Source organism: Mirounga leonina, unplaced genomic scaffold, assembly GCF_011800145.1.
Source record: "Mirounga leonina isolate KUSES-001 unplaced genomic scaffold, KU_Mleo_1.0 Mir_454, whole genome shotgun sequence".
Classification (NCBI taxonomy): domain Eukaryota; kingdom Metazoa; phylum Chordata; class Mammalia; order Carnivora; family Phocidae; genus Mirounga; species Mirounga leonina.
In genome coordinates, this window is record NW_023270763.1 from 5,011,803 (window position 1) to 5,083,298 (window position 71,496).

General features: G+C 43.4%; 3 protein-coding genes across 3 annotated transcripts in view; 1 reads left to right on the forward strand and 2 right to left on the reverse strand.

Annotated features, from left to right (window-relative positions):
- LOC117999349 (radial spoke head 10 homolog B-like) overlaps positions 1-26,083 on the forward strand; it is a 54,114-nt gene extending 28,031 nt beyond the window's left edge. The window contains exons 10-19 of the mRNA XM_034988362.1: positions 54-243; positions 1,922-2,036; positions 3,025-3,104; positions 3,203-3,351; positions 5,499-5,606; positions 7,645-7,785; positions 9,875-10,000; positions 11,380-11,473; positions 24,832-25,030; positions 25,882-26,083. Coding sequence (XP_034844253.1) covers positions 54-243; positions 1,922-2,036; positions 3,025-3,104; positions 3,203-3,351; positions 5,499-5,606; positions 7,645-7,785; positions 9,875-10,000; positions 11,380-11,473; positions 24,832-25,030; positions 25,882-26,056 — 1,377 coding nt within the window. The 3' untranslated portion in view covers positions 26,057-26,083. The remainder of the gene's footprint in view (positions 1-53; positions 244-1,921; positions 2,037-3,024; positions 3,105-3,202; positions 3,352-5,498; positions 5,607-7,644; positions 7,786-9,874; positions 10,001-11,379; positions 11,474-24,831; positions 25,031-25,881) is intronic.
- Positions 26,084-28,190: 2,107 nt separating this feature from the next.
- CCZ1 (CCZ1 homolog, vacuolar protein trafficking and biogenesis associated) lies at positions 28,191-58,777 on the reverse strand. The gene is made up of 15 exons (XM_034988363.1): positions 58,608-58,777; positions 57,553-57,650; positions 57,360-57,453; positions 56,997-57,074; positions 56,583-56,630; positions 55,620-55,703; positions 54,368-54,543; positions 46,669-46,750; positions 44,355-44,416; positions 43,943-44,054; positions 37,848-37,881; positions 37,088-37,205; positions 30,031-30,189; positions 29,631-29,758; positions 28,191-28,542 (listed from the first exon to the last, which is right to left on the reverse strand). The coding sequence occupies exons 1-15, from the start codon at positions 58,722-58,724 to the stop codon at positions 28,487-28,489; spliced, it is 1,446 nt and encodes a 481-aa protein (XP_034844254.1). The 5' UTR covers positions 58,725-58,777; the 3' UTR covers positions 28,191-28,486.
- Positions 58,778-69,948: 11,171 nt separating this feature from the next.
- The window catches only part of OCM2 (oncomodulin 2), a 3,240-nt gene continuing 1,692 nt past the window's right edge, over positions 69,949-71,496 (reverse strand). The window contains exons 3-4 of the mRNA XM_034988137.1: positions 71,373-71,482; positions 69,949-69,974 (exon numbers count right to left, since the gene is read on the reverse strand). Coding sequence (XP_034844028.1) covers positions 69,949-69,974; positions 71,373-71,482 — 136 coding nt within the window. The remainder of the gene's footprint in view (positions 69,975-71,372; positions 71,483-71,496) is intronic.

The following is a 71,496-nucleotide window of genomic DNA, read 5'->3' on the forward strand; positions in this document are numbered from 1 at the left end:
TACTTTTGTTCTTATTAGGCAAGATTAAGACATGCGTGGTTTTCTCTTTGTAGGTAGAATATGCTGTCTTAAGAAATATTACAGAATTGAGAAGAATCTATAGCTTTTACAGCAGCCTAGGATGTGATCACTCTCTGGATAACACCTTTCTGATGACAAAGCTTAACTTCTGGAGGTTTCTAAAAGACTGCAAATTTCATCACCATAAAATAACTCTTGCTGATATGGACAGGATATTAAGTAGTGAGTATTCCAGGTCCTTTGTGTCTTTTAGTTTATTTATTATTTTTTTAAGATTTATTTATTTGAGAGAGGGAGAGAGCATGTGCATGAGTGGGGGGGGAGGGGCAGAAGAAGGGGAGAGGCAGACTCCCCGCTGAGCAGGGAGCCTGATGTGGGTCTCGATCCCAGGACCCCAAGATCATGACCTGAGCCAAAGTCAGATGCTTAACTGACTGAGCCACCCAGGTGCCCCAACATCCTTTGGTTTAAAGAGTAGTATAACCTCATGTCACCATGAAACCAGTCAAGAAATGGGGAGGGAGTGAGGAAGGCAAATGCTGGGACAGACATTCCAGAAATCAACACAGGTTCATCTTCTCAAGGTGCTTAAAATGTACTTGAGACAATCCCGTAAAATAATGGTAGCAGTGAAAGCTACAGCAGGCCCTGTGGGCCGAATCCAGCCCTGTCTGTTCTTATAAAGTTTTATTGGAACACAGCCATGCCCATTTTCTCATGTGCTGTCTGTGGCTATTTTTGCCCTAGACACCAGAACTGAGGGGTTGTGACAGAGACCGTGTGGCCTACAAAGCATAAAATACGTGTTGCTGGCTCTCGACAGAGAAATTGGCCTGCCCCTGATCTATCAAACCCACTAAAACTGAGATCAGAAGCCAAGAGGGCTTGGCATAGCTGGGAAAACACTTGAGGTTGTCTTGGGCTTGGGCTTGATTTCAAGTGAGAAAGTTCATGCAGTTTTGAAGGTTTTAGTTCTTTCAGCTGAATTCTGGGAAGCAGGCCTTGAAAACCTTAGGTTATCTACTTGAAACACAAAATATTAGAACTAGTACCTATTTACCTGAAATTTAAGTGTTTGACACAGACTTAGAATCCATTTAGAATTAGAATCATCAATCAAACGAGGCTCAGACCACCTTGAAAGACATGGGCACAAGGTATCTTGTAAGTTTCTTGAAAGGTGACCAGATCGAGATCTTTCGAGCAGACTAAACCTAAACTAAAACTAAAACCTAAGTTTTCGGTGGATGTGTATACGATGTTCACAGTATTCCCTAGGAAAAAAAAGATACTCCCTCATACTCAGTTCTTTGACTTGTACACCAGGAGCAAATAAAATAGAAGGTTTTAGAAAATGCTAGGCATCAAGAATGAAATCTTGATCTGAAACTAATAATATATGTTAATTAATTGAATTTAAATTAAAAAATAAGAATGAAATTGTGGTATGTTAAAAATATGGTATTATATGTGAACACTGTAAGAGGGTAAATCTTAAGAAGTCCTCATCACAAGAATAAAAGAGAAATTTTTTAAAAAAAGATTTTATTTATTTATTTGACAGAGACACAGCGAGAGAGGGAACACAAGCAGGGGGAGTGGGAGAGGGAGAAGCAGGCTTCCTGGGGAGCAGGGAGCCTGATGCGGGGCTCGATCCCAGGAACCCGGGATCATGACCTGAGCCGAAGGCAGATGCTTAACGACTGAGCCACCCAGGTGCCACTAAAAGAAATTTTTGTAGCTGTGTAGGTGAACCATGTCAATGAGACTTATTGTGGTGGTCATTTTGCAACATATAGTGAATCCTGTTTGCACACTTGAAACTAATACAACCTTATATGCCAATTATACCTCAATTTAAAAGGTTACTAGGCATCCTTTCCAATTTTCTTTATTTTAGCCGATAGTGACACTCCAGTTGAAGAAATTCATTCTCCATTTACAACAATACTTTTGAGGACATTTCTCAATTACCTCCTGCAGTTGGCTTACCACATCCATCACAAAGAATACCAGTAAGTACTACTTCCGGGGCGCTGAGAGGTGGAGGCAGAGTTCACCAGTGTTGTAGTCAAAGTGGTGACTTTTCTGCTTTCCTTCAACGGCCGTTACCACTTTACATACTTCTGAAATGAAGGACCAGAAACAAAAACATTTCCCAAGTATTAACCACAAAACCACGAGATACTGGATTAAAATTCGGAAGACCCCTCAGATGTGAGTCATGCTTCCATCCTGAATAGTGTTCTCAGAGTTGTAATCGGAAATGGTCAACACCAACCCTTCCTTAGGGCAGAATCTCCTGTCCTTCTCAGAGAAAGAGAAAAAACCTTTTTTTAAAAAAGCTTTTAATTTTGTAATAAATTTAGTTTTACAGAAGTGTTGCCATGTTAGTACAGTGATTCCTATACACCCGTCACTCAGCTTCCCTTAACAATCTTACGCAACCGTGGTGCACTTGTCAAAGTGGAGAAATGAACGTTGGCATAATACTCTTAACGAAACCACAGACTTTATTAGGGTTTCCCAAGTTTTCCCACTGATGTCCCTTTTCTGTTCCATGTTCTTTGCGTTTTGTTGTCCCACCTCCTTAGTTCCTACAACCTGTAGTAGTTTCTCGGATTTCGTCTTTTATGACCTGGACGCTTTGGAAGACCATTGGTCACTTATTTTGTAAAATGTCCCTTGATTGTCGTCTGCTGATGTGTTTTCATCATTGCACTGAGGCTTGGGTTTTGGGGAAGAATACCATGGAGGCAAACTGCCCTTGGCATCCCATCCCATCAGGGGTATGTGACATTAGACTGTCTTATTACCAGTTATGCTAACCCCGATCGCTCATTTAAAGTGGTGGCAGCCAGGATTCTCTGCCGTAAACATACTGTTTCTCCCTTTCTGTGCTCTCATCGTTCGAAGAAAACTACTAAGTCCACTCCATACTCAGGGAGAGGAGAATGAGGTTCTCCATCCCGGACAGAGGGGTGACTAGATCTGTCTTGGCAGAAACAGAAGCCCATCGCTCTTTCTGTGTTTTACCAAACTGATGACTGAGAACATTCACCCAAATGCCTGCCATGTAAAAGGTAAATACAAAACCAACAGCATTATATTTATTATTTTTTCCCCAAAATGTAGCTTTGTAATCATTTTTTGATGGTTAATCTTTCTCTAATGTCTTCAGGCAGTTTATTCAGTGGACAGCAGCGGACACTCTATTCCATGAATTACATCGACAAATGCTGGGAGATTTATACAGTTTACTGCAGACCACACACAGCCCCTCCCCACGAGCCTTCCATGAAGATGCGACACTTCCTCTGGATGTTGAAAGTAACCACTCGTGACTGAGACTGGTTTTATATTAATAAGAATTTTGACTTTTTTTTGAGAGAGAGAGAGCACGTGCGCATGAGTCAGGGGAGGGGCGGAGGGAGAGGGAGAGAAGGAATCTCAAACAGGCTCCTCCCTTAGCATGGAGCCAGACTCAGGGCTCAATCTCATGACCCTGAGATCATGACCTGAGCTGAAATCAAGAGACAGACACTTAACTGACTGAGCCACTCAGATGTGCTGGCATTTTGGTTCTCATTAAAGAAAGGCAGCATTCCAGCTATGATACACAAATAATGAGGTGAAGATCCGGGATGGATTTTCATAGCGGTTGAATGTTTGCTGAGCATCTTTGGGCAGAAGCGAGTAATTCCAGGATCTGTGACAGACCTGAGGCAGAGGGAGCACCGGCTCCGTGTGTTTCCCAGTGAGGGGAGGGGCATGGGCGGCCACAGTGCCTTTGCTAAGCAGACCTTGCGGTATAAGAGAAGATGGGGTTGGGAGAAGGGGGGAAGTGAATGTCATTTAAAAAAAAAGTTCATCAAAAGTAGTTTAAAGAAGTTATTAGTTTATAAAGTAGTGAGGACATCTAATTCATACACTATTCTTGTGCTAACTATTGGCAGTTTTTGTTTTAATTTATACCTGTGGGAAGATAAATGAGAAAATGAGAAGAGCCAAATACTAATAGGGAATAGAGTGCTTTAAAAAAGTCTAACCGTGTTGTATGTGTATGGACTGTTTAGTCACCTAGTGTCTATTACAGGAAAACGCTTGTTAGAAGTGTGTGAGCTTTGTACAGCTGTTTATTTGTTCACTTTCCCCCTTTCTTCATGGCCTCTTATTGAAGAGACGAGGTCCCCCTAAATGGGTCAGACTTCCGGTTCAGGCTGATGGCATTCTCCCAGGTTCATTACCATGTTCTTCTTTTCTTTTTTATTTTTTTAAGATTTTATTTATTTATTTGACAGAGAGAGACACAGCGAGAGAGGGAACACAAGCAGGGGGAGTGGGAGAGGGAGAAGCAGGCTTCCCGTGGAGCAGGGAGCCCAATGCGGGGCTCTATCCCAGGACCCCGGGATCATGACCTGAGCCAAAGGCAGATGCTCAAGGACTGAGCCAGCCAGGCGCCCCAACGTGTTCTTCTTTTCCCCATATCTCTGCTAACACAGTACAGTCAGAGGCTTGTTTGGATTCCAGGTTTCTTCCCCTGACAAAGCTGCAGATGGTTCTGTGTATTTCTGTTGCATCGCCTCAGGAATGTTCCCGTTTAGAGATGTTGAGATGGACCAGCGGGTTCACGTGGAGTCAGCACGATCCTTCCATTAGAACATATGAGCCTGGTTTGCACAGCGCTCAGGAGAGAGCTGAGGGTGGGCCGGCGCGGAACCAGCCCCCATGAGGTGCACGTTCACCTAATCCTTGTTTTCAGCAGCGCTAACTTAGGGGAGACTGTGTGTCCTGGGCCGAATGCTCTCTGGTTCAGTATCTCTGAGAGCAAAACTTCTGTTTGCAGCTTTGATGCGGACCGGGTCTTCTCGGCGAGTCTTCCTGTGTTCAGCTCTCCCTGGAGGGTTACTTCCAGAGGGGCCTCCTGCCTGAGTGCCTACAGCACCCTGGCTCCCTGAGGCCCCCAGTCCAGCGTTTCCCCATCTGTGCAGTTGGGTTGATATCTCACATCTGGATCATCCACTCTCCCAACCCCTCTGTCCTGTGTTTATGTCTCTAAAGACACTTTTCTTTTTAGAGGGATGGGGGAAGGTCTAGAGAGGTAAATCTCAATGTTAATCTAGATTGCTTTTCAAATGGATCAGTTTCAAAGACATTCATTTCTAGAACATCTCCTTAAAGGGTTATACAGATATAAGTTAACATTAAAAATAGGTAGCTATTTAGGGGAGCCTGGGTGGCTCAGTCAGTTATGCATCTGCCTTTGGCTCGGGTCATGATCTCAGGGTCCTGGGATCGAGCCCTGAGTTGGGCTCCCTGCTCAGTGGGGAGCCTGTTTCTCCCTCTCCGGCTCCCCGTTTGTGCTCACGCTCTCTCAAATAAATAAAAATAAATAAATAAATAAATAAAACCTTTTTTAAAATGTAGCTATTTGTAATTATAGGCCATTATGGTTTAATTGGTTGTTTCTTTTGCAGGACTTTAAAATGATAAATAAAGAATTAACAGCAACCAAGTTTGTGGAGGTCATTGCAGAGGATAATCCTTTCATACATGACGGCGTTGACAGCAACTTCGAACCTGAGGTTTGTAAAGAGGTGTCACAAATAGTGCAGATACAAGGTAGGCTGTTTTGCCTTGGATACCGAGAGCCAAGATTTGATCGAAAAGCATTCTCACCCCAGGACGGAACTATGTGTGTGTCTGTGTGTGTGTATACACACGTGCGTGCACACCCGTGTGGGTCTCCTTGATCGTATTAGACAACTAGAGTTAATATAAAAAAGTATTCCAGGTGTCAGGAAATAACGAATGAAATCAAAAGAATATAAAACTATAGTTGACCCTTGAGCGACGCAAGGGTTAGGGACACCGACACCCCCACGCAGTCAGAAATGCAGGTATAACTTTGACCCCCCCCCCCGCCGTACTTCACTACTCACAGCGTCCTGTGGACTGAAAGCCTTACCGATAACATAGACAGGCAACTAACACACGTGTTGTCTTACAGACTGTGCTCTTACGATAAAGTAAGCTAGAGAAAAGAAAACATTAAGAACGTCGTAAGGAAAATACATTTACAGCACTGTCCTGTACGTATGGAAAAAAACCCTGCACATCAGTGGCCCCACGCAGTTCAAACCCGCCTTGTTCAAGGGCCAGCTGTCCGACGCTATTTCTTGGATAATTGAGCGATTTAATACACGCATCTGTTTCTCTGGCTGACTTGTCCTAAGCCTGTCAGAGACACTGACTGATCTCCTCCAGTGAACGAGGCTGCGTGTCTTCCCTTTTCAGTGCGCCTTGCCGAGGGGCTCTGGGCAAGTCGGCCACCCCAGGCTCAGTCTTTTCTTCTGTACACGGAAGTGGGTCAACTAGTTGATCCCTCGGTTTTTAGTATCCGCCATACCTCCCGATTTCCCCTCCCCAGGAGTCTGCTCCCTGTCCCCGTGCATTTGGCTCTTCTGGAGAGGTCCTAAAGATGGGATCTGTGTGGCTCCCCCCGCTCGGCTAAACCCGTTTGCGCTCAGGTCACCAGTGACCCTACGATGACCCGCCCAGGGGGCCCTGCCATGGGGCCTGAAATGCTGCCTCTGCCACCTCAAACACATTCTTCCCTCCGTGTCCCTGGTCTTCCACTTCCCTCACTGCTGGTGCCTTCCGACTTGGCTGATTCCTCCTCTCTGTCACACCCGCCCTGTCCAAGTGCTGTAGACTCAGGCCGGGGTCCCCTTCTCTAGCTGTGCTCACCCCTTGTCTCATAATCTTAAATGCCACCTTTCTCAGGACAAGGCCAGCGTTTGTATCTCTGACCCCAATCATGCTCTCCAGCTCCAGGCGGCCTAGCCAGGGTGGCCCCTCGGGTTTCGAACAGCCCAGAATGTCCCACACCCCAGACCGCAGTTGTGACCTCCATCCCCCGCCTGCGTACCTCAGCCTCCCGTGTGTGGAGTGTGGATGGCACCCCGCCCTTTGGTTGTCAGGCCCCCACCTTCAGATCTTCAGGACATCCTACTGGCTCCACCTTCAAAGTATTTTCTAGAACGTGGTGCCTCCCACCAGCTGCACTGCTTCTGTCCCGGCTGAGCCACCGTCACCTAGAAAGCTGCTCACTCATCCTCCTGATGCGTCCCTTATCCTTCTGCTTCCCAGGGCAACCGCCAGGTCACGTCACTCCCCTGCTCACACCCCCAGGCTTCCCATCCCACTCAGAGAAAAGGCCCTCATGACATGGATGGTGCCACCTGAGTCCTTGTCTGACCACTGAGTCACACCTGCCTCCACGCTGTCCCCGGAACACACCTGTCACACTCCTATCTCAGAACATTTGAACTTGCTGTGCCCCACTCTGCTATTTTTGGGGGGGCTTAAATAACAGAAATGTAAGAAGAGTAGGAATGGTGTGAGCAGAACAGCCAATAAGAAAACAAAACTCTTGTTCTAGTAACAGAACACACATAATCTTTTAAATGTAGTTTTTGTTTCAAATTGGTGTGTACCCATGATGCTTGAGCGTTGAATGAGGTGGCATTGTCTGGAGACAGAGACCAACACCCAGTTGAATCACTGGTCCACCTCAGGGTATGTCAAAATGAGTAAGAGCCTTTATACTTTATGTTTCAGCTGGTTTTCCTGGAATTCTTTGAAGCTCTCTTAAGCTTCGCACTCATCTCTGTCACTGAACAAATGATTAAAACCTATTTAAATTTGCCAAATGATGACCTGTCTGGAAGCAAACATGGAAGCTCTTACATGACAAATCAGGTAAAGGTATCTTAGAATTTACGGAGCAAGAAATGGTTTCATTCTGGAACGGTTAAACTGGATCAAAACTATCTTGGGCTTTTATAACCCTTCAGGAAATAATTTAAGACTTAAGAAAAAACTTAAGACTTCTTTTCACATTTTGGAAGGGTGTATTGTCTTTAAGTTAGGTCCTTGGTCATGACCCAGGGCGTAGACTCCTAGCCACAGTAGCGGAGATATCCTAATGAAGGTCAGAGTGCCTACTAACATGTTGGGTAGACCAGGAGGCTTAGAATATCTGAGATAATTTTCTTATGAAATGTTTCATTATGCGATCTAGTGTTTACAAGAGTAGAGAACCTGTTCCAGAGTGAAGATGCTAAGAAACAGCTCCTGAGTGTACATGAGATGCTAGTTGGTTCTCTTAGGATGGGGCCAGCTCATAGGACAGGCCTGCTGGACACGAGGCTCCATCGCAAGACCTCGGTGGAGCAGGGGCAGTGTCAGCCACCCTACTGAAGGATCCGGCTGCTGGGGCAAACTGACACAAACTAGTTTTAGGTGGGGGTTTCGGGTTAAGTAGGCTTGGAGGATTTCTGATTTTCGAGCCATTCATGTGGAGCCACAGGGAGAGTCTTGGGGGCCAATGGAACCTCACAGCTGGGAAACTCTTCAGACCTGCACATACAATGTCACTGTTTGTTGTGTAAAGATTGACTCTTCCCACAAATCCCCTGATGTGTCTCAGACTCCTTGTGTGCTGAGAGCTTCATGTTCAACTTCACCTCACAGTCCATCCCACCAACTAGATATGCCTTGTCCAGGTTGAGGATATGACTGATGGCCTCTCCAAGTCAGTCTGGGAGCCTTATCATGGGCCATGGTCTGGCGCTTTGCTCTGAGGGAAGTCGATGTCCACCTTGAATCTGTCCATGATTTCATGGATGGCATCACACGGGCTCTAATAACCGAGTGTGAACACTGGTCTAGGGGTCATCCTCAGAAACCATCTGACCACGTTCACCTCTGGTTTTTAATATATCATTCCACATGTCCAACAAGGTAAATCCTATTTGGTACATACAATGGAGTATGACTCAGCTGTGAAATAACTCATGATACAGGATACAACAAGGATGAATCAAAATAATTCTGCTGGGTGGAAGAAGTCAGACCAAAAAAAAGTGCAATTATATGAAATTCTAGAAAGCACAAAGTAATCTGTAGGGACAGAAAGCAGATCAGTGGTTGCCTGAGGATAAGGGTGGATTCCCGAGGGGCACAGGAAGCTTGGGGCTGATAGATATGTTTGCTGTCTTGACTGAGCTGATCATGTCACAGGTGTACACATGTCAAAAATCATCAAACAGTAAGTACACCTATGTGTAGCTTAACTGTAAATTATACTTCATTAAAATTGTGTGTGGGGGTGCCTGGATGGCTCGGTCAGGTAAGTGTCTGATTTTGGTGCAGGTCATCGTCTTGGGGTCCCGGGATCGAGCCCCGAGTATCAGGCTCCATGATCAGTGGGAAGTCTGCTTCTCCTTCTCTCTCTGCCCCTCCCCCTACTCATGCTCTTGCTCTCTCAAATATTTTTTAATTTTTGTTTTTATTTTTATTTATTTATTTATTTATTTTAAAGATTTTATTTATTTGACAGAGAGAGACAGCGAGAGAGGGAACACAAGCAGGGGGAGTAGGAGAGAGAGAAGCAGGCTTCCCGCGGAGCAGGGAGCCCGATGCGGGGCTCGATCCCAGGACCCTGGGATCATGACCTGAGCTGAAGGCAGACACTTAACGACTGAGCCACCCAGGCGCCCCAAATTTTTTGTTTTTTTTTTAAAGGTTTATTTATTTGAGAGAGAGAGAGCATGAGTGGGGGGAGGGATAGAGAGAGAGGGAGAGAAGCAGACTTCCTGCTGAGCACAGAGCCTGACGTGGGGCTCGATCTCACAACCCCGAGATCATGACCTGAACTGATACCAAGAGTTGGATGCTTAACCCACTGAGCCACCCAGGTGCCCCAGTAAATAAAAAATTTTTTAAAAAATCGTGTGTGTGTTTCCATGGAAACCCCAAATCCTCTTATGTGTTTGTCCTTGCTCAGAACATCCAGAACAGGAGTTCAAGTTTAGGAACAAGCCAGGAATCAGATCTGCAGGACGGCAGCACCAAGTCATCTTCAAGCAAGCTAGGGCTCATGCTTGATCTTAGCAAAATACGGAGATCAGAGGTTCGTATTTACAACTAACCACGTAACAGTAGTTACTGGTTGCAGTATCAACGGGCTTTGCGTCCCTACTGTGTGATCCGCACGCTTCTATATGCTGGCGATCCGCAGTGAGGCAAAAAACTGTCCTCTCGTGGACTTCACATTCCAGTGAGGAGGGGGAGACACGCGAATGGCAGCGATAGCTAACACTCTTGGGGTGTTTACCAGGTGCCACGCACTTCCCAGTATGAGCTCATTTAACCCCCCAACCCACCTTCAGGTACTGTTACTGTCTTAGGGGGGAGCTGAGGCATGAAAAGTTTAGGTACCTGCCCACAGTCACGCATCTAGTAAGCAGTGGAGCTGGGGGGTTTGTGTGCAGCGGTCTGACTCCAGAGTTTGCACCCGTCCCCACACGGCTACACCTCCTCACACTTACGAGGTGCAAGCGATGTGGTGAAGAGCGAGGCAGGCTGTGCAGTGGCAGGTCTTCTGATGAAGCGACATTCGAGCACACGTGAAGTGGGGAAGCAACCATGCGGTCATCTGGAGGAAGACTGTTCTGTGCAGAGACCCTGAGGTGGGGGCGTGTTTGGGTTGTTGAAAGACAAGTGGCTCAGCAGCTGCAGCCACATCGGAGTGGCCCGAGCACAGGAACTCGGCGGGGCAGTGGGGCCAGACCAGGAGGGCACCCGGCCATGGTGAGGACCTGGCTTGCTTTCTGCGACGAGAAGGCCCCAGAGCAGAGAGGGTCAGAAGGCTCCCTGTGGCTTCCCTGTTGACAAACCGGTAAGGAAGCTCTTGGAATGACGTGCAGGTTTGTTGAAGGCTGTGGAGTTTGAGAGGGAAAGACACGGCCAAGATGATTCTAAGCCTTTTGGCCTGAATGCCTGGGAGATACGGTTGTCATTTACTGTGAAGGGAAGGCTGGGGTGGGGGACGGGAGTTTGGGGGCAAAATTGGGGAGCTGCTTTTGGACACGTTAGGCTCCAGGTGGCATAGATGGAGACGCAAGCCTGGGGTTCAAGGGCGAGATATAGTTGGAGGCAGAAATGTGGGTGTGAACAGCACATATCCGGTTAAAAATGCCGTTAATATCGGAATGTAGGTGCGGTTAACTGTATATAGTTAAACACTTTCCCAACAGAGCCACAGAAGACTTTCAAATCTTTAGTTTCTTGGGAGGAGTGTTTTAGTGGATACAATAACTGTCCTTCATTTCCTTAATTGTACAAATAGCAATATTTTATGCAGGTTAAAATAGTCAAAGGTAGTCTCTTCCGCTTAAAGAGAATGGCCTCATTAATAATTTTCTAATTATTTATAATGTAGCAAATTGGTTTTAGTCCACAATGATGCAGAAGTCATATTTTGCTTTATGATTTTCTTTTATGTAAAAGCCCAAGATCAAGAAGTCTCTAAGTGATGAAAGAATTTCCAAAATGAACTTTAAATCTCCAGGAAAAGGGCTAACCTTTTTTTTATCCCAAAATGGTGAGTATTTTAATGATTGAACTCTAGTTTGTACACTGTTGCTTATAAATGATAGAAGGTTTATAAAAATGTACAGCTGTCTTTTAAAAATGTAATTAGGCTGGTAGTGCTATTTCCAATCCTGCCACCCGCTTGATGGAGTTCACTTTCAAGGCTTGATCCTGCTGAGGTTTTTTTGTCTTTGTTTTTGTATTTTTTCCCCAGTTTTATTGAGATGTAAGTGACTTGGAGCCCAAGTCTCAGGTATACAGCATAATGATTTGACATACATATATTGTGAAATGATCACCACAGTATGTTTTGCTAACATCTATCATCTCACAGAGATAACCAAAAAAAATTTTTTTCCTTGTGATGAGAGAACTCTTAGGATCCACTCTTCACAGTTTTCGTCTATATCATACAGCAGCATCTATAGTTGTCACGGTGTAGATTACATCCCTAGTACTTATTCATCTTACAACTGGAAATTCATACTTTTTGACCACCTTCATCCAATCCCCCCACCCCCAACCCCAGCCTCCAGTAACCACAAATCTGGTCTCTTTTTCTATGAGTTTTTTAGTGAATTTTAAAAATATATAAGATCATACAGTGTTTGTCTTTCTCCGGCTGGCTTATTTCACTTAGCGTAATGCCCTCAAGGCCCAAACATGTTATCACAAATGGCAGGGTTTCCTCCTTTTTAACAGATAAGGTTCCATTGTATATATTCCACAACTTCTTTATCCATCTATCCATTGGATACCTTAGGTTGTTTCTGTGTCTTTGCTGTTGTGGATGATGCTGTAGTGAACATGGGGGTGCAGATATCTCTTTCACAGTGTTTTTGTTTCCTTTGGATATGTTCCCAGGTGTAGAATTGCTGGGTTATATGACTCTTCTATTTTGAATTTTCTGAGGGACCTCCATACTGTTTTCAAGAGTGGCTGCACCAATTTACATTCCTTCCAACAGTGCATGAGGGCTCCCTTTCTCCACATCCTCGCCAGCATTTGTTATCCTTGTCTTTTTTTTTTTTTTAATTTTATTTATTTATTTGACAGAGAGAGGCACAGTGAGAGAGTGAACACAAGCAGGGGGAGTGGGAGAGGGAGAAGCAGGCTTCCGGTCGAGCAGGGAGCCAGATGCGGGGCTCGATTCCAGGACCCTGAGATCATGACCTGAGCCGAAGGCAGACGCGTAACGACTGAGCCACCCAGGTGCCCCTATCCTTGTCTTTTCGATGCTCACCATTCTGACTGGTGTGAGGTGATCTCTCATTGCAGTTTGATTTGCATTTCCCTGATGATGAGTGATGTTGAGCATTTCTTTTTCATATACCCATTGGCCACTTGTATATCTTCTTTGAAAAAATGTCTATTCAGATGCTTTGCCCATTTTTTTTTTTTCTATTGAGTTGTAGTGCTTTATACATTTTGGATTTAAAGCCCTTATCAGCTATATGGTTTGCAAATACTTTTTCCTATTCTACAGGTTGTCTTTTCATTTTGTTCACTTCTTTTGCTTAGTTTGACATCATCCTACTAATCTATTTCTGATTATGTTCCTTGTGCTTTAGCCAAAAAATGCTTGCTAAGACCCATGTCAAGGAGCTTTTTTTCCTGTTTTCTTCTAGCAGTTTTATAAAAGGTTTCTCATCTTACATTTAAATTTTTAAACAATTTCGAGATAATGCGAATGGTGTAAGATAGGGGTTTAGTTTCATTTTTTTATGTGTGAATGTCCAATTCTCCCAACACCACTTATTGAGGAGACTATCTTCTCTCCATTGAACACTCCTGGCTTCCTTGTCAAGTACTGACTGTACACATGGGTTTATTTCTGGGCTCTCGATTCTGTTCCATTGGTCTTTGTGTCTTTTTTTAAAAAAAATTTTTATTTATTTATTTGAGACAGAATAAGAGAGAGAGAGCACATGAGGGGGGGGAAGGTCAGAGGGAGAAGAAGCAGGCTCCCCGCCGAGCAGGGAGCCTGATGCGGGACTTGATCCCGGGACTCCAGGATCATGACCCAAGCCAAAGGCAGTCGCCCAACCGACTGAGCCACCCAGGTGCCCGGTCTTTGTGTCTCTTTTTATGCCAGTACCATGCTGTTACACTTTTTATACTGTGTAGCACAGATTCAAGTCAGGAAGTAAAATGCCTCCTGCTTAGTTCTTTCTCAGGATTGCTTTGGCTATTTGGGGTCTTTTGTAGTTCCATATAAATTTTAGAGCTGTTTTTTCTACCTGTTAAAAATGCCACTGGAATCTTATAGGGATTGCATCAAATCTATAAATGGCTCTTGGTAGTACTGACATCTTAACAATATTAAATTTTCCAATCCATGAATGTAGGTTACCTTTCCATTTATATTTGTCTTCTTCAATTTCTTTCCATCATGTCTTGAAGTCCTCTGAGTCGAGATCTTTTACTTCTTGGCTAAATTTATTCCTAAGCATTTTATTGTTTTGATGGTATTGTAAATGGGATCATTTTCTTTAATTCTTTTCCTGATAATTCATTGTTAGTGTATAGAAACCCTATTGATTTTTGTATGCTAATTTTATATCTTGCAACTTTCCTGGATTCATTGATTAGACCTATCAGTTTTTTGGTGGAGTATTCAGGAATTCCTACATATAAAATCATGTCATCTGCAAATAGAGACAATTTTACCTCTTCTTTTCCAATTATGATATTTTTAATTTCTTTTTCTTGCCTAATTGCTCTAGCTAGGACCTTCCAGTACAATACTGAATAAAAGTGGTGAGAGTGGATCCTTCTCTTGTTCCTGATCTGAGAGGAAGATTTTTCAGTCTTTCACTATTGAGTGTGATGTTAACTGAGGGCTTGTAATATATAGCTTTTATTTTTTTTTAAAAGATTTTATTTATTTGAGAGACAGAGCACAAGCAGGGGGAGGGGCAGAGTGAGAGTGAGAGGGACAAGCAGACTCCCTGCCAAGTGGGGAGCCTGATGCGGGGCTCAATCCCAGGACCCTGAGATCATGACCTGAGCTGAAGTCAGACACCAACCGAGTGACCCAGGCACCCCATATATAGCCTTTATTATGTTGAGGTACATTCCTTCTGTACCTAATTTGTTAAGGGTTTTTTTTTTAATCATGAATGGATATTGAATTTTGTCAAATGCTTTTTCTGTGTTTACAGAGATGATCATATAGTTTTTGCTTTCATTCTATTAATGTATCACATTGATTTGCATATGTTGAACCATCCTTGTATCCCAGGGCTAAATCCCAGTTGAACTTGGTGAATGATCCCTTTAATATGTTGATTTTGGTGTATTAGTACTTTATTGAATATTTTTGCTCCTATATTCAAAAGGGATACTGGCCTGTAGTTTTCTTTTCTGGTAGTGTCCTTTTCTGGCTTTGGCATCAGCGTAATGCTGACCTCGTAAAATGAATTTGGGGGTTTCCCTCCTCTTCAGTTTTGGGAAGAGTTAGAGAAGGATTTGCATTAATTTTTCAAATGTTTGATAAAGTTCAACAGTGAAACTATCTGGTCTTGGGCTTTTCTCTGCTGGGAGATTTTTGGTTACTAATTCAACCTTACTAGTAATTGGTCTGTTCAGATTTTCTATTTCTTCTTGGTTCAGTCTTGGTAGGTTGTACGTTCCTAAGAATTTCTCCATTTTTTCTAGGTTATCCAGTTTGTTGGTGTTTTATTGTTCCTAGTAGCCTCTTATGACCTTTATATTTCTGTGGTATTAATCATAATGTTTGTTTTCATTTATAATGTTGTTGATTTGGTTTTTTTCCTTGGTTAGTCTAGCTAAAGGTATCAATATTTTTTTCAAAGGGTCTTAGTTTTGTTAATATTTTCTATTTTCCTGTTCTCTATTTTGTGTATTTCTGCTCTAATCTTTATTTCCATCCTTCTGCAACTTTTGGATCTAGTTTCTTTTTCTAGTTCCCTAAGGCAGAGTTAAGTTAGTTTATTTGAATTCTTTCTTGTTTCTTAATGTAGATGTCTATTGCTATGAACTTCTTAGAACCACTTTTGCTGCAACCTGTAAGCTTTGGTATATTGTGTTTCGATTTTCATTTGTATCAAGATACTTTTATTTTTTTATTATGTTCAATTAGCCAACATATAGTACGTCATTAGTTTTTGATGTACTGTTCAACGATTCATTAGTTGCATATAACACCCAGTGCTCATCACAACACGTGCCCTCCTTAATGCCCATCACCCAGTTACCCTGTCCCCTCACCCCCCCTTCTGTAACCCTCAGTTTGTTTCTTGATACTTTTAAACTTCCCCCTTTAATCTTTGATCCGTTGGTTGTTCAGGAGAGTGTTAATTTCCACGTGTTTGTGAATTTTCCAGTTTTCCTCCTGTTACTGATTTCTAGTTTTATACCATTGTGGTCAGAGAAGATACTATCAGATTTCAATCTTGAATTTGCTAAGACTTGCTTTGTAGTCTAACACATGGTCTATGCTAGAAAATGTTCCACGTGTGCTTGAGAAGAATGGTCAGAATGTTCTGTATATGTCTGTTAGGTCCCTTTGTTCTATAGCATTGATCAAATCTGTTTCCTTAATGATTATCTGTCTGGATGACCTATCCATTGTTGAGAGTGGGGTATTAAAGTCTCCAACTATTACTATATTGCTTATTTCTCCTTTTTGCTCTGTTTTTGCTTTATTTATTTAGGTACCCTGAAGTTGGCTGCATAAATATAAATGTATCTTCTTGATGGACTGACTTCTTTATCATTATATAATGATCTTGTCTCTTTTTACCATTTTTAGTTTAAAGTCTGTGCTGTCTGGGGATGCCTGGGTGGCTCAGTCAGTTAAGCGTCTGCCTTCGGCTCAGGTCATGATCTCAGGGTCCTGGGATTGAGTCCCAAATCAGGCTCCTTGCTCAGTGGGGAGTCTGCTTCTCCCTCTCACTCTGCCCTTCCCCCACCCACTCACTCTCTCAAATAAAATCTTAAAAAAAAAAATAAAGTATGTGTTGTCTGATATTAGTTACCCCTGCCTTTTTTAAAATTACCATTTGCTTGAAATATCTTTTCCACCCCTTCACATCTCAGTCTGTGTCTTTAAGGTTAAGTGAGTTCTCATAGGCAGCTTATTGTTGGATCTTGTCTTTTTATCCATTCAGCTATTCTATGCCTTTGATTGGAGAATTCAATCTTAATTTACACTTAAATTATTGATAGGTAAGGACTTAACTACTGCTCTTTTTTAAATCATTTTCTGATTGTTTTGTAGAGCTACTGTTCCTTTTTATCCTGCTGTGTTTTTTCATGTTTTGATGCCTTTGGTATCAGTATGCTCTTTTAAAAATCATATTCTTTCATGCTATTACTACAGATTTTTTCCCCTTATAGTTACCATAAGGATTATATAAAATGTCTTAGAATTGTAACACCCTATTTTAAGCTGATAAGTTCATTAGAATTCTTAAATTTTACATTTCTCCCCCTCAAGTTTTAGGTTACTGATGTTACCATTTACACATTTTTTTAATATTCTGTAACTAATAACAGATTATTATAATTATTTTTATTATGTTTTTAAACTTTTGAATGAGAGTTGTAAGTGAATTATGCACCATTATATTACAGAATTTATGTATTTACTATTACCAGTGAGTTTTACACTACCTTCTTATGTTTTTATGATGTTAATTAGTATCCTTTAACTTCTACTTAAAGCACTCTTAAGTATTTCCTGTAAGGCAGGTTTAGTGGTGATGAACTCCTTTTGTTTTTTCAGAAAAGTACCTCTTCTCCTTCATTTCTGAAGGACAACTTTGCTGGGTAGAATTCTTGGTTGACAGTTTTTTCTTTCAATATTTGAATAGTTCATTTCATTCTCTCTTGGCCTAAAAAGTTTCTGTTGAAAAACCAGTCATCAGTCATATAGGGGGGTTCCCTTATATGTAACTTCTCTCTTCTCTGTTACTTTCAAAATTCTGTGACTTTTGAGGATTATAATGTGCTTCAATGTAGCCCCCCCCTTTGGGTTCAACCTATTTGGGGTCTTTACGGCTTCATGGATCTGGATGTCCTTTTCTCTCCTTAGGTTTGGGAAGTTTTCAGCCATTACTTATTGCTTTAAATATGCTTTCTATCTCTTTTTCTCCTCCTGGAATTTCTATAATGGGAATATTGTTTCTTTTGATTGTGTTCCATAAGTCCTGTAGGCCTTCCTCACCTTTTTTTTTTTTTATTTTTGCTCCTCTGACTGGGTAATGTCAAATGCCCTGTCTTCTGGGTCTCTGATTCTTTCTTCTGCATAATCCAGTCTGCTTTTAAAGCTTACTATTGAATTCTTTGGTTTGTTCATTGTATTTTTCAGCTCTAGGATTTCTGTTTTTGGGTTTTTTGATGGCTTCTTAGTTGAATTTCTTGTTTTGTTCTTGCAGGGTTTTCCTAATTTTGTGTAGTTGTGTATTCTTGTAGTTCACTAAACTTCTTCAAGAGGATTGTTCTGAATTCTTCAACAGTTCATAGATCTCCATTTTTTTAGGGTCACCTATTACAGCTTTATTAGTTTCCTTTGGTGGTGTCATGTTTACTTGGTTTTCATGATCCTTGATTCCTTGCTTTGGTATCTATGCATTTGAGCAAGTGGTATCCTCTTTCAGATTTTACAGGTTTGCATTAGCAGAGACAGTTGCTCACCCATCAGCTCAGTTTGGGTTTCTGGATGTGTCTGGTGGTACTTTCTTGGGCAGGTAGTGCTTGTTGTTAGGTCTGTTTTGTGGCAAGGCTACTGCCTGAGCTCTGAGGTTGGAGGAGGAAGGGTGCTGCTGGCTGAGAGCAGTTTTAGGTAGGATTGATGGCTTGGTTCCCTGCCCAAGTGTGGCTACAGGATAGGCTTCATGGTTGCCTGGGTATTCTTGTCAGGTTGACTAGTATACTCAGCTGTAGATGAGGCTACGAATTAGCTTCCCTACTCTGGCAGGGCAGCAGGACAGGGCCCATGGCCTGCATGGCTTGTTCGGGTACCTGAATCAGGCAAGTGTGTGAAATGAACTCCCTGGCCACAGACAGGTTACTGGTTTTGCTCTGCAGACAGGGAAAGTCCTAGGCTATCCTCTCTGTTCAAGTGCAGGGCTGTTGGGTGGGCTAAAGACTGTATCCAGCAATGAGGTGGGGTGGAGGTGGGGGGGGGGAAGTACCGTTATGAATTAGTTTCCTTGGCTGAGTGGAGAGGGAAAACTGCTCCAAGGCTGATAATGCTCTTTGGGGTCTTGACTCAAGCCAACCCATGCTCCCACAGTCCCTGGCTAAACAGGGCCACTGGCTTTGCTCTGTAGGCTATCAGCTCTGCCTACCAGACTGCTGAAATGTTGCAGGGCTATACAGCTTTGCAGATGTTCTGGCCAGGCTTTCTGGTTGAGCAGTGGAACCCTCCATACGTGGAACTGGCTGCCATACTTTCTGCTTAAGTGGTGATGGATTATGCAGCTTCCAGGTGTTCTTGCCTTTCTGCTCAGATGCCATAAGCCAGGCTATGACTCAGCTCTTCTGTCTGGGCAGTGGGCACCAACCAGGCTCCAGGGCTGGCACAGCTCTTCATTTGAGGCCATTAATCAGGCTGACCTGTACCCTGTGGAGTTTCCTGGTCTGATTTCACCACCAACTTGGTTCTGTAGGTGAGCAAAGATGCTGTTTGGGGGCTGCCACTTGGGTGCTGCAGGTAGGAACTCAGTCTGCCAAGATTTCAGTGCTGTTGCGAGCCCCTCCCCCTTCTGTCACAATCAAATTCCCAGTGGTTGAGCCCCCACATTCCCTAGCAATTCCCATGGAGTAAGACTGGAGTGGGGGCCCCCAAGAAGTGACCCACAAAGCTGGGGAGCTGGATGTCTACCCTGGACTCTCTTTTCCCACTGGAGGAACCACAGGCTCAGGGGAAGCCTCAGTTTGGTGCTGTGGCAGCCTGGGAGTGGAGAGGGGAGTGTGGTCAGTATGTAGCCATTCCTCTTACCCTTCCAGTGCTGTTTTGTTCTCTGTGGTGAAGGGGGTGCTTCAGCTTCACCCCTGTATTCTAGGATTCTCTCAGTGATGTCCATGAATAGTTGTTGGTTCTTTTTTTGGAGAGGGAGTGAAGTCAGGCAATGGCCTATGTCCCCATTGTGGTGATGTCACTTCTCCTGGAGTTGACTCTCAAGAGCATGATCTTACCAAGTTGTCACAGTCTGTTAGGACAGCTCTTCCTCCAATGTGGGCCCTGCATGTCCATCTCTCAAGCCTGATACTATTGACTATCTCCTTATACAGTTGATTTGTCTCTCTCAGGAGTCTCATTCACTTTTTTAAAAATTGGAAGTATAATTAACACAGTGTTAGTTTCAGGTGTACAATATAATTTAACAATCTTACACATTGCTCTGTTCATCAAGATAAGTGTATGCTTTTCTTTAAGATTTTATTTATTTATTTGAGAGAGAGCACAAGTGGGGTGAGGGGCAGAGGGAGAAACAGACTCCCTGCTGAACAGGGAGCCTGATGTGGGCCTCGGTCCCAGGACCCTGGGACCATGACCTGAGCTGAAGGTAGACACTTAACTGGCTGAGCCACCCAGGTGCCCCAAGATAAATGTACTCTTGAACCCCTTTTTAATTTCACCCATCCCCCCCATTCACCTCTCTGGCAATCAACAGTTCACTGTATTTAAAAGTTTGTCTTTTTTTTCTTACTTTATTCATTTGTTTCTTAAATTCCACATATGAGTGAAATCATATGGTATTTGTCTCTGACAGACTTCATTTAACATTATACACTTTAGGTCCACCCATGTTGTTGCAAATGGCAAGATCTCATTCTTTTTTATGGCTGAGTAATATTCCACTGTATGCATACATGTGTATAAGTATGTACATACATATATACACACACATGTGTATACATATATATATACATAAACACACAGACCTTCATCCATTCATCTATGGATAGACACCTGGGTTGCTCCCATGTTTGGCTATTGTAAATAATGCTGCAATAAACATGGGGGTGCATATATCTTTCCAAATTAGTGTTTTCATGTTCTTTGGATAAATACCCAGTAGTGGAACTAATGGATCATATGGTAATTTTAACTTTTTGAGGAGCCTCCATCCCATTTTCCACAGTGGTTGTACCAATTTGCATTCAGTGCAGCAAGAGTGCACATGGGTTCCTTTTCCTCCACATCCTTGCCAACACTTATTTCCTGTTTGTGACTTGAGCCATTCTGGCAGATGTGATCTCTCATTGTGGGTTTTATTTGCATTTCTCCTAAGTGATGTTCATCTTTTTGTGTCTGTTGGCCATCTGTATGTCTTCTTTGGACAAATGCATATTCAGGTCCTCTGCCCATTTATTAATAGGATTATTTGGGTTTGGTGATAGGTTTTTTAATATATTTTGGATATTAATCCCTATCAGATATATCATATCCAAACATCTTTTCCAATTCTGTAGGTTGTCTTTTTGTCTTGTTGATGGTTTCCTTCACTGTGCAGGGGCTTTTTATTTTGATGTAGTCCCAATAGCTTAATTTTGCTTTTGTTTGCCTCAGGAGACACATCTAGAAAAATGCCACTAGGGCCAATGTCAGAAACTACTGCCTATGTTCTCTTCTAGAAGTTTTCTGGTTAGGTCTTCAATCCATTTTATTTTTGTGTATGAGGTAAGATGGTCTTTAAAGATGCTCAAGTTAAAAACAAAACCCTTATTTGGTGCCTCATATTCCTTCTAATATGACCCCTTTTCCTGCTAAAATTCTATCTGCTGCCTCCACTTCCCCAACTCCCAGGTCATTACTCAGCCCTGTCCACACTGTGGCTTCCAGCTTCATCCCTCTCCTTTGGCTGGGGTCATCCAATGCCACTGGGCTCTTCCTATTAAAAAAGGACCAGGTGTGTTGAGTTAAAAAGTAAAATATCACACAACCATTTGGACATTAAAAGCAAAACCAATACAACAAAAAGCCCCACCAAATATGAGTTCCTCTATTCTAAATAATCCTGAGAGAAAAATAAAATTACATTTCTGAGAATACTTAGAAAAGTGAAATAACAGAAACATTCCCTATGAGACATGGTCAAAACTATAGCCTGAGAAAATGTATAGTGTTAAATGTTTTCACTATTAAACAAGAAAACATTGTAACTTCAATATTTGGCCCAAAAGGGTAGAAGGGAGGAGTAATGAAATACAAGGAGAGTAGGAGGAAGGCACTGACAAAAATATAAACTCAAATTATACATAAAACAAAAATACTAAAGTTACTAAAATTGATCATTCTGAAAGCTGGTTCTTTATGTGAGAAGATAGACACCCCCAACCTAGTATAGTCAGGACGAGAGTTATAGAACGCATACCATCTCACTTGGAAGGAAAAAATCCTCACAGACAAGATTTTTTTTTTTTAAGTGTAGTGAAAGGATGCTATATACATCTCTAAGCTAATACATATGAAAAATTTGAAATTATTTTCTAGGAAGATATTAATAACAAAAATAGACTCAGAAAAATACAGAAAACCTGAATAATCATGGGGGAAAATCATCAAAAAGTTGCTCTCCTAAATTTAATTTTATGAGCAAAAAACTTAAAAGACAGTACCAATTAAGAATTGTTCTTACATGCTTATTTTTAAAACTCCAAGCATAAAAAAAAAAAGTTCATTTAACAAAATCAGTATAACCAAGACCTGAAAACGTGATGAAGATTAAAACAAACAAACAAAAAAACCCTGTTTCTCCCCTGGGAAAGGGGAGGGGGTTGCATAAAAACCACCTGAGCAGGGAGATCACTGCTGAATTCCCAGAGGCTAAACCATGCTAAGTTAATGAAATCTAAACAATACTAATTCAAAAGTTCCTTTTAGTCCACAGAGTCTTTCTTCCGCTTGATCCATTCTGTGGTTGATGCTCTACCGCATTTTCATCTCATGCACTGTATTTCTCAGCTCCACAATTTGATTTTTTGATTTCCATCTCCTTGTTAGAAACTTTCGTTCGTAGGTGGTTTTCCTGATTTCATGGAATTGTGTGCTTGTAGCTCCCTGAGTGTCCTTCAAATGGCTACTTTGATGCTCAGTCAGGTCAGTCGCAGACCTCTGTACCTTTGGGGCTGGTTACCGGAAGATTACTGTGCTCTTGCCGTGGTGTCACGTTTCTTAGATGGTTTGTGTTCCTTGAAGTCTTGTGTTGCTATCTTTGCCCCTGAAGTCTCCACTAACAAAACCTTCCTTCGGCGTTGCTAGGGATTCTGAAGCTTTCTCAGACCACCTGAGGATACACCTGTTCAACATTTCTTGGTCCCTTTTGTGGCAGAATTCTTAAGCCCACGCACCTTCTCTCGATCCTGTGATATACCAGGCTGAGTGCTGGCAGCCTCCCTTTTGCTTTCCCAAGGTGGGTGCTAAAACTCAAGTTTGTGGTCTCTCCCTGGCCCACATGCTGTGAGGGCTCACTCCCACTAATGTTACATGGGTGAGGGGCATCAGGTGTTGTGGGGCGGCTGGTACCAATGACCTACTTTCTCTCCTTATGCATTTGCTCTTCTTGGACATTTCATATAAATGGAATTGTGTCCATTGTATCTCTCTTTCACTTGTAATTACTTTGGGATTCATTCATGCTGTAACAGGTCTTAGTATTTTGTTCCTTTGCATAGCTGAGTAGTGTTCCATTGTATGAATAAACCACATTTAATCTCTTCATCGGTTGGGATGGACAGCTGGGCTGTTTCCACTTTGGGCTATCACGAATAGTGAAAACTGGCATCAAGGCATGGTGGACATATTTTCACTTTTCTTGGATAGATATCTAGCAGTGGAATTGTTGTGTGATGTAACTAGCCAGGCTGTTTCCCTAATTGGCCATACCATTCTATCTGCCATCAGTAATGTATGAGAAGATCTGGTCTTTCCATGTCCTGGCCAACACTTAGTGGTGTGTTTAAATTTTTTTTATTGGGTTGTCTCATTGAGTTATTTATGTAACCTGGATACAAGTCATTATTTATCTATTTGGCAGATATTTTTTCCTGGTGCATCATCTTTTATAATAATTTGTTTTGGCAAACATGGCTTGTGGGAAAACCACTATTAAATCATCTAACCTTCATACCACCTCTGTGACATGGGTCCTCGATGGTTCCCTTTTTGCAGAAGAGGAAACCAGGCACAGATATTCACTTGTAGATCGTAGAGCTAGTAAGTGGCAGAGCTGAGCCTTGACTCTAACTTGTTTGGCTCATGTCTGTGCTCTTAACTACTGCACCCTGCTACTTCTGAAGCAGAGGCTGGGCCTGCCCGGTGACATGGTGCCCAGAGCCTGGAAGAGGGTCAACAATCCCAGTGAGTTGTTCTTCATCAGTTACTTCCATGCACAACATTCTCCCAAGGCTAGGCCCGCCACGGATTATACTGATGTTCTAGAACCTAGGAATTCCTGTGGGAAGTGCTGATGAAGGCTTCCCTCAGTCTCTATAAAATTGGGCATTGGTATCAAGGTTCTTCCTATTAGTGTTCCACTCTGTGCTCGCCACAGTGGCTCCTGGGATGGGAAGGTGGACTATTCACAGGACCTTACCTTTCCATTGTGCCCATCCCCACACTCCTCACCCAGCCCGGCCCTCACACAGCAGAGTAGCCCACGCTAGAGACAGTCTAAAAACACTTGTTGTCTTGAGAGATCTCAGAGCTTACTGGTATTACAGAACAGTCCAAAGCATTATCTTCCCAGAATCAGCTATTTAAACATATTCCACAGTGGCTATCTGTTGGCCCTAGTAGATGTGAAGCAACTCTCACCAATGAAGAGTTAGTTAAAAATCCTCTTTCATGGGGCACCTGGGTAGCTCAGACAGTTGAACGTCTGACTCCTGGTTTTGGCTCAGGTCATGATCTCAGGGTTGGGAGATCGAGTCCCACATGGAGCTCTGTGCTCAGTGCAGAGTCGGCTTGAGATTCTCTCCCTCTCCCCTTCCCCCTACTTGCAGTCTCTAAATCTTTTTAAAAAATCTTACATTATTTTCTTAATGAAAACTGCCTTTAAAGACAATGCATGCAAAAACCAAGGGTTTTTTTTTCCCCTGTGAAACATGGAAGATGCAAATTTTCCATAGTTTTAATTTTAGAAAACCAAAATACTTATCCATTTAGAAAAAAATACCAGGAGACTCAACATGTTGACAATCGTAGCTCTGGTCTACTGACACTTGCCTTGTTCCAGGTAGTCAGTGAAGCACTTTGTGGTTACCTTACCCCTCCCAAGGCTTGGGGGAAGCACAGCATCATCCCCTCTCACAGGGGATGAGGATGCTCAGGCATCGTGGGAAGTGGCAGAACTGGAATTGTATTCATGCTCATTTTAAACTTTCTTCCAGAGAGAAAAGAAAAATCCAAGGACGAACAAAAAGAGAAACTTGCTGTGTGGGTCACGAGTATGTATATCTTTTTCATGAATATACTGTTCCCTGCACATAAACGTGAAGAAATCCTCAAGGAGAAAATAAGGGAGGACAGGCTGCATCACGCGGCCACGGCCCACCAGAGGAAACTCGAAAACAATGAGTTGGAAGCAAGGTAACCTTACAGAACCTCTCAGCTCCTCTCCTCCATCTTTCCTTCCCATCTCTGTGGACCAAATGCTTTCATTAAAAGTATACAAATTCCTAAAGGAGGCAGCTCCTCCGAGAACCTGGAATTGCCAGAAGGATCCTGCCTGTGACCACCAGTTCTCTCAGGTGGTGAGAACATCTGGGCCCCAAAGCACGCACAGAGAGGCGAGGCCCCGCAGCAGCTGAGCGGCCCCAGCGCTAGGCGACCGGGTTCAGATCCCAACCCCGCCCCTTGACAGGTCGGTGGCCCTGGGCAAGGACCACTCACCGTGCTTTGGTGTCCCCATCTGTAAGTGCAGATAATCCCCCATCAGGCTATTGTGAGGATTTAGTGAGCTGATGCTGTAAAGTGTCTGGAACGGTGCCTGGCACATGGTGAGCACCCACTACCTGCCGTTCGCCTACCTTTCTAGAACCATGGCTGAGAACTGTGCAGTCACATCTGGCCAGAGTGCTAAAGCCTGCTCTTTGCAAAGCACACGTCGAGCCTGTTGGTCTGTTGAAGAAAGCATTAAACTATACTTACGGGCAAAGACCACAAGAATATTTTAAAAGGCCACTCACTAGCTGTTAAGTTGCTATAGAGGAAAATGGTTCAAAAATCACTTTAGATACATGAAAATTTTCTTCTGGACTGTCTAGACATGGCATCACTTTATATTTCAGGCAAACTGAGGACAATTTACAGTTCTGCTTACAAAAACTACTGAAATCTAGGTATGGCCTACTAGGCATAAACATAATACAGCATAAAACTGGTTTTGAAATTGCAAAGAAAAATCAAAGGTACCTTCCTGTGTTTGCTTCTTGTGTTAGGCTGAACACCTTGAGAGAGGAAGAGGCCAGAAGACCAGACTATGATGTCGACATCACTGTGCTCAAGGAACCGGCGGATGCCCCATCCTCAAGTTTCACACTGAGCCCCCCTAAAGAGGACACGGCAGTGTCCCAATCCAGCAAGCCCGTCATAAGTAAGAAAAAGAAAAAGTAGAGGTTACTGGGTTTGGAAACGAGCCCCAAGAACAAGCAGATGTAAAAGGAGCTTACAATGGAAGCATGGTAACACATTTCCTGACCAATAAAATTGTGTCTTACTTCTTGTCATAGTGTCTTTGAAATACCACTGCCTGGGCCACTGCGTTTCATGTTTCTTATGTGGCTGAATCACAGAAATGCCTGCATTTTGAAAACGGAGCTGAATAATTAAAAAAAATATATATATATTGAAGGCACATGCATTTAATACCCGTGTGCTATTTTCAAAGTACAGTATTGGAGATGAAGTTTAGAATCTGTTAAAACTCATCAGAAGACCGTCGATGGTGGACAGATTTATTTAAACATTTCTTCAGGGCTCCCTGCCAGAGCCTGGACCGCCTCCTATGCCCGTCACCACCCTGTATCCAAATTGTACCTGTCCTCACGTGCTGCCTTGTATCCACTCCTTCCCTGCTCCCACCAGTTCCCCAGCACCGCAAAAACTGCAGGGACAAAAGGCCAAGACGGAAAGGCTGAGGAATAGGTGTGCAGCCAGCAGTAAGTGAAACTTTAAGTCTGTGTTAGAAAATGTTATGCTAATTTGTGTTAAATTTAAGGGTAACCACCAAAAGCAAGAAAATACAATCTACAGCTTCCAAACTAGTGGAAGGAAGGAAACGATCATCCAACATGAAGCTGGGGAAAGGGAAAACGACAAAGAAAAAGGCTGGAAACCGAAATCACCAAAGATGGTGGGAAAAGTGCCAATACACCTCACCATTGTGAGCAGGTTCAACTCCCCTCTTCCTCCACCCAGGCCCCCAGATAATTAGACTGAGTTCAAAATCGAAATTCACTTCACTGTTACTCTTTACAAGGGAAACCTCTTAAAACCAAAGGATGAAAGTAAAATATGAAAAAAGATGTACTAGGAAAATCTAGTTGAGATAACTTGAATCGTAAGCAATATTAGAACAGAATTTAGAGGCGCCAGGGTGACTCAGGTCATGATCTCAGGGTCGTGAGATCAAGCCCGGTGTCAGAATCTGTGCTGAGTGTGGAGCCTGCTTAAGATTCTCTCTCTCTTGGGGCGCCTGGGTGGCTCAGTCGTTGGGCGTCTGCCTTCGGCTCAGGTCATGATCCCAGGGTCCTGGGATCGAGCCCCGCATCGGGCTCCCTGCTCGGCAGGAAGTCTGCTTCTCCCTCTCCCGCTCCCCCTGCTTGTGTTCCCTCTCTCGCTGTGTGTCTGTCAGATAAATAAATAAAATCTTAAAAAAAAAAAAAAAAAATTCTCTCTCTCCTTCTGCTCCTCCACCCCCTTGCCTGTTCATTCTCTCTAAAAAAAATAAAGAACAATATAAAGCAAACAACTGAACAGGGATAAACCCAGAAATAATGATAAAAGGACCAACCCCTCAAAAGATGGATTATTCATAAACGTCTTACATCTTGGCCTTGCAAAAGCTGGCAGAATTATAGGGAGGAAGCAGATCAAAAAGAAACATTTAGTAAGGATAAGCAAGGAAACTGAAAAGTTTGAACACACAGAAACAGGACTGCAATAGAGAATAAACACTGACTGCATTTTAGGTTGAAAAGTACAACTTCAAAGGATACATCCAAGACCATGATCTAATTGTGCTGCAATTAATAAGTCAGCAATGAATACATGATACCGAATGCCTTCTATTGCCAGAAAGAGACACAGTCTCAGGTAACTCATGGGTGAAGAGTGATTCATGATTTCATAATGGAAAGGCTAAATTACATAAGACATGAGAACGGCAACAAAAATTCCAGCCAGGCTACATCTCAGCTGTGAGGACACCTTAAGCAGCTGTGGCCACTTGGGGGTTCTACACAACAAATGAAGAATGCTTGCCGTTTAGACCACATTGGGGCACTTCCATTCAGTCCTTTGTATTATACGTGGTCTAAAAATCACATTCGTACTCAAGAGAAAAACCAAGTCTAGCAATTACTTTGGCCAAATGCTCTGGGTTCGCTACCACAGATCTAGTGACCAGGGAAGGGACCCGAACTCCGAGAAGCTCTAGCTGCTAGAATATCCCCAAGGACGAGCCAGGGGCCCTCTGAGCGGAGTGGTCCACAAGCAAGCAACAGGTGAGAGACTCAAAGCCAAACCAGAATTTTAAAAACCTTAACAATTTATTTGTCTTATTTTCCAATAAAATATTCACATAATGTCAAAAGAATGGAATGAAAGAGATGTAGCCGACTACCTTTAATTATTTCCACATAAATATTTAAAATCTAAAAACCCCAGCGGATCATCGGACTGAGTAGAAATTTGATTCTTCAAAGCAAGTATTGCTTTACTATTGTCATTAATTCAGTCAATAATATGACCGAGAACCTGCAGCGGTAAACAAAATGCCTGCTGAGCTGTTTTTTAAAAGATGTTTCGGCGAGTCATTACGGGTCAATCCAAGAAGAATATGTTATTGAACTGCGTTGCACAAAGTTTTTTTACCTCTTCTGCAAAAAAAAAAAAAAAAAAAAAAAGGCAGAAAACGGGAGTGAGAAACTGAGGTTTTCACTTAAAAGGTTATAGGATATACGTTAGTACTTTAAACTCTTCTGGAATAGAGTTGGGAATAAATGTCTGCATTTACTGACCTTGAAGCTCCGAGGCCTTGGTCAGAAATGTTCATCAATCAAGAGAAAGGACAACAAAAGCTTTGAGTGCCCCGAGACCTCAGTGCTCCTCGGGGCCGGGGGAGGCGCAAGCGCCTGACACACCCACGGGCTGGGGGACTGGAGTGCAACTTCTAAAACGCTGACAATCAGGTACAACCCTCCAGGAACCCTAGCTGCCACCCGGGCCGCGGTTCAAGTGCTCCCCCTGGGGCGGCACCATCATGACTCCATTCCCCCTGCGCTGGGTGCATTCACTGCTGTTTCTAATGCACACGACTCTTGCTACAAGTACTAGTAAGAGAAAAATGTACTGCGTCCTAGCAGATTTGTGCAGAAAACAAAACCACACACCTAACTTTTCTCCTACGTAGAGCACTGCCCCACCGTCCCGCTCAAGCGGAGCAGCAGGAGAGCCCGAGGCGGTGAAGGGGACACCACCCTCCCCAGCACAAGCAGCTGTCAGGATCAGCCGAGGCGATCCCTGGAACCACAGTGCGCTCGGGACCAGACAACTGGAAGGCGGGCGGGAGGTCCCGCGCTACTGGTCGGCTCAGCCACGGACAGAGGGCTGTAACCCGTGCAGTGAACCTGACAGCTCTGCCTCGGGATGGCTCTTTATCACCGGGAATAAAAGTGGACATTTTTATACACGGTGAATAAAGCCATGGGATTTTTTTTTCCTTTTAGCATTACAGAAAATTTTCCTTCAGGCACTGCCAGATCTCCTGTAACACAGGGAAGTTTTTCATGTACTTTTTCAAGGCACGGTGCTACAGAAGAACACAGAATGGATCAAACCGTGGTTTCCTTTAAGCAACAGGCATCTGCTCAACATCCCCCCCAGTCGTGACTCACTCTCTAGCAGGTTCCCCGGCACACTGAATGGACAGCACTCATGTTCTGCTCAAGTACCAAAGCCTATTTACCATTGACTTCAATCAGGTTTGCGTTTTTTTGATTCAGAATAACATACAGCTCCCGCTGGTCAGACTTCTTCCCGACAACCCAGTAATCGCTCATTGCCTTCACAATGACTTCTTCGTCCTCATCCACTCTGCAAGACACGAGTTCCAAAATTCAACAGTTTGTTATAGGGTTAGCTACAGCGTGAAAGACACACACATGCTAAGACCAGAAACTGGAAACCAGTCACTTGAAAAATGTGGGGAGTCACGTGCAAGTGACCAGTGACTTCGGGGCCTCCTGATCTCCTTGGAAGGGTGGCCCTCTGAGGCGGCTCGGGGCCACTCCTTTGAAGAGGATTCCTTCAATGCCTCTTCTCTCCTTAGAAAGGGAACACCTAAGTTGAGAAGTTGTTAGAATTACCTAGTAAAATCACTGTTGATGTCACCCAGAATCTTCATTAAATCCGGATGCACGGATGTAAGTGACACACTAGGTGTTTTCCTCATGTGAATTGTACTTTTCTCAGCTAAATTCATATGGTTGAAGTAGATAAACTTAAACTGGGGTTCTTTTTCAGACCTGTGAAAACATGTCATTAAAATGGTAACATTCTCAAAGAATAATTATCCAAACAACAGCACTACATTGTTAAAACCTTAAATCCATGTGGCTAAGGCCTTGTATTTTCGATCGCTGGGCCTTCAAATCAAGAATCTCAGTTAAGATGTAATAGGCTCTTTGTTCACTAGTAACTTACTTGATAACCGTGATCAATATGATGGAATTTTCCAGATAGGTGAAGTTTATCTTTTTTTGAAAAACCAGTATTATAAGCATTTTTGTGATGATTTTCTCCATAACAGTGCTTTAGAAATGGCAATCACTTGACTAGTCTCCGCATTTTGAATTTTTTAAAAAAGTGCAAACTACACACAGGCCACCTGTCTTCTAGCAGAGGCGTCAGCAAACAATTAGGGGCCCTGGGGCCAACCGTGGCCTTTTTCCTAAACAACGCTTTAGCGGCACACAGCCACACCTGTATGTTCACGTACCGTCTTTGGCCACTTCCACGCTTCAGCGACAGTTGAGTATTTGCGACCTACACAGCCCACAAAATCTGAAATGCGTATGATGTGGCCCTTTGCAGAAGCTGTTTGCTGACCCGTTCTAGGGGAGTAACGGCTCCCTTATCCCACGGTGCTGGGGAACGAATGCGCTCCCTGTATATCATCCACCACAGAACTGAAGCTTACTTCCGTAACAAAGCTTTCACCACCCTAGAGGGAGACCGTTCTAAGGCGTATTAGGCTTTTCTGCTGAAGCGTAATGAATATTTTAATTGGAATACATCTTTTACTATTTGAAACGACTGGCCAAGGCTACCACACTGTCTCCCAGGTCCAAGTCTGGGCTCCTGAGGGAGCCCCTCCGACAGCGAGGACACAGCTCCCGGGGCCTCCCGCCCTCCCTGCTCACTGCACCCTTACTTCAGTTACACTCGGGTGTGGTGACAGTCTGAGCAGCCCTGCCACTGGGGGGCTCAGAAGCCTTCTCTGCTTACTTCTGGGTTAGCAGCCATGTTCTGGTGGGCTGAGGGTGCCGGAAATCCGACTTCTGGAAAAGTGGGTTACTACTGTAATACTTTACATCTAGGCAAAGAAAGAATGTGGATGGCTTAGTGTCCAGGAAAATGAAAAGAGAATTCGTAACAAAACCAGAATATGTTTTTAAGTAGGCCCCTAAAACTAAGAAAAGCAAGTATAACTACGAGAAACACTGGGAGGACGGAACATTTCAAAGACATGTGGAAAGAGTTGGGAATTTTGCTGTCCAGGCAGACAAACTTCTACCCAGCCACAATCAGGCTTCCAGTCCTGGCTGTTCCGTTTCACCCCAAAACATTCTCTGTGGCCTCTCTCTTTCCCTCACTTAGAATATGTAAAATACTCTTCTAAGAAGATCTAAATTATTTCTTTTGTACCCACGATGGAAATTTACATGAGCAAATGCTATGCAGCAGTTACAACAGGGACCAACGTGGCCTCTTTCTACTCCGCCTTCCACAAGGATAACGTAAAAACAGGAATAGAAAAATTGCTACTTGCTTTTTCCCTGTTAACTTGTCCTCTTAATAAAAGAAAAACGAGAGACAAGCTCACAATAAAAACAGCAAGGATAACATCCATCCTACAGGCTTTTAGTTCTATCGAAAGTAACATCTAACGAACGCTGTGCTAGTTTTGAAGGAGCAGCCGCCACATTCACCTGGTATCTCTTCCAAAGAGCGAAAAGACTCCTTTTAAACACCAAAGTGTTTTTTTTTCCTAAACACAGAAATGCAAATTTCTTGCCTTCTTAAAAAAAGAACATGCTAAATACAGTTACCTACGTCAATATAAGATACACTGAACACAGGGAAATGCAGAATTCCTCTTGACAATCTGTTGCAAAGTTTGGTTTAAAAATATCATAGCACAGTAACGATATCCTCAAAGAACATGGAAAGGTGGGGCCTGTCTTAAGTGGTTGTTTTTAGAGAGGATTTTCTGTTCTCTGTCAACCCTTTCTTCGCATCCCTTTGACTCTTTCTTCTACAACTGGCTGAAAACCCAAGGATCTGTGATTGGCAGAGTCACAGGGAGGTCTCCCATGAGTAAACAGCTTCAGTTTTACTGAGCTGCCAGAGATTTCAGTGTTTAAGGACCAGGTATGTGAAAGCCCATCCAAATTTTAAGAGCACGCCAGGAAAGGCTCTGAACCGGTGGAGGAAATCAGCAGATGTTTAGCAGGTGCTTGACTGCTTGTGGAGTTTCCCTGTGGACGTCAATGGCTGGCTGGGAGCACCGAAACCATCTGGTGGTTTTCCTTGTTCTGGGCCTCGTTCCAGATGGCTCAGGTTGCCAGACACGTGGTTTCTAGGTGAGGACGGCTATTCCTCACTTAACAAACTGAACTAAAAAACTAGATTCTGAATTGACTGATGTGTAGATTGTAAAAAAGGAAAACTGCTCTTAATTTAGGAGTTACACAGGACAGCTCTGTTCCTTTGCATGTCTAGGGTAATCAGGACGTGGGGCACAGCTGAGCCCTTGGAATATGCACGTGAACTCTGCCCTGGAAGGAAGGCTTCCCCGCTCCTGCTCCCCCTGCACCCCCTCTGGACGCCAGCCGGGCCAACCCATCCCTTCTCGCTTCCCTCCTGCCTGGCATCCCGTCCTGAGTCTCATTGTCAGCAACCTGCTGTCAGTGGGTGCGCTCCTCACTAGGAATCCTAGCGCTGTCAACCTCCTAAGGAACTGGGCTGGTTTACAAATGTATTCAAAATGATAAAAACGGATTAGAAGAATTGCTCACAGGAAAGAGTCTCCTTTTCCGGTAACTTTGTACCTCCTTCTCCTCCTCACACCTTTCCAAATTTTAGCACTCAAAGTGGCTAGTGAGTAGGAATATGTGAAAGAAACAGAAACAAATGTCTCGAATTCAGAAAACGATCAATTTGGGGGGAAAAGTCTTAAATTAGGGCCCTTCCCCTAGCCCTTAAAAATTCCAGGTGAATTAGACTGAGACACAAGATAAAACCATACAAGTACCACAGACGATAATGGCATTTTAAAAATGATATTGGGATAGAAGGCTGCAAGTAGACCAGTGAAGAGAGAAATCTAAAGGAAATGCCCAATGAAATGGACTACATACAAATCCCAGACATGTTATCAAAAATAGTAAAACCAAACTCAAAAAAATACGTGGTATGACTGAAAAGCACAGATGTAAAAGCAAAGATATAAAGCACTGGAGCAGGAAGAGCCAATGGACATGGACAGGCGGTTCGTGGGAGACAGAAATGCCAACCTCCGTGTCACCTAGTGGGCGTCTGACACAGCACAGTGCATGAGTGCTGGTGGCCCCTGTGGGAGGTGACCCACTGTCACTGCGCATTCCTTCTGCCCCAGAACTCCATGCCAGGGATATCTACGAACAGGATGAGTACACGTATGCACCAGATGGTTTAATACAGAGCTGTTTTAATGCTAGCAGCCAGAACCAGACCACCCATCAAATGCAACAAGGATTCAACAAACAGAGCTCATCTATCCAATTAAGTAACATGAAACCCTGAAAGAGAAGAGGCAGATCCATATTTATTGGTTTAAAATGATGTTCATGCCATATACTTTTTAAAAGCTACAGATTTACAACATGACATGGTTTAAAAAGCCCATCCGTAAAGAACACTGTGTATATGTCAGTTTTCCTATGTGTACAAGTCTAAAAACATACAAGCTAAATGAGAGAAGATTTCCAATATTTATATTTCTGAATTTAAAAATTAAGGACATAGGGGATGCCTGGCTGGCTCGGTCGGTTAAGCGTCTGCCTTTGGCTCAGGTCATGATCTCAGGGTCCTGGGATCGAGCCCCATGTTGGGCTCCCCGCTCAGCGGAAAGTCTGCTTCTTTCTCTCCCCCCTGCTCCTGCTCTCTCTCTCTCTCTCAAAAAAATGTTTTAAAAAAATAGAAATTAAAATTAAGGACATAAATTACTCTCTAAAAAATTTTTTTTAAATACTTAAACCAAGTCCTTGAGTAGAAAAAAATCAAGGTGTCACACAAGTAATAGAAACCAAATACCAAATAAACCTACTTCATGCCATTCTTTAAAGGGGTGACCTCAATTTTCTAAGGAACATTAAAAGAACTGCAGCTTGGGGCGCCTTGGTGACTCAGTTGGTTAAGCGGCTGCCTTCGGCTCAGGTCATGATCCCAGGGTTCTGGGATCGAGGCCCGTGTCGGGCTCTCTGCTCAGCGGGGAGCCTGCTTCTCCCTCTCCCTCTGCCTGCCTCTCTGCCTACTTGTGCTCTCTGACAAATAAATAAATAAAATCTGTAAAAAATAAATAAATAAATAAATAAAAGAACTGCAGCTTAAGAGTATGGATTCAACATGAAACCTCTCGCCCTGAGCCAGCGCTATGGCTGCTCTCCCCCGAGGACTAAGCCTGACAGAACAGCGGGGCACCTGGCGTTGACCTCTGGGGTCAGGACGGGGACAGCTGGCTGCCTCGTCAGCACCCCTCACCCTTCGGCAATGCCGGGAGGAGCTGGGATGAGTCTTGGAGGTCCTAGGACTAGCGTGTAAAATGGTTTGATCTGGGTCAGGATTTCCAGAAGAAAAGCACATTATCTTTTGTACTGAATTCAGAGCATTTTCCTCTAGTCAGCTGATACTTAACAGCCTGGCAAGCGAGAGCCCCTTACAACGTATAAAATCTCAGATGCGTCGAGAGCAACCCTAAGGTCAGCTTTTTTTCTTTTTTTTTTTTTAAGATTTTATTTATATATTTGACAGAGAGAGACAGCGAGAGAAGGAACACAAGCAGGGGGAGGGGCCGAGGGAGAAGCAGACTCTTAGCGACTGAGCCACCCAGGCGCGCCCTAAGGTCAACTTTCAAAGACAAAAACAACTATGCCTCTAGGGTCTCTGTTCTGCCCTAAGTTTAGTGTGTTCGACCATCGAGTTTTCCAGGTGCGCGTCTCCCAGGGGCCACGGATACTACGCAGTTCTGTTAACAGTCAAAACCTGTCCCCTGCGATAGACGGAGCTGTGCTAGACCATACACAGCAAACGGTTAACTGTCGAATCTAAGTGGGGGGCTGTGTGTGTGTTCACGGCGTCATTTTTTCCACCTTCCTGTGTTTGGAAATTTCCATAATAAAATATTGGAGAGAAAACTGCTTTCTAATGAAATTAGACTGTTAATGTCCATGGCCCTCTCCTTTCTTCAAACTATTGATTTGGGGAAAAAATCTGAGAGCCCTTCCTCTAGCCCCTGAAAATTCCAGCTGAATTAAAGATTGAAACATGGGAAGATAAAACCATAAAAGTACCAGAGATAAAAATAACCTATTTTTATATCAGGGTAGAAAGCCACAAGTATGACACCGAAGGGAGAAATCTAAAGGAAGTGACTAATAAGATGGACTATATAAATCCCAAACTTGTATGTTATAAAAACCAATAAAACCAAAGTGAAAAATGAAAAATAGGTGACATGACCTCCGTACAATCCCAAGGAAAGTTGACCTTTGCAGAATAGAAGGTCCCTGACAAGCAAGACTTGCTCAGATACTCACTGATGAGTTAATTAAAATCCGTCACATCTACGGAAAGCACAGGCAGAACAGTTAACATGTCCAGCAATCTCCCGGGAGGGGAGGGGGGGTTTGGGGAAAGCAGGGAACTACACCTTCTCTCTCTCCACTCAGCAGTTTATAACTTGCATGATACCCAACAGATCTGACTCACTTATGTTTCCTTCAGAAAAATCTGACAGTTTCATGGTGAAAAAATTAAACCTCAAGAGACAAACCATAAGAGATGCTGAACTCTAGGAAACAAACTGAGGGTTGCTGGAGGGGAGGTGGGGGGGATGGGGTAGCTGGGGGATGGGCATTAAGGAGGGCACTTGATGGAATGAGCACTGGGTGTTACATGCAACTGATGATTCACTAAATTCCACCTCTGAAACTAATAATACACTATATGTTAATTAAATTGAATTGGAAAAAATTAAACCTCGAGAGGGAAAGCGGTCAGGCACGCTCATTTCTTGGCCTTATCTTTTCTAATGCGAAGTAAGCTGTTGACAGTAACAATCCACACGCAGATACAGAACCTACACGTACTATCACCTGGACCCTGTGTGTGACCTCTTTACAGGCTGGTGCTTCTGGAAGACCATAAAGGCACAGCATGGGATCACTACAAACACAGGTTATACATAAATTCATACACGTTAGTAACTTCTCAAACATACAAGAAGTCCATCTAAAGAGGGCTTTTGTTTCTCAAAGTACTTCCCACGTGCTCGCTTAATCTTTATAACATGACTACATTGAGAAGAGAGTAGAAAGAGGTTCAATGACTTCCCAGTGTTCTTAGAACCAAAATGAGTTTAACCTGAGTCTCCTGATACACTACTCGAGCTACAGTCCTTCAAGGCACCAGATTCCAGCCCAAGGCCCTAAAGGCCAACATCATAGCTAACTTTCCCCCCTACATGTATGCACAAGAGGCAAAGTACTTTCCGTCTACACGAGGCCCAAGCCCTGCTGATTACCACTGCCGGTATGAATTTTACAGTCTGGGCTGGTGGTCAAGTGGGATGTGAGGTGGTGCTCACGAGGTCCAGCCCACAGGCACGGCTAGCACACCCCACCCCATTCGTTTACACCACCGTCAGGGGAGAGCTGAGGGAAGGTATTCGCAGAAGACCCAGCCCCACCATCATCATGGAGCAGCAAAGCGCAGGGAACAGTTCCCCAGGGAGCTTTTCAGACAGGCCTGAACTGCACGTTTGTTCTCTGGCTTCAGAGAAAACACAAATGATATTACCATCCATATTCTTAAGTAAAAACTACCCTTCTTCTTCCCAAACCAGTTAAATGCCAGAAAGTAAACATGAAGCAAAGTACAAACCCAGACATTCTTTTGTTGATGTTAAACTGCTCACAAATGTCAGATGCCAGCACTGTGAGCTGGGGCCCAACAACGCTGTCCAGTCTTCGGCAAAAATCCAACGTGGGCTGTACAGAGGCTAATGAGTAATTTAAAAAATACCAGTAAGTTTTAGAATTCTTTGTGTCGAAAAGGTCAATATTCATCTAACAGTCTTAATTACAGTATTCCAATGAAAACTTTACTGATCAGGAAAATAAAACAATTAAATGACTGGCTCTCCCTCCCCTCCCAAAGAGAAGAGAAACAGAAGGGTCAAAGTTATATTTAAGGTGTAAAAGAGTCGAAGACCTATCTCATTGTGCATATCAATTTAAGCACACCCCGTGGGCTGGTAAATTGGCTGGCTACCCCCAGTAGACCGAAGAAGGTCAAATATTTAACGCACAGCACACAGCATTCAGGGCCCAGCTGCTCTCTGGTCCTTTACAAACACGACCCCATTTAACCCCCTAAACCCCCTTTGATAAAGGTACTCTTACTGTCACTTAACAGGCAGGGAGGCACAGAAAGGTGCCCAGGGCCCACCGCTAGGAAGCAGGTAGGCCAGGACGTCAAAAATACGAGGAAGAGCTAGTTCCCTGGCAGGGATCACAGAGGGGAGCTGTGCTTCACAGAGCGTCTATGACAACATGTTTACTGTTTAGGGATAGAACACAGCAAGGTTAAAGAGAAAAGGCTTATCTGCTCGGGCTGAAGTCAGATACAGGTGTGTACCTACCATCAATCATAAAGCACACAGCTGCACTCATGGCCTGGGAAGAGAAAACAAACCAAAGATTACAAAACGGCACAAAAAAGAAATTCGATGACCCAATGCAGTGGCCTTGTTTGAATCTTGACTTGAATCACTTGGTCAAGATATTTTTTAGTCAACTGGAGAAATCTGGATATGGACTGGAAAGCACAGAACATTAAGGAAAGTGTTTATTTTGCCAGGTGTGCTAATAACATGGTGGTTAGGTGGAAACAGATGCCCTTATTAGAGATGCAAATTGAAGCATTTACGAGTGAAATGACATGATCTAACATGTGCTAGCAAAAAAAAAAGTACAGGGAAAACAGATGAAAGATCAGCATGTTAATTAAATTAAGCTGTGTGCTGGGCGCCTGGGGATTCATTCTTCTAGTCTCTCTTTTTGTGTATGTTTGAAAATTTCCATGAACACAGTTAAAAAGCCCCCAGCAGATTAATGTCCCCTTGTCTCCCCTTTCATGATAGTGAACGTTGCCGTTGGGACACCGGCTACAGCAACCAAGACCATAAATCCAACAACCAGACACGTCTGAATGTATCACTGTATATGGTATACACCGCACGGTGGTGAAACAGTCACACAGAACACACGGCCCCAGGACGGAAAGCCACAGAGCTCCTCCCGAGGCCCGTTCCTGCAGGCGGCCACTTTTAACGGCTGTAGATACCACGGCTCTAGTGCTGCGGCCTTCAGACGTCACACTGGGTCCCTCCTCACGTCACGACAGGAATGAGCCCCCAGCAGCTTCCCTCTTCCTCCCCGTTGTTTAGAGCCACTCCAGCTTCCCCACCGGTCGCCCCACAGCCCCGATGGCCCAGTTCTCACGCCACAGTCTCAGGCAGCAGCTCCTGGATTGCAGCTTTTCACACGAGCACACTTACCCCGCCCCCCGTCTCTGCACCTCTCCCCACACCCTCCTCTCAACCTCTGGCAGCTGCACCTCTCTTTCCACACAGTCATACCTAAGCACACCTGCACTATTATTCTGTAAGTGAATCGTAATGATCACCTGCTTATAAACAGGCTGCAACGCTCGTGGCTCACAGGCGAGTTCCATCCAGCATGTGTTTCTTTCTGTGTAATTCTGACTTAGACGCCAGCTAGTTTCCTACGAACATTCCAACTTCCAGCCTCTCCTGAGATACCAGCACAGCTGAAACCACCAGCTCTGCTTTCCGAGGTGCTGCCTCGTGGAGGTGAGTGGCCCGGGGCCTCCTTCCGACTCGAGTGACGCCGTGTTTGACAGCATGACTCCATACTGAAGCCCCATGCGCTTAGGTCTACCATCTGCGGGGTTCCTGCAGGCATCTGCATGCGTGACTCCTTACAGGTTGGTTTTTTTTAAATGTGCCTTTCAAGCCCTTGTTTAAAAACTTGAAGAATTTCCAATACACAGAAAAGCACACAGAATGGCATGACGAACCCTGCAGGCCACCACTTCCCCAGTGACTGTCAGCTGGCACACAGTCCTACCCTTCGCCCCTCCCCTATCTACATGCTCATCTCAGATGCCACAGTTACTCCAGACACAGATCAGTTAGGTATCCACGGAGGACCAGGACTAGGGAGCCCGTTCAAAACGGCAGCATGAGGAGCTCCACGGATTCTCCTCAGTCTAAACACCGTAATTGAAGAAAATTATAAAAAACAATACTTCAAATTTCCAGAGGGAAACTGGCCAAAGGGCAGACAGCAAATGGAGGAATGTTTAAGAACACCCACTACATCTGAGTATTAACAGCATCAGTCTTTATAACTTCAGAGCCATCAACACATACAGTATTAAAAAGAAGGAAGATCTCAAATCAAGAACTTAAATTTCCATCCTCAGACCTTAGAAAAAAAGAGTAAACTAAACCTAAAGCAAGAGAAGGAAGAATATAATGAAGATCAGAGCTGAAATAAATGAAATAGAGAACAGAACATCAATATGAAAAAAATAATACCAGAAGTTGGTTCCCTGAAAAGATGAGCAAAATTGAAAAACCTTTAGCTAGACTGCCTAGACCAAGTCAAAAAGAGAAGAGACACAAACCACTAAAATGAGGGATTAAAGAGGAGACACCATTACTGATTTATGGGGGGAAAAAAGATTTTAAGGCTATAACACTATGAAAAATTACATACGAACATACTGAATAACAAGCAGAACAAATTCCCAGTAAGACACAAACAACTGAAACCGACTAGAGAAGAAATAGACAATAAGACCTAGAACAAGGACGGAGACTCTTTCATAACGGGAAGGTTTCCAACAAAGAAAAGCCCAGATGTAGATGGCTTCATTGTGACCAATTATTCAAAGAATTAACAGCAATCCTTCACAAACTCTTCCAAAAAACAGGAGATGAGGAAACACTTCCCAACTTAGCCTGCAGCCAGTAGAAGCCTGATACCAAAACCAGACCACGACTTCAGGAGGAGAGAAAAACCACAGGCCAGCATCCCCTCTGCCCCGAGCCCACGGGGCATCAGCAGAGCTCTGGAGAGCTGGGGCCAACACCCAGTAAAACTCTGGAAATCAAGGCTCGAGAGAGCTTCCCTGGATGATAAGTCTCCGCACACGTCACACATCCCCGCTAGGAGAAACAGGCCCCGTGCTGTCTGCGCAGCTCCACCGGGAGGGGACACCTGGAAGCTTGGGCCTGGTGACTCCCGGATCCTGCCCTGTGCGCCTCTTCCCTGGACCGTCTTTCCTCTGCACCCCTTTGCTGTAATAAACTGTAACTGGGAGCGTGCTGGCTTCTCTGAGTCCTGTGAGCACCTCTAGTGAATTCCTGGGCCTGATGGTGGTCTTGGGGGCCCCTGAGCTAGCACTGTGTGTCAGGAGCGAGGGTGGTCTTGGGGACTCCTGCACTTTGCAGTGAGAAACCACTGAACTGAATACATTAAATGGGCTAACTATACAGTATGTGAATTTTATCTCAATAAAGCGGTTTTGCAAAAAAGAACATTTTAAAGTAACTGTGATGCCATCATCCCATTTAAAATTCTACCTATTGATTGACTCAAAAAAGGAAATCCTATAAACAACAGAGTGTACCAGGATATTTCTTCCACTAGGGTTCAAAGTCATTCCCCCGTGTCATTCAGAGGAGAATGATTTTAACTTGCTAGAAAAGTGGGCTTTGCCCTACCCCAGTTACGGTTCATTTTCAGACACGTCTGTTTGTACACCTTCCCTGGAATTCTCTCCTCCTGTGCCATTCCTTAGCAGCCCCAACATTCAATCAAATCTCGCAGCCATACTATTTTATGAATGCAGCATCTTTTATTCTGGAGCCCCTGCACCCAGAACAGAGCCCCCCTTCCTGTTCCATTGCAGAAATCCCTCAGAGGTGCTAACTTCGTCACCGACTCAGAGGTGTATCACCTCAAGCCTCCTTCTTACTGTTCTCCTGCGTCACAGCCACTGTTGTGGATTCCAAGGTATTCTTGTTCTTGGTTTCCTCACTGATTCTGATATACAACCCCATGCAAACCCGAAGAATGGATGCATGGGGTAACCTTTCTGAGACTTTTCACTATTAATACACCTTTCTTCGATCTCACCTGTGATGAGATCGTTTAGCTCAGCAAAGAATTCTACACTAAAAAACTCTCTCTCTCTCTCTCAACTTTGAAAGTCTTCCTTCCTTTTTACCTAACATCTGCTGCCAGTAAGGAAACAGCTGCTAATGCCGGTTTTATTTACAGGTGACCTGATTTTCCTTCTGGAAGCTTCTGGGCTCTTCTCTTTATATTTCTGAAACTGCCCACTGTGTGCATTGGAGTGGGTCTTTCTGATTCACTGTGTGAGACATTCAGTGGGCCTTTTCAATCTGGGAAATGTGCTCATAATACACTTGACTAATTTCTTCAACTTTTTATGAATCAGATGTAGAAATCCCTCTCTCCCATCTTTTCTCCATATTTTATTTAATTTAAAAATTTTTTTCTTTTTTAAAAATTATTTTTTTAATTTAAATTCAATTAGCCAACATACAGTACATCATTAGTTTTTGATGTAGTGTTCAATGATTTTCTCTATCAGTTCCAACAATATTATTGGAAATAATCCAATACCTTCTTTCTTGAACCCAAGATTTTCATCTCTGGTCATTTTATCTTATATTTGAGGCAGGGCAACTTATCTTTAACCCTTCTAATGAAGTTCTCCTGTCAAAAATTATATTTTCAGGGGACAGGGGCTGAAGGGTTATAGTTTAATGGGTAAAGAATTTGGGGTGAAGACAGAGAGTTTTGGAAACAGACAGTGGTGACGTCTGTCCAATACTGTGAATGTACTTAATGTCACCAAACTATACACTTAAAAATGGTTAAAATGGCAAATTTTATGCTATGTGTATCTTGCCCCAATAAATAATTTTAAGAATTATGTTTTCAATTAACCTAAGTTTACTCTAGCCCTGAGTCTTTCATGTCCTGTTTCAGTTTTATAGATACACTTCTCTAATCTCTGCGGATGTTAATTTTTACAAGTTCTCTCTGTTCTCAAAGTCATTTTTGTTTCTTTCAAGATCTACAGCTTTGTTTTTCTAAGCACACTAAAGGATGAGGGAGTGCGTGGCTGACCAGGGAGGGAGGCTCTGCTCTGGGGCAGGACGAGGGCAGCAGTTACACGGGCACCTAAATCACCGCTTTTCTCAGGTGTTCGCATCCACACTAGCCACGTAGGGCTCCCCAGATTTTTTTTTTTTTTTTTAAGATTTTATTTATTAGAGAGAGACACAGCGAGAGAGGCAACACAAGCAGGGGGAGTGGGAGAGGGAGAAGCAGGCTTCCCGATGAGCAGGGAGCCCGATGTGGGGCTTGATCCCAGCACCCTGGGATCACGACCCAAGCGGAAGGCAGACGCTTAACGACTGAGCCACCCAGGCATCCCCCAGATTGTTTTTCTTTAAAAGGACCCTTGAGAGGCGCCTGAAAATGTCTGCCTTTGGCTCAGGTCATGATCCTAGGAAAAAAAACAAAAAAGGACCTTTGACTTTTACCCAGGGATACACGCTCAGTTGCCTATGTGTGTTTAAGGATGGGAAAAGGGGTGGCTGGCTGGTTTATATACAACACTTCACTTACTCCCCTCCCTTCCAAGCTCACCTCCCACTCCTGACTCCTTAGGTGCTGTCTCCAAACCAGGAGCTTCTCTGGGTTTCTGTGGGGGCACGTGGGCTCTTGCCTCAGTGCACCTCCTCCACTCACGTCCTTGGCCGGACTTCATCAGCACCCCACTTACACCCCCTTCCTGCCTTCCAGGGAGAGAAGGATCCCTCCACTCTGATGTTCACCTCCACCCTGTGCTCTCACACCACCATTTCTAGGCCTTTACAAATTAAAACATAACTATACTCTCAGGTGGGGAAGAAGATAAACACACATGCTTATCAGCCTTCTTTCTTGAACCCAAAACCACCTTTAGAAAACCCAACCTAACATATCTGAGCTATGACTGGACTACCATTACAGAATCAGCAAGCCCGTGCTTTCCAATCCGAGAAAGCAGAACTCACTGAAGTGTGGCCACAGCCCTGCACCGGAAGGCATCTAACGACGAGGCACTGCCATCTTTGCTGGCCTCTGATGTGTGAGGCCCACGGGGCTTCAAAGGCTTCTGAGTCACAGCCTCAGTGTCCGACAGTGATTCTTACACTAATAAGAAAAGCACTGAGGGGGCACCTGGGTGGCTCAGTTGGTTAAGCGACTGCCTTCGGCTCAGGTCATGATCCTGGAGTCCTGGGATCGAGTCCCACATCGGGCTCCCCGCTCAGCAGGGGGTCTGCTTCTCCCTCTCACCCTCCCCCTCTCATGCTCTCTGTCTCCCATTCTCTCTCTCAGATAAATAAATAAAACCTTAAAAAAAAAAAAGAAAAGCACTGAAAAGGAGCTGAAAATAAACCCACTGTTCCAGAGAAGCACCCATTTTGAGTTTTACAACAAGGAGAACTTCCAACATCTGTCCTGAGAAATATTTAAGAGGTGTGTAGGCACACTCTCTCGTGTGCAAGGAAGATTTACTTTCACATTAATCTGTACTGCTGGAGGGAAAAGCAGTTGTTACCTTATAAACAATTAAATGCAGTGCTTCGTAAGTGTCATCCGTATTTACAAAAATTTTGGGGAATCTGCATTTTGCTTCTGGATCGTTAAGGTTCAAGGGTCCAGTAAGAAATCTGAAAAGCACAGAAATGACTCAATTCAATTGGGTAAATGATAAACAGGAATATGTAAGACAGAATATATTGCCACTTAATATATATTCTTTTTTTTTTTTTGGAAGCTAGACATTACTTGGAAAACACCAAATTTCAGAGTCTGATAAAGTTTTAATTCACTGGAAACAACAGCATTTCCTTTGCTGATGACTGCCAATAAACAGCACAAATGTAATTCAGTGTTGATGATTTTACCTTTGCCAAAAAAATAAAATAAAATAAAATCCAATACTATATATCGAAGAACAGAAGTTCTACCTTCCATAATGCTGAAGATTTCCTGGCATCTCCGCCCTTACTGGAGAATCCCTTCCCGCCAACTGTAAACAAATTCAACATTGGGAAATGACTTATTAGATTTTCTCCTTTTGAAGCTTTGAAAACCGCATTCATACCTACCAGCTGGCTCCATGCCATTTTTCCGTGTCATTTACTCATATTCCTCCCCACTAATAAGAGGGGGGATTACAAGAGCTACATAAAGGCTGCATTGGTATGAACCGGAACGTTCATATCTTCATCGTACCCTACACTCCACAGACTGACTTAGTTCCTTTTATAGCAGTAACCGAAATTTCCCACGTGGTTCACGTAAGCTGGGCAAAGACCACCTCATAGGACCCTAGTGGCAGCGCACTCTTCCTATTGTCTCGTTGTGGAAACTCAAGTTAGCGTAAGTTCCCCAGCACACAGCGCTCCTGTGTGGCAGGGCCAGGCGCCAACCCCATGCCTGTCTGACATCAAAGCCTGCCGCCAGGACGTCATGCCTCCTCACGATTTGTATCTGTAGCACACTCCTGAGACTCTTTTGCCGAAGATGTGCTATTTCAATACGCACAGGAAAAGGAAAACAAACAAAAACAAAAACAAATCCAATAGTCATGTTAGCTGAAACTTCTTTCTAAAAAATTCTGACATTCTTTTAGTCTACATAAAATTTTAGCATATAGCCACACACACACAAAAAAGGTTGAAAAACATTCTAAATCCAATAGTAAAAATGGGTATCTGACCCTCAGGTAGGCAGTCTGTACTGAGAAAAAAAGGCCTCGGGCGCCTGGGTGGCTCAGTCGGTTGAGCGACTGCCTTCGGCTCAGGTCATGATCCCGGAGTCCCAGGATCGAGCCCCGCATCGGGCTCCCTGCTCGGCGGGGAGTCTGCTTCTCCCTCTGACCCTCCCCCCTCTCATGTGCTCTCTCGCTCTCATTCTCTCTGTCAAATAATAAATAAAATCTTTTTTTTTTTTTTTAAGATTTTATTTATTTATTCATGAGAGACAGAGAGAGAGAGAGAGAGGCAAAGGGAGAGGCAGGCTCCCAAGGAGCAGGGAGCCTGATGTGGGACTCGATCCCAGGACCCTGGGATCATGACCTGAGCCGAAGGCAGACGTTTAACCATCTGAGCCACCCAGGCGCCCAATAAATAAAATCTTTAAGAAAAAAAAAAAAGGCCTCATGCGTCCACACTTACATTGCCGTGTTGAATACTGTGGTTTCCTATTTTATAAGCCCCGCTCTCTGGGCAGGTAGGTAATAAAGTACCAGGGTTTTCTGGGGGGGCAGCTGCACTGCCACACATGGAAAAGCCTCCTGAGGGTGTGGACGTAAACAGGTGCTTTAGCATCAGGCAGATCCTAAGATCAAGTCGCGGCCCTGCCACTTCCTGGCGAGGTGACCCCGGGTAGGTCATTGAAGCCCCCTAGCCTGAGTATCCCAGCTGTAAGGTGGGCATAAGGTATCCTACTCAGGATCGTTGTCAGGATGCCAGGAGATAATTCACGTTTGCTGGGCACTCAGGACAGTGTCTGGGACATGGTACGTACCTAAGAAACATGAGCCACTGCCCTCAAACTGCCTAGAAAGGAACTACATGCAGGACCAAGTCCTTCTCAAAACCGGACTTTCAATTTCTTATCAAAGAGGGTTTTTTTTTCCTGTTGTTTCAAGTTATAGCCTTAAATGGGGAGGGAGCGTGCGAGCGTGTGTATGCACCTCAGCTGAAATGATTCGTGGGCTATGAGTATTTTTCATCCTCAACCTAATGAGAGCTGCAAAAGGACACTTTGGGGAGAAGGCTGCAGTATTACTTATAGGTCTCTGCAGAAAACTGGGAAAGTAAGCATCACAGTGGAAAAGCCAGGCAGGCAATAGAATATCTACAGAATGACACCTCATGCTTGTAGGTGACAAAACCACAGGATTCACCTTTCTTCTGTCAAAGATCCCAGGTGTTTTCAAATTCCCAGAACCCTACCTAAATCCTGTTTCTCCGCTACCCAATGAATTGCTCCTCTTAAAAACAGACCTTTGCTATCGTACTTGAACATAACAAAACAAAGAGCTGACACACATGATTTTCTGTGCTAAGCGATACACAACCAGATAAATATCACACTAGCAACGTAATGTATAGGTCAGAGGTGCCCCACCGACCACCGCATTACTCCACCCTCCTCCCCTGCCCCCCCCAGCCCCCCAGCCCGGTGGGCTTGTATGTATACATACAACATACATGTGCATGGAGAGAGACAGAGGCGGGGGTGGGAGGGAGGAAGACCAGTGCCCGGCCGTACCTCAGGTTCGATATGCCTTGGAAACAGAGACGTGGTGAGGTATTTGTATAAAATTCTCATGTCATCTTGTTCTAACCCACTCCTGAAATATCAGAAAAGCATGGTGTTAAAAGCCTGGAACTGGTCTTCTGTCTTCCTGTGGCTCTGATCATAATAAAGCTCCTCTTTTTTTCTTGTTTACATTATAGCCAGAAGCCCTTTCCTTGACTGGGAAGTTCCAGAAGGGAAGGAATTAAACTAGTCTGCCACTAGCACTTTATCCTGAGCCGGCAAAGGCGACTACTGTGTCATCCTGCATTTTACATGCCATTTTAAACAAGAAGTCACTGGTCTGATTTGATTTGACTTGATTCCTTGCTTGAATTCCACGTGGGATTCTTCAGGGAGCATTAATAACCACAACACTCCACTTCAGGTAGCAGACTTCTCTTCACTTTCCAGGCTATAGAGAAATGCCACCTGCTTGCACCCAGCCTCCCGGGAAACACTGGCCTGCTGTTGATGGGGAACTTGCTCCTACTCAGTCTCAGAAACGTATGTGGATCTTAATTCTAGGACTTCAGTGTAGGCAGAGAGGAGGAAGAGAAAGCAACAAACTTTCAGGCAAGTCTAATCTGAAATGAGGCAAGAGTAAGCAGCATGTGGAAACAGTGCTGAGACACTGGCAGGCAGCAGACCCCATCTGAGGTCAGTTCTCTAGGTAGGGATATAAACAGACCATGAGTCTGTGTCTGATTTTTTTCTATTCAAGACAACCAGAAAAAAAAAAAAAATCCTGTGATGAAATCCAACTTTATTATAAATGAAGCCTCTATACCGTATTCCAGAGGCTCTCTCTTCTTTTCCCAGTGAAACCATCTGTTAGAGAAATTTGGCTTTCCTTGGCAAATACATGCTGCTCCCTTCCTGAGACTCTTCCAATGCTGTCTCACCTCTTCCTTTTCCTCTACCGCCTCTCTCCTTTCCAGGTCAATTTTCATAAGGTCTTGTCCACAACTAAAACTATCAGGGGGGGAGCCCCAGCCCCTTAAGCAGGTTTGTTTTGTTTGTCCTATGACAACTCTAACTCTCAAAGTATTATGCGGCCAACTGGGCGGATGGAATCTCCAAATCAAACACATGAAAAGTCACCCGTTTTTTTTCTTTTACAGAAATAACTGAGGTAAGAAGACAGAAGGAGGAAAACAAAACAGGTTCTGGATGTTATTTTCCTTTTAAGACATTAGTAAGAAGTACCAGTAGGGAGGGGTTGTCGATGATAGGTAGAAGACACTACATAAATGACTATGGGCTGGGCAATTTCTTCTGGAGCTGCACTTCCAATAAGAGCAGCTAGTGGGGGGCGCCTGGGTGGCTCTGTCAGTTAAGCATCTGCCTTTGGCTCAGGTCATGATCTCGGGTCCTGGGATCCAGCCCTGAGTTGGGCTCCCTGCTCAGCAGGGAGCCTGCTTCTCCCTCTCCCTCTGCTGGTGCTCTCTCTCTTTCTCTCTCTTGCTCACTTGCTCGCTTTCCCTCTCTCAAATAAATAAACAAAATCTTAAAAAAAAAAAAAAAAGAGCAGCTACTGGGCGCATATGGCCACTGAACACTTGAGATGTGGCTTGTTGAAATGAGTGTAAAACACACGCTGGATTGCTAAGATTTAGCAGAAAAGAATAGGTCATTAATAATTTACGTTGTTTATGTGTTGAAATAATAAATTTTTAATAGCTCATTAATAATTTAAGCCTTTACAGGTTGAAATAAATAATTTTAGATATATGGGGCTAAAATGTTAATCTTACCAGTTTCTTTTCATTTGAACATAGCTACTAGGAATCTTAAAATTATATATGTGGCTTGCACTGTATTTTTTTTTACATTTATTTTATTTAGGGGTACATGGGTGGCTCAATCGGTTAAGCATCTGCCTTCGGCTCAGGTCATGATCTCAGGGTCCTGGGATTGAGCCCCTGCATAGGGGCTCCCTGCTCTGCAGGGAGTCTGCTTTTCCCTCTTCCCTCTGCTTATGCTCTTTCTCTCAAGCGTGCTCTCTTTCTCAGGTAAATAAATAAAATTAAAAAAAAAAAAAAAAGAATTTGTTTGAGAGAGCGCAAGCCAGCAGACAGGGAGATGGACAGAGGGAAAGAGAGAATCCCAAGCAGACTCCCCCCTGTGCGTGGAGCCCAGTGTGGGGCTTGATCCTGAGTTCATGACCTGGACCAAAATCAAGAGTCAGATGCTTAACTGACTGAACCACCCAGGCGCCCCTGCACTATTTTCTTATTGAATGCCGCCATTCTAGACCATAGGACACGAAGTAGGAAAAACCCTGTAAGAGGAGACGGCAGACAACACTACTTAACTGCTTACCATGTGTACTGTGACTAGGGCTTTGTTTTATTATTTCGCTTTAGATTTAATGCTAGGCATTAAATACCCTGGTATTGGACATCTGGATAGAAAACTTAAAAAGAAAAATACTAAGTTGCAGCCAGGTGTCCAGAGCACAAAACCCCAAGTAGGCAATTCCCACGTGGCCTACAGCGAGGCCTCGGACCACAGTAGCCCTCTCCAGTGTCTGCCACCCCCATCCCTACTTCCGCTCCCCTACAAAGAATGAGGCGATAATGCATTATAATTATGGAAGATGTTACTGTTGGGGGAAGTTCTTATTAAAAAAAGTTAAAAAGTTCCTTCCTTAGTGCAAATAAACAAATAGATAAATAAATAGACAAAGCAAAAAATTCCTGCACTAACAGGCCCAAATGATTCAGGACTGCATCAATGGTTCACATCAAACAGGCAATAGCCTAGTCATGCTCAGAAGTGTAGTGTTCTCTCAAAGTCTCTCAAATATGGTTAATATGAATAATTTTTTCTTATTTAAACTTATTTTTTGAAATAATTTATTTATACTTACAAAGTTTATTTTTTTAAAAGATTTTTTTTTTTTTAATTTGACAGAGAGAGCACAAGCAGAAGGAGAAGCAGGCTCCCGGTGGAGCAGGGAGTCCGATGTGGGGCTTGATCCCAGCACCCTGGGATCATGACCTGAGCCGAAGGCAGATGCTTAACCAATCGGTGCCCCTAAAGTTTTTTCTTAAAAAAAAAAAAAAAAAACTTTTCTTCAGTTTAAATCTCAACTGATCCATTTGAATGCAATGTAGAAACCTTCATATCAGGTTCAGTTTTGTCTACAATACAGATGTTATTGTCATGTATTAAATATAATCTAGTCAAGATCCAAGGGTATAGTCAACTTTGATTAACTTAGAAATAGCTAAACCATTTATTCATAAAAGCATTAACCTCTGGAAAGTAAATCAATTCACTAAAAAGAAAATTCTCTCAAAAAACAGGCCAAGAACTCTGGACAAGAAAGTTGACTGACATCCTCTTACCAAACAGCGGTAATGTCTAATCCTATCATGGCCACTGCAACACCAAATCCATCCATTAAATGCAACAAAGTCCAAACAGAACTAGAAGATATTTTCTACTAACCATTTGCTTTGAGCTCACAACCATTTACCAAGCATCTACAATGTACCAGGTTCTGGCCATGTCCTGGGACAGACAGACGTTTCTACCTTTAATCAGATAATTTCAAAACAATATAATAAGTAGCAAACCAATCCAACAGTACATTAAAAAAATCATTCACCATGATTAAGTGGGATTTATTCTTGAAATGCAAGGGTGGTTCAATATTTGCAAAACAATCAACGTGATACATATCAATAAGAAAAAGGATAAAAACCATATGATCATTTCAATAGGTGCAGAAAAAGCGTTCAACGAAGTACAACATCCATCATGATAAAAACCCTCTGCAAAGTAGGCCTAGAGGGAACATATCTCGACATAATAAAGGTCATATATGAAAAACCCACAGCCAACATCATACCCAATGGGGAAAAACTGAGAGCTTTTCCCTAAGGTCAGAATAAGACAAAGCATGTCCACTCTCACCACTGTTATTCAACATAGTACTGGAAGTCCTAGCGAGAGCAGTCAGACAAAAAAGAAATAAAAAGCCATCCAAATTGGTAAGGAAGAAGTAAAACTCATTATTTGCAGATGACATGACACTGTATATGTGGAAAACCCTAAAGGCCACCAAAAAACTATTAGAACTGATAAACGAATTCAGTAAATTCACAAAAATCAATGTACAGAAATCTGTTCCATTCCCATACACTAATAATGAAGCAGCAGAAAGTGAAATTAAGAAAAGAATCCTATTTACAACTGCACTGAAAACAATAAAATATCTAGGAATAAACTTAACCAAGGAGGTGAAACACCTGTACTCTGAAAACTATAAACCACTGATGAAAGAAATTCAAGACAACACAAATAGACATTCCCTGCTCATGGACTGGAAGAACAAATATTGTTAAAATGTCTATACGACCCAAAGCAATCTACACATTTAACAAAATCCCTTATTAATACACCAACAGTATTTTTCACAGAACTTGAACAAACAATCCTAGAATCTGTACGGAACCACAGAAGACCTCAAATAGCCAATGCAGTCTTGAAAACACAAAACCGGAGGCATCACAACTCCAGATTTCAAGTTATATTTATAACGCAGTAATGATTAAAACAATATGGTACTGGCATAAAAACAGATACATAGAGGAGTGGAACAGAACAGAAAACCCAGAAATAAACCCACAATTATATGGTCAATTAACCTTCAACAAAGGAGGAATGAATATCCAACGCGGAAAAGACAATCTCTTCAACTAATGGTGCTGGGAAAACTGGATAGCAGCATGCAAAAGAATGCACCTGGACCACTTTCTTACACCGTACACAAAAATAAACTCCAAATGGATTAAAGACCTAAATGTGAAACATGAAACCATAAAAATCCTTGAAGAGAGCACAGGCAGTAATGTTTCTGACATCGGCTGTAGCAACATTTTTCAAGATACGTCTCCCGAAGCAAGGGAAATAAAATAAAAAATAACTACTGGGACTACATCAAAATAAGAAGTTTCTGCAGAGTGAAGGAAACAGTCAACACAACTAAAACGCAACCTATGGAATGGGAGAAGGATGTTCACAAATCCGATAAAGGGTTAATATCTAAAATATATAAAGAACTGATATAACCCAATACCCAAAAACCAAATAATCCAATTAAAAAATGGGCAGAAAACATGAACAAACACTTCTCCAAGGAAGACATCCAGATGGCCAACAGACACATGAAAAGATGCTCAACATCATTTATCATCAGGGAAATACAAATCAAAATTACAATGAGGTACCTCTCAGAACAGCTAAAATCAACAACACAAGAAACAACAGGTGTTGGTAAGGATGTGGAGAAAAAGGACTGCACTGTTGGTGGGAATGCAAGCTGGTGGTGATGCAGCCACTGCGGAAAACAGTATGGCGCTTCCTCAAAAAGTTGAATATAGAACTACCCTACGATCCAGCAACTGCACTCTTGGGTCTTTACCTAAAATATACAAAACACTAATTCAAAGGGATACATGCACCCTTCCCCATGTTTATAGCAGCATTATTTACAATAGTCAAATTATGGAAGAAGCCCAAGTGTCCATAAATCGGTAAATGGATAAAGAAGATGTGGCATATACATACAATGGAATATTACCCAGCCATAAAAAAGAATGAAATCTTATCATTTGCAATACGGATAGAGCTAGAGACTATAATACTAAGTGAAATAAGTCAGAGAAAGACAAATACCATATGACTTCCCTCATATGTGGAATTTAAGCAAGAAATGAGCAAAGGAAAAAAGAGAGAGACAAACCAAGAAACAGACTCTCAACTATAGAGAACAAACAGATGGTTACCAGAGGGGAGGAGGGTGGGAAGATGGGGGAAAGAGGGGATGGGATTAAAGAGCACACTTATCAAGATGACAAAAATAAGAATGATTTAAAAAAAAAAAAATTGGGCTCCACTTGACAAAACAAAGCATTCAAAACTAAATACACGCATGCACACACACACATAAATACAATAGTAAGCAATAAGAACAAATACATATTCTGTTCGTGAACTATAAAACGCTTCACTGGTATTTAAACACACCAGCTTCGTAACTAACAGTTGCCTCCCACAACGTGTTGCTTTTCTTGGAAGCTCCTTCTTACGATGACTGCCTGGGGCCACCCTTGCCCCGTCGGCGTGTCGGGGTGGGACCCCAGAGCAGTCCTATGAGCCACCGGAGCTGGACACTGCTTAACCCCAGGGGATGTCCTTCACAGAGACAAAGATGCCAAGAGGATCCCCGGGAGCTGGGCAACAAGCAGCCCTGGGAGCTCTTCCAGACCCAAGCCCACTGGTCATGCTGGTTCCACGGCCTCTCAGCAGGAGCTGCTGACTTTGAGCGGGGCCTCTTGCTCTACGCCTGTCCCTTTCTCACCCCCAGAGTTCACGCCTACGTCAGGGGTTATGCTGTCAGGCGATCGGAATCTGAGCCACCTTCCTCTGACAGGGGCACCTGAGATCACGGACTGCTATGGGATTCTAGTCCATCCCTCCGTCTCCTTGCTGGGTGCAGCCTTTCCAGCACCTCCCTGGAAGTTCGGCCTCTGGAGGGCCGCTCCCTCGTCAGACCTGACTCCCTCCAACCCTGGGTAACTCCCCTTCAACCTCTCACGGCAGCATTAAGAATTTCATTTTACTACCACAGCGTGAATATCATAAAAAGCAACCAGAACAAGGCCAGCTAACACAGCATTAAGTGCCCCGCTAAACAATTTGTTAAATAAAAAAGGAGACACCTTTTCATCTGGACTTCATGGTGTTTTCACAGGAGAAAACGAATTCTACATGAAAACTCATCAATGTGTTCCACAAACAGATTCAAATTTCTTTGGATTAGCTTCTTTCTCTTCCTAAAATGATGCTACAAGATCTCAGCAGGGAGAGGATGGATTTCCAGAAACCACGACTGCCCTTTCTGTTAGCTGAACTCAAGTTTTCAGGCTCAAATACAGCCACATCCTTAACGGCAGAAAGTGGGGTACAGTCCATGGAAACATGAAAACTGAACACGGTGAGCCCCCGGAACAGCTCCTGAACCCCAGGGGCCCATCTCAGATCATCAGCTGGCTCCAGGTCTCTCTCAGGGCCACAGCCTCTATGTGGTCAGTCACCTGCCTATCCACACAGCTTCTTCCGGAGCTGTCTTAGGTAGTGGAAAGCATTTAGTTACAGTTCATCTTTTCTTCTCAAGTATCAACACTTTCAGAGAAATTGTTTTTGTTTTTACTATAGGATGCACCTTTGGTTGCCAGTGGGTAAGTTCCTGGTATTATAGCACATGTAACCTCTTGGGTATTTTTAAAAGCCTAGCTTTAAAAGAAAGTATGCAAAGTATGCTTTCCACATTTACTATACTGTTTCTTTAAAGAGGTTTTTGGAAGAACACCAAAATAAAAATAGGATTCCTAAACTTAACTCGATAGGAACATTTTCTCCACCTTTCATGGATCCAGTTTTAAACTCCCCTGCTTGATCATTTTAACCCAAATTACCCTACCTTTGGTTTAAATAATCACTGCTTTACTTTGACAGTTACCTATAAATATGCTTCCTACCTTGCCCCCTTGCTATTCATTCCAGTTTGATAACCTGCTTTCAATCCAGTCGTTGCTATTTTTATTATCCTAAAAGATTTTCTTCTTTTGTATGACAAGCCTTAGGGTGTACATACCAGATTAGTTGATCGTTATAGAGAAAGGCAGTGTATTTGACTATACTCAGGCTTTCCTCCATTCTATTAATAAAGGACTGGATTTTCAAATAAGTCATTTTATCCAATGGGAAGAAGCTGATTCCACCAAAAATGTCAAGGAGATCACATGACTGCAAATGCAACGTTTGCAAGTACTGTAGGAAAAAACAAGGCATTAAACTTACTGTGAGTACACGGAATATAACACTCTGACAGCTGAGAATAGTCAGTCAATTTATGGTATGATTACATACTAGCATACTGATAGGACCAGTAAGCAGGTGAGCCACATCTAACTGGATGTGAAATTGGTACCAGTTTCAAAACACAAAGTTCAAACATAAGTCATTAATCATTATTCAAGATTGTCTTATCTCTTTGAGTTAATTCCTTCTATGAGTGCTCCTCAAATTATATTAATCTCATTAGGGATCTACACAGTGATATCACGGACAGACAGTACCATCTTCTACTAAAATAACATCGAAAGGACAGGTAGTCAGTTGCTGACAGATAGGAGAGTAATGAAGGCAAGAAGAACAGGAATTAGGAGACAGCATGAGAGTAAATAATTATGGTCATTAAAGTGCAGGAACAAACAGGAAACAAAAGTAATTCATAAAAATGAAATAATTCAAAAACAGATCAAAGGTAGTTCAGGGGAAAAAAAATAGAGAATTATTTCTCCAAAAGGTAACCTGAATTCTACCAGAGGTAAGCTATATAAAATTTAATTTACAGTGTAACAGAGTGACAACTATATCAGCACATTCATTTATCATTTGGGAAAAAACTCACTAAGTAATAAAATCTATCATGGCAAAAAATTTTACCTTACGTCAATACAGATTAAACAATACTCTGTCTAGTGAACAATAATCAATCCATAAGAATGTAGGACTCAGGGCAAGAGTTTAAATTCGGCTAATTAACCAATCACCATGCAGTACGTTCACTTTTGAGTAAGCCCACACAGACGCAGGTAGAATGAGGATGAAGCCAAAAGGTGTCCAAAATGATGTAGGGGTGCACACAAATGGCAGGATGCTCTGATCCTGCACAAAGGGTTACCGAAAGATTCAAAATGGAAGGAAGTTTTCTCCCTATTCTGGTTTTGCCACAATGTATCTTAGTTCTTGTCACTTTCAAATCAAGAAACAAACTTGTATGTATATTTCTAAAAGTCTCTTTGAAGACTACTAAAATTGTAAGTAAAATTCAAAATACTTACCCGATGGAAGAATTTCTCTAATCTTTCTTTTAGGAGCTTGACACCTCCATCTTCCATGGCTCTCAGAAACGTCCCATTAAAAAGCTAATAATGTAAAAGATTTTTTTAAAAAGTCAATTTCTTAACATCCTTCAATTTGCCAGTATAACAGATTCTTCTTTTCACCTTATTTAATCCCCTCTATTATTTTTAAACATACAAAATATTTACATGAGAAAGCCTGAATTATAAAATAAATCACAAAAAAATCACACTTTGTTAATTGAGATTTCTATGTAATCACCTAATCCCTTGGGGCATTTTTTTTTTTAAGATTTTATTTATTTGATAGAGAGGGAACACAAGCAGGGGGAGTGGAGAGGGAGAAGCAGGCTCCCCGCGGAGCAGGGAGCCCAATGCGGGGCTCGATCCTAGGACCCTGGGACCATGACCTGAGCCAAAGGCAGACGCTTAACAACTGAGCCACCAGGCGCCCCGGGGCATATGTTTTTAAGTAGGCTTCTCGCTCAGCATAGACACCAACACTGGGCTTGAACTCATGACCCTGAGATCAAGACCTGAGCTGAGATCAAGAGTCGGACGCTTAACCGACGGAGCCACTCAGGTGCCCTGCATTTTTTTAAATCTCAACTCATACCTAAGTTTCACTTCACATAAGTAATATCGCCACTCCTTAAATCACACAAATATCTGCAGTATGCCTTTTCTTTCCTCAAGCACATGGACTCTCTTTTTTACCAACAGGGATACATTCCTAGTACAAGGCTGGGAATAGAGACAAACTCAGTACTCAGTGAGTAAGTGTGGACATAAACCTCAGCGCTGTTTCAAAGGCTCCATTATTCTTCCCCTAAAACAGATACGTACTCACCAGGCAGTCATCGAAAGAATTAAGATTTTTAAACGATTCCTGTAAACAGGGGTAACTGGTTAGACTAACTTCAGAAAGCGCGTCCTGCTTACCTTGTACATACTGTAGCACTGTCGTAACACTGAGCTATAAACCTTGTCCTGCGAACACACACACACAGATCTCAATTCAAGCGCAAAAAAGTCCATGGCACAGCAAATATACAATACTCTTGGCAACACAATATAATGCTTGTAAGCTTGGACCCACAACTTCTGTGTGTGGACAATCAGATGTATTTAAATTCAGTTATGAACCAGTAAGCCCAATTTTATGAGGGCTCTTAACAGATGCTTAGAAGGCATTAGTGAGACAAGATATACATTTTTATACAACTGTGCTAATATAAATAGACATAAAATTTCACTCTGCATATCCTGAGAATCTTCTGCAAAAGTGACATAGCTTAAATTTGACCAAGTCACTCAACATTTTCTAGAAATATGAAATGAAAAATGACACATTACCAACAACTCCTCCTCTTGGTATTCGACAACTGGTTTTCCATCTTTACTTTGCTTTTCAATTATAGGATTCCGAACAACCTACACAGTTTTGATAGAAAGAAATTACACAATGACCCAATTATAGAAGTTTTAAATTTTCCCTTAAATGAAAAAATGTGAACATGTCACAACACCAAAAACACAACTTCTTAAAACAGCCCCAAGAACAAATACACTGCATAGGAGTTCGATTTTAAAACTGCAACCAACTTTATTGTGATTTTACTTTGCAAAAGCTAGAGGACTTTCCTAAAGTCCTAACAGTAAAGATCACCCATAACTTCGCTACACAAATTCAAAAAGATGTACTGTGTATGTAAATACCATGACCATCCAGAAATTCTCTTCTGGTTCATTGAAGAACTGTCTATTCTTCTGTGTATGTAAAGACTTTGCAGGTTTTGATGGACTAAAGGTCCTAAAAAGGTTAAAAAAGAATATGTTTGGGACGGTTCTCCAAGTTGTACGAGGTGTAAGAATTCACTGAGCTCTGCATAAGCGCGTGTAAAGGCGTTACCTTGTAAACTGTACAATAGCTTCACATAATCCAACATTTCTAATTTTCTCATTCTTTTCTACTTCATTTGGATGGTAAAACAAAATTTTATTTTCCTCCTAAAGTATGAAGAAACAGAATCACATTAATATAAGCATTTTTTTTTTTCATCTCGGCTGTTGAGAATGTTAACATCAACCTCTCCCGTCACCCATGCTTAGCGCCAAAACAAAACAAAAACCCTTTTCAGAAAATCAAGAGTTATCTTCCCCCTCAGTCTGTAAACGCGCACCAGCCTGGAAGGCAATTGTGATACTCCGTAAAGTCACATGTCATCTGGAGGCTCACTAGACAATTATTCTGAAAAACTCGATCTTAGGGTTTCTTTCTTCATGCTCATTTGCAAAAGACCAACATTTGTAAGAAATAAGCGTGTGCGCACGTGCGGACACGTACGCCTCCCGGCGAGTAAAGCTCAGCAGGTTCACGCGCAATTGGACTGACAGCTTTTAAAAGGACCGTGATTTGCTGCCAACAGAACCGGACATCCTTTCAGGGAGTCACCGTCCTCACCTATGAAACAAAAACCCATCCCTGGAGTTTATCTATCAGTTCGGAAAAAAAACTTTCCTAGGGTCCTCCAAGCCTGCGTTATTTTAGGGTTACAGTCCCACCACTCTCGATCCACGCATCTGGTCGGGGACTTCCAGGAACAAAAAACGTAAGCTCAATTTTAGTCACCCGGGATTGGCGCAAAAAGACTCAACCCGTGTGGAGTGATAATTAGCCTGCCGAGCCTGCATTCAATACCCAGGCTTTGATCCAGGACCCGGGAGAGACCCTGCCGGCGTTGCCTGGCCCCCACTTATTCCCTGGCCCGGAGCACGCCCGGCACAAAGCCTCGGTCGATGCCGCCCGAGGAGGGGAGTGACAGGTGCTGCGCGGTGTCCCCTCCCGGGCGCGGCCCCACGGCTCCGCAGGCCCGTCGCCGGCCGGCCCGGCCGCCCCCCGCCCTCCGCCCTCGGGCCCTCCTCCGACGGCCGGCTGACAACGGCGCGCGGCCCCTTTCCGCGTACCTCGCCCTCGCGCGGCCCGAAGCGCGGGTTGTAGATGAAGAAGCTCAGCAGCGCCGGCGGGAACTGCTTCTCCTGGGCCGCCCCGGGCCCAGCCCCGGCCGCCGCCGCCGCCGCCATCCCGGCCGGCCCCCGCCTCGGGAGCCTCCCTCTGCCGGCCCAGAGCCAGCTGCCCCGAGGAGACCGCACTTCCGCCTCACTCGCGGTCGCCCCGGAAGTGGTCGCCGCCGGCCCGGAAATAGAACCCGCAGCCCCAGCGTCCGCTTCGGGCGAGCGCCCCGTGAGGGTTCCTTCCCGTTTGTTTCCCTGGCAGGTGTTTCTTATTTGAGAGTGAAGGTGAAAGTGAAACTTTGTGTTTGGTTGCTCCCAGATGTCTGTCCTGGCTGAAGCGAGGGCTGCGTATTTAAAGAAAAATAGAACGGGGCACCTGGGTGGCTCAGATGGTTAAACGTCTGCCTTCGGCTCAGGTCATGATCCCAGGGTCCTGGGATCGAGTCCCGCATCGGGCTCCTTGGGAGCCTGCTTCTCCCTCTGCCTCTCTCTCTGCCTCTCATGAATAAATAAATAAAATCTTAAAAAAAAAAAAAGAAAAAGAAAAATAGAACGGGCGTAGTTTCTTTCTTTTCTTTGGAAGGGAGAGTGGAGGCGCAAAGGAAGGCTCTGCGTGATGTGCGTTCGGCTGGGCGATTTGCCCCCTTCCATCATCTACAGGGTCCCTCCTGGCGTGAATGGGTTTCCTTGATCCCTGTTTGGGAGACTTCAGGTGACCGCTGGATCAAACCAAAGGGATGGGGTTTGTGCTTACCCCTACCCCAGTGGCTCCGGGGAGGGAGCTTGCGCGCAGATGCGAAGGCGCTGGGCTCGGCGAGGCGTGTGTGGTCAAAGCCCGACCAGCGTGTGGCATTCCCCGCGGCGTGCCCAGCCCCGGACCTCGGCGAGCAGGGCATCGCCCTTTCTTAGTTTTGTGGAGTCACTTGCTTTTGAGCTCTGTGGATTGGGACATGGTTGGAACAGCTCGCTACTTCTGGCTTCTCGTATTGGGAGTTCAAACCCTTGCAGCCGACCGCTTGGCCAGACTCAAGACGACCTTGGCTTAGGTTGACTCATTTGTCCCAGACGAAGTTTAGGAGCAGGACCTCTTATTCAAACTGGCAGAATAGACCTTCATGTTTAGGGAGGAGATGCATTGGAATCTGGACGTGAGACGGATCTGGGTACTTATCCTTGCCCTATCACTCACAAGGTGTCAAACCTTGGACCTAGCCTTTCTCCCGTCTCTGGTTCGTATTTGTAAAATGGCTAATAGTAAATGCTTACCTAGTAGGAATTGTGCTTTAAGAATTAAATGAGACTATGCATTGTACATACAGTGTCCAGAACTTCATCACTATTCAACAATGGTTATCGTTACTTGCTCTTGAAAGACTTTTCCAACTAACTTGCTCTGGTGCATGAAATTCTCCACTAGATAGAGTGTTTTGGTATAAAAGCAATAATTTAAAAATATTTTAAGATAGCAGAATCCCCTCTCCTCTCTTGTTCCTTTTATCCCCAAAAAGTCTGTGGGGAGTTCTAATACATAAAATAGATGCAGAGCTACCATCTGTGATCTCCTGAGGTCTAAGAGTACCTTCTTTTGGCTTTTCCCAGGTGTTACCCACCATTCCCATCTCCCTTGGGGACCCTAAGGCACCTGCCCGGGACCTTGTGACATAGTTTGAAAACTCCAGGTTAAAGAAGTCTCTCCTTTGTCTCTGAGTAAATACTTCTCGGAAAAGTAGAAGAAAGAGCCCAGGGCTGAAGTTGGAACACCTGAATTTTTAGTTCTGGTTTTGCCATTTATCAGTTGAATGACCTTTGACTAATCACTTCTTTAATCTCCGTTTCCTCCTTGGCAGAACGAGGTCAGTACCTGCCTCACAGCGTTATTGCAGAATTACACTAGATGATCCAAATGAAAACACTTTGTAAAGTACAAAGTACTATACAAAGGTGGTACAAGAGCACTTCATAGTATTAGTCAAGTTTTCTCCCCGGCACACTTCTACTTCCTTGTATACTTTGCCTCCTCTGCACCCAGGAAAGAGAGGATACAAAACCAAAATGAAACAAAAACCCAGAAATCCAAGTGCTTTTTAAGTTTCAAAAGCCAAGGAAGCAAGAAAGCTTAGATGTTGATGCATCTCCCTCTCTCATAGTGTGAGGGTGTGCATGGATGCGATGTGGGAGGAGAGATGATGATAGACACTTAGATGTTTTTGGAGACTTCAGAGTAGAGAGGATGTGTAGTTGCTTCCCTGCGAAGCTGGGGGTGGTGACAGAGGAGCCTCCTGATCCTGCACATCAGTCGAATGAGGAAATACCCCAATCGAAATGGATAGGAAGGGTGGAGACACCGCCTCGCCCCAACCTCCACCCGAGCACAGCATCATACAATGAGGAGGGAACCCTCGACTCCTAGCCTCTCTCTGGCTTTGGGTTATACATCTAGCACCCCAGCTTTTAAGACTCCAACCCACAGCCCTATCTCCAAAACACCTAACATTGAATGTCAATGGGACTTGCATTTATTAGACCCACAAGACTATAGCAAAGAAGTAGTTCTTAACGGGCACGTGAGCGCTCACCATGGCGATCCCCTCAAGGCTCAGTACAGAGGAAACAGGCAAAATGCCAGTCAGTCTTCCCTGGGAAAGAATTTGTGTACTTTACAAGCTGCTGCCTGAGGGTCTGGCTTCTAATTTATCACACATTTAGGGGCTGGCTGTAGTCCTTCCAGGAGCCCAAAATAGCTGGTTGGCACCATACCTGATTTTCCCCTCTGATTCACTTGAAGAATAAAACCAAGTCGCCAGTATCTCCCTGGAAGAAGCTTGTCCACACATGCAGTGTGCCAACATTTACAGTCACCAACCAAGGGATGGACCCCAAAATTACCTGGCTCTGATAACCAGCAGGCACTTATGAGCCCCACAGCACTGCAGTAAAAAGCAGGTTTTAAATAGGAGAGGAGCGCCCTCCAGTGGCTATACACCTGGGCTTAGCGCAGAGAGAGCTCTCCTCCCACCAGAATATCCAGAAGGAAACATCTGACTTAAAGCACAAGTTAGACCAAATGGCCCTAACAAACATTTGCAGAACATGCCACCCAATAGCAGCAGAATTCCCACTCTTCTCAAGCACACACAAAACATTTTCCATGACAGATCATGTTAGAACACAAAACAAGTCTTAACAAAATTTAATAAGATTGAAATCCTAGCAAGCATCTTTTCTGACCACAAATGATATGAAACTACATATCAGCGACCAGAAGAAAACTGGGAAATTCACAAATATGTGGAGATTAAACAACATTCTCCTGAGGAACCTATGGGTCAAAGGAGGAATAAAAATGGAAATGAGAGGCGCCTGGGTGGCTCAGTTGGTTGAGTGTCTGACTCTTGATTTCTGCTCAGGTCACGATCTCAGGGTCGTGAGATCAATCTTCGTGTTGGGCTCCGTGTTCAGCGGGGAGTCTGCTTGACGATTCTCTCTCCCTCTCCCCCGCTCCCTGCTCGCACGCGTGTATGTGCGCTCACTCTCTCTGTCTCTCTAAAATAAATAGATCTTTAAAAGATAGAAATAAAAAAATATCTTGAGACAAATGGAAATGAAAACAACATAGCAAAAACTACTGGGTGCAGCAAAAGTAGTTCCAAGAGGGAAGTGTATAGAGATATATGCCTCTATTAAGAAAAAAAAAAAAAAGTGGTGGCAGGGTGGCTCAGTTGGTTAAGTATCTGCCTTCAGCTCAGGTCATGATCTCAGGGTCCTGGGATTGAGCCCCGCATCCAGCAGGGAGTCTGCTTTTTTCTCTCCCTTTATCCCTCTCCCCTGCTCATGTGCTCACTTGTGAGCTCTCAAATAGATAAAATCTATAATAAAAAAAGAAAGATCCCAAACAACCTAACTTTACACCTCAAGGAATTAATGAAAGAACAAACTAAGCCCAAATTTAGTAGGAAAAGGGGGGAAAAAACAAGAATCAGAATGGAAATAAGTGAAATAGAGACTAAAAAGACAATAGAACAGATCAATGAAACGAGGAGGTGGGTTTTTGAAAAGACAAACAAGATTGACAAACCTATAGCTAGAGTGAGAAAAAAGAAGATGCAAAATCAGAGGAGACATGACAACTGATAATACAGAAATAGTAAGGATCATAAACTACTGTGAATAATGACACACCAACCAATTAGATAACATAGGAGAAATGGAGACATTGCTAGAATTGTATAACTTACCAAGACTGAATAATGAAGAAATAGAAAATCTGAATAGACCAATTAAAGAATTTAAAATGTATTTCAAAGTTTGTTTCAAGTGATGCTACCAAGCAATAATAATCAAAACACTATCGTACTGACCTAAAAACAGACACATAGATCAAATGGAACAGAATGGAGAGCCCAGACACAAACCCATGCATATATGGTCAATTAACTTACAATAAAGGAGTCAGGAATATGCAAGAGGTATTGGGGAAGCAGGATACCATGCAAAAGAATTAAACTAGATCTCTATTTTACACCATACACAAAAATCAACTCAATATGGATTAAAGACTTGAATGCAAAATTAAAACTTTACTTGAATGTAAAGACTGAAACAGTAAAACTCCTAGAAGAAAACCTGGGTAAGCTCCCTGACATTGGTCTCAGCAATGATTTTTTAGATTTGATACCAAAAAGCAAAGGCAACAAAAGCAAAAATAAGCAATTGGAAGTAAATCAAACTAAAAAGCTTCTGCACAGGGTCGCCTGAGTGGCTCAGTCAGTTAAGCGTCTGCCTTCAGCTCAGGTCATGATCCCAGAGTGCTGGGATTGAGCCCCGTGTCAGGCTCCCTGCTCAGTGGGGAGCCTGCTTCTCCCTCTGCCTGTGCTCCCCCTGCTTGTGTTCTCTCTCTCTCTCTCTGTCACTCTTGCTCTATCTCAAATAAATAAATAAAATCTTTAAAAAAATAAAATAAAAAGCTTCTGCACAGCAAAGGAAACCATCAATGAAATGGAAAGTCCACCTCTGGAATGGGAGAAAATATTTGCAAAACACACATCTGATAAGGGCTAATATAAAAAATATCAAGGAACTCCTACAACTCAGTAGAAGAAAAAAAACCCCAAATAACCCAATTTAAAAATGGACAAAGGACCCTAATAGACATTTGTCCGAAGAAAAAGGTCAATAGGTACATGAAAAGACACTCGACGTCAATCATCAGGGAAATGCAAATCAAAACCACAATGAGGGGCGCCTGGGTGGCTCAGTTGGTTAAGCGACTGCCTTCGGCTCAGGTCATGATCCCGGAGTCCCGGGATCGAGTCCCACATCGGGCTCCCTGCTCGGCAGGGAGTCTGCTTCTCCCTCTGACCCTCCTTCCTCTCATGCTCTCTGTCTCTCATTCTCTCTGTCTCAAATAAATAAATAAAATCCTTAAAAAAAAAAACACCACAATGAGGTATCACCTTACACCTGTTAGGTCTATTTTAGGAAAGGACGAAAGAAAAGTGCTGGCCAGAATGTGAAGAGGGAACCGTTGTGCACTGATGGGAATGTAAATTGGAGCAGCCACTATGGAAAATAGTATGGAGGGTACTCAGAAAAATTAAAAATAGAACTACCATATGATCCAGCAATCCCACTTCTGGCAATGTATCCAAGGGAAACGAAAGCATTATCTAGAAGAGATTTCTGCCCTCTGTCTTCATTGTAGCATTATTCTCAGTAGCCAAGGTATGGAAACAACCTGAGTGTCTGTCGATGGAGGAATGAATAAACAAAATGTGGCTTATATGTGCAGGATAGAATATTATTCAACGGTGAGAAAAAAGGAAATCCTGCCATTCAAGACAACACTGGATGAACCTGCCGGGCATTATGCTAAGTGAAATAAGACAGACAAATACTGTGAGCACTTATAGATGGAATCTTAGAAGACAAAACCAAACCTCATAGAAACAGAGTAGAACGGTGGTTGCCAGGGGTTAGGGGGTGGGGGAAACAAAGAGAGGCTGGTAAAAGGATATACACTTTCAGCTATGAGATAAATAAGGTCTGTCCTGCTTCTTACTCTTACCGCTCTGGCCACAAAACCAACGCTGAATGCTCTTTTCTGTTTTTCCCCCTTTTTCGTAAAAGTGAAATCGACTTCGATTCCTTTCATTTAGTGAACAGGTACTAATGTAGGTTTTTTGTAAAAGTGAAGTGATGTAACTTGAACTTTTGAAAAGCAGGAGATACCTGGATATATCTGTCTCTTCTACAGGTATTAGGGGCTAGTGAGAGACCTGAACAGTCTCTGTAAGGCTACAGGCTTCATCGCTGCTGAAGTTTGAGGTCTGCTATTGGGAAGGGAAGCGGGACAGGAAGAACGGGGGAGACTGAGGACAGACTGGAACGTACCTGAGTCTCTTCCTGCCTCCAGCCCTGATGATGGGGCTGGGAGGGGTGGTTCCTCCAGGAAAAGCTGGTGTACTTTTTCAGAGCAGGAAAGACACACCCGGAGCTGGGGGCTAACGGAGGACCCCACACCAAGGAGGGGACCCAGCAGATAAGTGACCGCCCCATGCTGAGTTCTGGAGCATACATACAATGGCAATTGCTTCACTCCCGCCTCCCCACCCCCAAATCTCAGGCCCACCTAAGACTGGGGACCTACAGCCCAAGCAAGTTGACCTATTACAAAGCCACCACCCCAGCAGTGTCAAGGTTTGATAAAGTGAGGAGGTAGGGACGCAGGTGTTTTATGTTGTTGAAATATATTTTATCACTCAAAAATAATTCAAGGATGTGAATCCGTTTCCCTTCATTGTAGAACTCCTAGGAAAACAATGTCAAAAATCTACTCCTTACCCGAAAGCGTTGACGTTTTGAAACCAGTTAGAACCTCATGTAAACGAGTAGTCTTCCCAGTGAATAAGTTAACAGGCCAGGTGGAAACGAGCCTCGTGATTCCAATTTCATCTGTCGTCTTAAGTGTTTGCAAAGTAATACCATACCTTCACGTTAGCAGGAGCGATATAAGATAGGTTTTTGCTTGAAATTGGATTCTTGAGTACTCATTACACAAAATTAAACTGCATCGTCCCACAGAATTAACTATGCGGTTTGTCAACATGAACAAACAGACAGAACTTCCCAACTTTGCTGTTTTTCCTATGCTTTGTTTTTGAGCTGGGAATAACTTAGGTGAAAACCTATATATTTAAAAATTAATGTCAATATTTGGCAATGTGCGAATGCTGAAGCAAAATACCCAATAATTAGGGGCGGTTAGGTGGCTCAGTCAGTTAAGCATCTGCCTTCGGCCCAGGTCATGATTCCAGGGTCCTGGGATCGAGCCCTGCATCAGGCTCCCTGCTCAGCAGGGAGCTTGCTTCTCCCTCTGCTTGTGCTCCACCTGCTTATGCTCTCTCTCTCTGTCAAGTAAATAGATAAAATCTTTTTTAAAAATACCCAATAATGTTTGAAGTATTTTAATAATTCTTATTATTAGCTTCAGCAATGAAGCACATTCAGGAAACTGGCTTTCAGATCACATTCCATTAAATTATAAACTACCGAACTGTAAGTCAAAATTACAATTAAGTAAAAAGAGTTCAAATTAAAACCACTGTCGCAGCCCTATTTTATAAGCAAGTAGGAAAAACAGACTTCTGTAACCAATCATGCACTCTAGGCCCTCTTGTCAAAGCCAAAATACATCATTCCACTGCTGAGAACATCCCCTTCTTGAGGTAGGATGGTGGTCATCGGCAAATTAGCTAAAAATCGAGAAAGCAAGCACAAAAGTAAAGTTGTTTGCGTGCTTGTCAATCCCTTTTCCAGACTGTTACAATTTCAGGATTCTGTTTCCAGTTTTGATTTGACTCTGGATATGTTATATTTAAAATTTTTCCTCAGTATGTAAAAATATAAATGAGTCCAAAGAAATGAGTAGAAATTTCAGGAACAGAATAGTATGCAGAGCTTTCATTCATTTGAGTGTGGGATACATCTTTGGCATGAAAGTTTTTTTTAAATCAAAATTGTTACTTTGGCTTAGTGACAAAAACTGGGTAAATTCTACATCTGTTTTTCATTTCCCTAGTTACTATGCTCCGTTTCTTCAAAGGCCTCAGTCTTATCGCACTGTTCTGTAATCCTTCCAGCTGGAGATAACCGGTGTTAACATTTTGTTATGAACCCTTTCTCTTTGGTGAGGTACATACTGAATAAGATGCATTGAAAAATGAATTACTTTGTACAAAGTTTGTCTAATGACTAAACTCGGGTAATTTTTGAAAACATTTTTTTGTTTTCAAATTATACTTACCAAAGATTTGGAAATGCTAATGTCTCTGCAAAATGTAAACTTAGAAAAATAACCAGAAAAATAAAAGGTGCTAATTAACAAGTATATTCAAATGCCCAGAGTTGTTGTTACTGCATTCAGGGATGGAGTTATGTGTTGCCCACCCCCTCACCAGCACACTCAAACATCCAAACAACGTAATTTAAATTTTCTATGAGTAGAGACAAGATTGTTTCATGTAAGCATAACACCTGACAATTCTTGGGTGGTAAATACAGAGAGATGGCTCCTTTTGATTGCTACTTATTGTCTTTTGAGAGTGACTCAATTGAAATTAAGTTCCTAAAACTGGGTTGGAACAATATAAAAGCAATGTACCTGACATGGGCAAATATGATTGTCATTTTGAAACAGTAGAATGAATAATAAACTTCATGAATAACTGACCATAATCCTATCTGTGGAAAATTTGTGGCAATCTGTCCTTTTGTAGACATCCATCTTCTTCCAAGCATCTTCCCCAAGACAGGACATCAGTATGACCTGGACATCAGCACCCTGGGTGCTCCATATAACCCCTCCAGTCATTATCCCTAGACAGATGCCCTCCTAAGTGACAGAAAAGAAATGAGAAACTGACGATCTTCACCTAGATTAGGACGATGTTGCCTTTGCAGCTTCAATGGTTGATGGATTGCTTAGTCAATTAAAAGCTCATGACCCTTATTTTATTTTTTTATTATTAAAAAAAAATTTTTTTATTCTTATGTTAATCCCCATCATCATTAGTTTTAGATATAGTGTTCCCATGACCCTTATTTTATTTTATTTTATTTTTTTAAGATTTTATTTATTTGAGAGAGAATGAGAGAGAGCACATGAGAGGGGGGAGGGTCAGAGGGAGAAGCAGACTCCCCGCCGAGCAGGGAGCCCGATGCGGGACTCGATCCCGGGACTCCAGGATCATGACCTGAGCAGAAGGCAGTTGCTTAACCAACTGAGCCACCCAGGCGCCCCCATGACCCTTATTTTAAAACGTCATCACCCACCTGGCTTCTCCGAGGTGCGTGGTGGCCAGATCCCCCCGGAAAGAGTGGCGCAGGCTCGCTTTGAGGTATGTAGAGTGTAGCAGGGATAAAGAACCATTGGTTGGGTAAAGCTAATGGGGAGATGTGAAATAACAGAAGGATCAGAGTATCCGTGTGTGGCGTGGAGGTGAAGGCAACACGTGGATTGTCGGAAGAATCAAGGCTCTAAGCTTGCCAGTGTTGGTCAGAAAGGCGCTCTTGCTGACTTTATTTTGAGCGATTCACAGATGCACCTGGGAGACATTTGCATACACCAAGGGAGGGAAGCTGAGGTGGGGAGGACCTCGCCCGATTCCTGCCAGGAAGACCGAGGCACGAGGAGGGGGAATGGGAGTGCCCTTTATGGAATTTGAGCCTTCAGATACCATCTCGAATATTACTTGACATTGTTCTTCAAATGGATGCACTTTGAAATGTCTGATGTTCCCTTTAGCCTCATTCTAACGCGACGATATTGCAATCGTGTGTTTGTGCTAGTTGAATTTCTTCCAAATGCATATTAAAATACATTATTTTATGTATTTTATGGTTATTAAAATAAAAATGTTGATCTCTGGAGGTCCCCTTGTCGTATACACCCCACACTTTGAAGAGCTGCCCTAACACGGCCCCTCCGGAAAACAGGGGTTCGAAAGTCACCGAGCTGCTTAAGTGTGAAGGAAGCAAGCCAGCAGAGCCCAGGGCCTTAGCAGCCTGGGTGTGGAGTGAAAAGTGTGAGCCTTGCAGCAGGCTCCCAGGAAAATGCCTCAGTTCCTCCCCGGAGTCCTCAACTCTCGGGGTCAGCCAGAGACAACACCTTGAATCTGCCACCTGGACATGAGCCTTGCGAGAGTTTCCTGGCTTGAGATTGCCCTACCCTCGAGAAAACTCTGTAATAGGACCCCGAGGCTCACCTCCCAAGTGAAGGCAATTCTCTGTGTAATTGGCTCAGGTTGGTATTTCAAGGAGAGCCAGGAAAGTGAAGACAGAAAGAGAAGCGGGGAGGTGGCAGGAGGTTGGGTCAGAGCAGGCAAGTCTCAGATAGCTTGTTTTTCTAAGGAAAAAAAAAAAGGGGGGGGCGCCTGGGTGGCTCAGTTGGTTAAGCGACTGCCTTCGGCTCAAGTCATGATCCTGGAGTCCCGGGATCGAGTCCCGCATCGGGCTCCCTGCTCGGCGGGGAGTCTGCTTCTCCCTCTGACCCTCCTCCCTCTCATGCTCTCTGTCTCTCATTCTCTGTCTCAAATAAATAAATAAAATCTTTAAAAAAAAAAAAAAAGGCAAGCTTGAAAGTGGCTGTTTGTGCCCATCTGGCAGAGCAAGTCTCCTTAGCTCTGGGACCACTGCAGACTCCCACTTTGTTCTGTTCTGTACTGTTGGCTTTTAAATCTCTCTTATGGTCATCTAACGCATAAGCAAAGGTGATTTTATGCTCTTTATAAATCTCTTCATATTACTTTCAGACTCTGAAAATTCCCTGAGAAAATCCTAGTCTGACGGTGCTATTTGTGAGGTTTTTTTCTCCCCCCAGCCTGTTTTCTGGCACACCCCACCGTGGCTGGCCTAGTGCTTAATAGGACCAGAAGTCTTTCTAAAAGCCTTCAGCCCCCAAATTGCTTTCATCCCTGTACCTTGCTGAGAAAAACAACAGCAGCAACAACAACACACCCACACATCAGCAGATGATGAGAAATGTATCTTTATTGGATGAATTTTAAAGGCATTGTCTGCCGAGGGCCTTACAGGAGTCATCAGGGCATACTGACCACCGAAAATTCATGAATGACTGTCTACCTCGCAAAAACAGGGAGCAAATTGCAGAAGCACTTCGGGGCGGGGGTGTGTGTGGGAATGAATAAATAAGTTAGGGGGAGAAAGGGGGGTTTCCCATTCCCGGGGCTTTGGAGGCCTTCTGGCTGATTGTCTCTATCTCCACAGCCTGGGGCTTTTAAGAATGCACCATTTCCTGGAATTCTAGAACAGAAGAGGCGAGAAAGCATCAGTGGGGATGGCTGGGTATTTTTACAGACGTGTGGTGGCCGGGGGGGTTCTGAAGAGGAAAGGAAGCAGATTGTCAGATGATGGGCTTGGCCCCCTCTAAGGACACAAAAGGAGAGAAAAAAAATGTGTCACTGACCGCAGATGGAGATGGTCTATAGGGTCCCATCTTCCTGCATAATCTAACAGATATCTTCCGCTTTGCAATAGAGCCCCTTGTATTAGAACTTGTGAGCCCAGCAATTTGTCTCTGACAGTGCATGGATTTGGTGTAATAGCCTATTGCAATCTGGGATCTCTCAGCTCTCTGTCTACTTTAAGACTGAGATGGGGGGGGTTCTTCCTCTTTTCGGAAGCTACGTTGTGCAGATGTAGGAAATAATTCATAGGGTGGGCCTCGGAACTCACTTTTCTCTGATGAACTCTAAACTTACCCCCAAGAGTTTGTATTATTAAAAGACGATGGTGATAATGGTAATGATAAAAATGAGTTGATGTGACTGATTGAAATGGAAAACTGGGGTTTTGCTTTGTATTTATTGGTACACTTTGCCTATCTGGATTTTTTTTGTGTGTGTGGTTAGATTTAAATAAATCAGTCTTCTCTTACCTCAACTATTTCTCTGAGCTATCTACAGAAGCTACATTAACTCCTGTGTAGCAAGTTATAGTGGTATAATTTTGGGTAGGTTTTTAAAAGGATCTAAACAGGCGTTCTAAATTTCCAGTTAGTACCACCATAAAGACCATGCATAAATTCTTCTGAGTTGGCATGCACAGTGTAGCTAAAAAGCATGTAAGCCACATAACTGGGATGAAAATAATCCTACAGCCATGCAGCTATACTAAATTTGAATATAGGGCTCTGCACACAAAAGACTCCATACATGGTGTTTGATCTACTCTAATATTGTCCACTCAGTGGGCTAATGTCCAATAAAACGTGTTTGTGTAAACCCTTGAAAGCTAAGAGGCTTTCCTCCTCAAGTCAGTAGACATTTTGGTAGGAGACATACTTGAGAATGTCAATCCTTCCCTTATTCAGAAGGGCTTAGATCCCAGTGGTAGAAATTCCTTACATTATTGCCATGATGCATTAGGGTGTCTTGCAAATCATTAGCCGGGCCATAGCCAGTCCCCCGGTCAGGTGAAGGGTATTTTCTGGGTCATAGACAGTGACTCATGGGACCAGATTCTACGGTATATCGTTGGTATCCTCACAGTGGGTCCATTTTACAGATGAGAAGGCTGAAGCTCAGCAAGGTTAAGAAAGGGGGATTTTCACTAACCACGTCTGCCTGATCTCAGGGCCCAAGTCCCCTGGATTGCTTCCAGAGCTAAATTCTTTTGTGCTGGGTACAGGTGGGAACATACCATCGGCTCCAATTTTCCCATCACCATCATTGTCTGCAGCCGCCATCAAGGACTTGGTTTCTGACTCTGTCAGCTCTCTAGCACCGCTCTCGAACTTCTGGAGGAAAAACCTGCAGGACAATCA

Coding starts and splice junctions, on each gene's coding strand:
- CCZ1 (XM_034988363.1), bottom strand. CDS start 58,724: ATGGCGGCGGCGGCGGCGGCCGGGGCTGGGCCCGGGGCGGCCCAGGAG. Junction 44,417..46,668: donor CAAGGCATATCGAACCTGAG/GTACGGCCGGGC, acceptor ATTTGTTTACAG/TTGGCGGGAAGGGATTCTCC. Junction 30,190..37,087: donor ATCAACAAAAGAATGTCTGG/GTTTGTACTTTG, acceptor ATGTTTTCACAG/GTCTGAAAAAGAACCCCAGT.